Consider the following 70,605-nt stretch of genomic DNA (forward strand, 5'->3'; position numbering starts at 1 on the left):
GGCTTTTACACCTAAGGTGGAGGCAGGCTAGTTCATCACTCCCTCCTCGCCTTACCTGCCCCTGCCAAATTTTTGATTGGGTCTTAATGTCCTTTATCTAGGAGTTGGAGGGAGGGGACAAAGTTTGTAATGCATCAAAAGATGCACGGCCTGCTTCTGAATTATACCTATTCGGTGAGCATAGAACAGATGTCTTAAGGTTCTATGGTCCACCACTAGGCCACCATTTTGTCCCCTTCACCACGGAGTTTCCTTTGGACCTAATATTCCAGCTCCTTGCTGAGGACAAGAGGTAACATAATCTCCTGTGTAACTACTTCCTGCTGAATTTAGGAAGCTGTTGTCAGGGCCCAGGAAGGCTGTAATATGAGCCAGTGGCCAGGAGGAGATTAGGGCGATGGGGTACTCATCAGAAACATCTTGTTTGCTGACCCAGCTGAAGATACAGGGAGCCATCCCATCAGCTGGACCGGTTTACATCAGCTTCCAGCAAGTCCGGGCCTTTCTGGTTTTGTAGGCCTACCTGGGGCTGGTGTGGTGCAGATCATCTTGGGGGCAGTTTGTAGTTGGTAGCTGATTTCTGGGTGATGTCTACCAGCCTGGTGGAACTCTGCCAAGGCAGATATAGAATAAGGAAGAAGCTAAGGTTCAAGAACTTAAAGGACATGCTTTTTGGAGCTTCCCCGTCAGGGATGGGAAATAGTCAGGGAAGCTTAGGCTGTTGATCGACAGATCTGGAGTCTGTTTGACCTCTGAGAGGTGGGTTCAAGTCTTACAGCGTTTTCAGTTTCTTGAAGCTTATATTGTAATCTGTGTTGAAATCCATGGCGAAGCCCATACTCTGTAAAACATCCTGAGTAGACCCATGCCTTTGGGTCATAACAAATAAAAGCCATGGCTTTTGGTTAACTGTCCAGAGGGCTGGATATAGATTGGAGAGAGAGATTTTTAGCGTAAGGAGAAGCATCTTTAAGTCTATGCATATACAACCAAAAGAAATGTAAAACCTTGTGAGTGAGAAAGTGGTCAGTCCTTTACCAGATTGGCAGAACGTCACTGATCAATAGTAAAACTCTGAGCCTCTGAAATCTTAGTATTTCAATAGCATAGAGTGAGTTGTATTGATATACCTTAAGTCATTTTTAGAGTTTCATCATTTATTTAGACTTTCATATCTTCAGACGTTTATAGCTTAAATTATGTTCAGACCTTTGTAATTTATATAAACCTTAAACTTTTTATCGAATTGTTTATATTTAGACATATCTAAGTGGCGAAGCAAGTTCCCTTAAACAGCAAAGATTTCGTCTAAAACTTGTTTATCCTTTAATACGAAGCTTGTTAGTCAGGCAAACCTGCCTGTGAGGTTGCCCTTTTCATCAGGCGATTTAAAATTAAGGCCCAGCCGGGCGTGGTGGCGCACGCCTTTAATCCCAGCACTAGGGAGGCAGAGGCAGGAGGATTTCTGAGTTCGAGGCCAGCCTGGTCTACAGAGTGAGTTCCAGGACAGCCAAGGCTACACAGAGAAACCCTGTCTCGAAAAAACCAAAAAAAAAAAAAAAAAAAAAAAAATTAAGGCCTGGTTTTTATATGTGAAATGCATTGACCAGGCAGCTGCTGCTAAATTGGCAAAGCTACAGCTACCCATCAACACCATCAGAGGTAAGAGAAAGATAAATTATAGAAGGAAGTACAGGGGCTGGAGAGACGGCTCAGTGGTTAAGAGCACTGGCTGCTCTTCCAGAGGTCCTGAGTTCAAGTCCCAGCAACCACATGGTGGCTCACAACCATCTGTAATGGGATCTGATGTCCTCTTCTGGTGTGACTGAAGACAGCCACAGTGTGGTCATAAAAAAAAAAAAATCTTAAAAAAAAAAAGAAGGAAGTAGAATCCAAATGGCCTCTGTGCCAATTAAAATGACAGAGACTCTGCCCCATAAGGTTTCCCTAGGTTCCCATGGTCTTGATGGCTTTGTTGGGGGCAGTGGACATATAACTGTCACATTGGGCAGTATTACATATTCAGTTGCTGCACAAGACAACATAGACCTTTGGCTGCCATACCTAGAAGGTCCAAGAGATATTCCTGTGGATGAGGAACTGAGAAAAACTGACCCACTGTGACTACGCAGAGCAGGGCAGTCAACCCAGCAGTGTCCACAGTGTGGGCAGGCCTTGGTGGCAGGGGGAAGCTTTGCCCGGTGGTTAGTGTCACCACAATCCAGGTCTGTCCCCATCTGTTTTCTTTGGAGACCTAAGGATTGCATCTCTGTCTTTCCTAGGAAGCTTTTTCATTAAACACTTTTTTTTTTTTTTTTTTTTTTTTTTTTTTTGGTTTCCGAGACAGGGTTTCTCTGTATAGCTCTAGCTGTCCTGGAACTCACTTTGTAGACCAGGCTGGCCTCAAACTCAGAAATTCACCTGCCTCTGCCTCCCGAGTGCTGGGATTATTCATTAAACACTTAAAATGTCATATTGAGCAAGTCTCTGGAAAGTTTTGAGAGACAACTATTAAATATATCTGATTTTTTTTTTTTTTTGGTTTTTCGAGACAGGGTTTCTCTGTATAGCCCTGGCTGTCCTGGAACTCACTTTGTAGACCAGGCTGGCCTCGAACTCAGAAATCCACCTGCCTCTGCCTCCCGAGTGCTGGGATTAAAGGCGTGCGCCACCACGCCCGGCTAATATATCTGATTTTAAATAAACTTGTTTTTAGTTACTTGTTTAGGTTTAACCTTGAAAATATAGACTCGCTTATAAGCATCACCTGTCAATAAAAAAGCTGATAGCCAATGAGCTGAGGCAGGAAGTAGGAGGTGGGACACTGGCAGGAAGAGAGAGGATTCTGGGAAATAGTGAGAGAATAAAAGGTGACTCAAAGAGAGAGAGAGAGAGAGACAGAGAGAGAGAGAGAGAGAGAGACAGAGACAGAGAGAGATGAACCACAGAGACAAATGTAAACCAACAGGTAGATGAACTCAGGGAGACGCTGAGGGAGATGAGAGGAATTGTGAAGGAAGAAGTGGGCCCGGGACTAACCAAATGGTAGACATAGAATAGTTTGAATGGGTTAAATAAGCTACGAGCTAGTCAGGGAGTGAGCCAAAGCTTGTGGCCAACACATCTAATAATAAATAATTAGTCTCAGAGTCGTCGTTCCATGAGCAGGTCTGGGAAGGAAAAGAAGAGGGTTTTTTTTTTTTTTAAAGATTTATTTATTTTATATATGTGAGTACATTGTTGCTGTCTTCAGACACACCAGAAGAGGGCGTCAGATCCCATTACAGATGGTTGTGAGCCACCATGTGGTTGCTGGGATTTGAACTCAGAACCTTTGAAAGAACAGTCAGTGCTCTTAACCACTGAGCCATCTCTCCAGCCTGAAGAACTTCTTTTATAATTTTTTTTAAACAGAAAACATATGCAGGGGGCTAAATCAAGCTTATTCTTGTAAATGAATGATATTTATAAAATAAATTGATCACTTATAAGGTGACTATTAATATGCATGTAAACCTTTAACAGTTTACAAAAAGTTAGTAGCTTTTATAAATTATAAAATTTACCTTTTTTTTTTTTTTTTTTTTTTCGTTTTTCGAGACAGGGTTTCTCTGTGTAGCCCTGGCTGTCCTGGCACTCACTTTGTAGACCAGGCTGGCCTCGAACTCAGAAATCCGCCTGCCTCTGCCTCCCGAGTGCTGGGATTATTCATTAAACACTTAAAATGTCATATTGAGCAAGTCTCTGGAAAGTTTTGAGAGACAACTATTAAATATATCTGATTTTTTTTTTTTTTTGGTTTTTCGAGACAGGGTTTCTCTGTATAGCCCTGGCTGTCCTGGAACTCACTTTGTAGACCAGGCTGGCCTCGAACTCAGAAATCCACCTGCCTCTGCCTCCCGAGTGCTGGGATTAAAGGCGTGCGCCACCACGCCCGGCTAATATATCTGATTTTAAATAAACTTGTTTTTAGTTACTTGTTTAGGTTTAACCTTGAAAATATAGACTCGCTTATAAGCATCACCTGTCAATAAAAAAGCTGATAGCCAATGAGCTGAGGCAGGAAGTAGGAGGTGGGACACTGGCAGGAAGAGAGAGGATTCTGGGAAATAGTGAGAGAATAAAAGGTGACTCAAAGAGAGAGAGAGAGAGAGACAGAGAGAGAGAGAGAGACAGAGACAGAGACAGAGAGAGATGAACCACAGAGACAAATGTAAACCAACAGGTAGATGAACTCAGGGAGACGCTGAGGGAGATGAGAGGAATTGTGAAGGAAGAAGTGGGCCCGGGACTAACCAAATGGTAGACATAGAATAGTTTGAATGGGTTAAATAAGCTACGAGCTAGTCAGGGAGTGAGCCAAAGCTTGTGGCCAACACATCTAATAATAAATAATTAGTCTCAGAGTCGTCGTTCCATGAGCAGGTCTGGGAAGGAAAAGAAGAGGGTTTTTTTTTTTTTTTAAAGATTTATTTATTTTATATATGTGAGTACATTGTTGCTGTCTTCAGACACACCAGAAGAGGGCGTCAGATCCCATTACAGATGGTTGTGAGCCACCATGTGGTTGCTGGGATTTGAACTCAGAACCTTTGAAAGAACAGTCAGTGCTCTTAACCACTGAGCCATCTCTCCAGCCTGAAGAACTTCTTTTATAATTTTTTTTAAACAGAAAACATATGCAGGGGGCTAAATCAAGCTTATTCTTGTAAATGAATGATATTTATAAAATAAATTGATCACTTATAAGGTGACTATTAATATGCATGTAAACCTTTAACAGTTTACAAAAAGTTAGTAGCTTTTATAAATTATAAAATTTACCTTTTTTTTTTTTTTTTTTTTTCGTTTTTCGAGACAGGGTTTCTCTGTGTAGCCCTGGCTGTCCTGGCACTCACTTTGTAGACCAGGCTGGCCTCGAACTCAGAAATCCGCCTGCCTCTGCCTCCCCAGTGCTGGGATTAAAGGCGTGCGCCACCATGCCCGGCCTTTTTTTTTTCTTTATCTTTTTCTTTTTTTTTTTTTTTTTCACTTTTTCTAGACAGGGTTCCTCTGTGTAGTCCTGACTGTACTGGCTCTGTAGATCAGGCTGACCATGAATTTATAGAGTTCTGCCTGCCTCTATCTCCTGAGTGCTGGGATCAAAGGTGTGCACCACCACCGCCACTTACTTGGCTCAGGGGTGTGTAGGGTTTTTTTTTTTTTTTTTTTTTTTTTTTCGAGACAGGGTTTCTCTGTGTGTCCCTGGCTGTTCTGGAACTCACTCTGTAGACCAGGCTGGCCTTGAACTCAGAAATGTGCCTGCCTCTGCCTCCCAAATGCTGGGACTTAAAGGCGTGCGCCACCACGCCCGGCTAGGGTTTATAGTTGTATCCTGTTAAAATTAGCCTTAAAAACCCCTACAGTTCTTGAATCGAATTCTTCTCCGTGAATGCCACCCATATGGAGATGGGCAACTTTATTTTCCTGGTTTTTTCCTAGTACACCACCACTGCAGAATATCACAGTTTCTTGCATGACTCGGTTTATCAAAATAGCTAAACAAAGTTAACAAAGACAAGATGTAAGTCAGCCTCTGTTAGCCTGCATAGGCTAGGAAAGGAGGGGCATTTTCCGGGCCTTGGGTCAGTGTCTTGTTGCATCATAAGAACATTCCAGTAGTTAGTCGTTGTGGTCCTAACTTTAGCTGACTGAGGACGACATTGGGTGTTTTTGATTCTGGTGCAGTCTTGAGCCTTCCTCAGAGTGAGCCCTCAAGCATTTAAACCATGTTAACAAGCGCCGTTAGCCGCAAGCAGAATAAGACTTGCCCAGGACTGTAGACATCAATGGATTTGGTCTTTGCTCTTCAAGACCTATGTAGCTTTCTAATTATTAATTCTGTGTTATACTTTTTAAATTAACCTTTGTTACAGATTCTACATATTTCTAACCATATCCAATAAACTCATAAATAAGCCCTGAGGTACAGTTTTAGACAGTTAAATGGGCCAATATTGTAATATTTTTAGCTGCTCTGCCTTGGATTTGTTTTGATTTTGTTTTGTTTGTTTGTTTTTGTTTTTTGGGTTGTTGGTTTTTTTTGGTTATTTTCTTATTTGTTTTTGATTTTGCTTTTGTTTGCCATTAAGTCAGGTGGTTTGCCTGACATAGGACAGAAACTTTTCAACTCAAGAGCCAGCATCCAAGGTTTGTGGACAACAGGCAAGCTGGGACATGCAAAGTTCACTAGTTTGACCGAAGTGGTTTCTGTTGTTGTTTTTGTTTTGTTTGTTTCATTTTGTTTTTTTTCCAAATAGGAGGCTTTTTCTCAGCCGGGCGTGGTGGTGCACGCCTTTAATGCCTCTTTGTACAACCCAGGTGCTGGGAACCTGCCAGAGACTTCCTAACTGTCAGTTTAGATAGTCGGGGCCTTTCTGATTTCTGTCTCAGCTCCTGGAAATGCCTGACACTTTATTCTGGGCCTATCCAATCTCTTGCACCTCCTCCCCCATCATGGAAAGTCCTCACGGTTCCTGAGTTCTGTTGTACAGCCTAGGTGTTAAAACCCTACCAACAGGCACTTGGGTGACAAGCTTTTCTTATTTCTCAGCCCTCAGTCTTGTCAAGGTGTCCCCAGAGTCCTAAGATGGGTCAAAAAACGAACTGGTGGCTCTGACTGAATTCCCAAATAACCAGAAATAACCAGATGGGATACACAACTTCTTGATTTTTGTCCAGGACAAGCAAAATGTTAGATCTTATCAGACACCCCTCTCCATGGGCCCAGAATGGGATCCACAGAACCAAAACAGAAGCATAAATACAAACAGATGTTACAGAAAGAGTTAAAAAAGTTTCTGTCTGTGACTTACCAGAGGAGGTCAAAAGAAAGGAAGGAAGAAAGGAAGGGAGGGAGGGAGGGAGGGAGGGAGGGAGGGAGGGAGGAAGGAAGGAAGGAAGGAAGGAAGGAAGGAAGGAAGGAAGGAAGGAAGGAAGGAGGGAAAAAATCTGCTTGCTGTTTTCTTTTTGTCAATTCTCTCAGGCAGTCTGCCAAACCAAAGTGTGCCTCGGAAAGTTGAAATGTCTCCAAGGTGTGTACCCTCTAGAGCAGCTCCTCAGTCCCAAAGGGCCAGGGGAAGATCTGGCTTTTGAATCTCTAAATTTGAGTTATGGTCTTGATCTCGCTGGGGCCTCCAAATGTTAGTCTCAGAGATGGGAGGAGAAATACCACTAGCCCAAACCATCATGGCAAATTAATTGAAGCAAACAAGTAATTAAAACTTAACTTTTGCCAGGCATGGTGGCCCATGCCTTTAATCCCAGCACTCAGGAGGCAGAGGCAGGTGGATTTCTGAGTTCTAGGCCAGCCTGGTCTACTGAGTGAGTTCCATGCCAGCCTGGGCGACACAGAGAAACCCTGTCTCGAAAAAACAAAAACAAAAACAATCTTATTTTTTTTTTCCAAGACAAGGTTTCTCTGTGTAGCCCTGGCTGTCCTGGAACTCACTCTCCAAGTACTGAGATTAAAGGCATGAGCCACCACTGCCCTGCTAAAGCTACCTTTTTATTCATATATACAAGCTGTCTTCCCCTCAGGTGGGCTTCAAGAGGTCAACCTTGGATGCAAGAAATACAAGGTTTTTATAGCTCAGGAATAGGGGGTTTCCAAATAGGAGATTTGTTGGGCAAAATAAGCAGGGTTATAGGAGCAGAACATAAACATAAGGAGCTGTCATAACAACCTCTGAAACAAAGATACAATGGCAAGGGGGTTGTAACATGGAAGTCATAACAGGTGATAATAGCAAGCTTCTGAAAGGAAGGTAGGGTGGCAGGATGATTATAAACAACTTTTTGAAACAAAGACGTGGTTGCCATTTCCTGGAACAAGCAATACAGAGCCACTTGTAGAGGGACGGGTTTATTTTGTCTTTACTATAGGATGTCTTTTAAGCCTAAGATGGAGGCAGGCTTGTTCATTAAGTGGAAGAGGTGAGAAGGGCTAGGTTGTCAGCATGGACTTTGAAATGTGTTAACAGGTACTTGGGATACCGGTGCTGAGGGCGCCTAGAGGCCAGCATAAGCTTTGATAGGCTATAGGAACCACAGGTAGCCATACGTTCTGCCATATATAAGTAAATGACTCATTTTGGTAGATGAGGACCAGTTTCACAAGTTCCTGAGGGAATTTTGGCTTTTACCTAACCACCAGAAATCCTCCTGTAGTCCAGGTTGATTTCACTGGCCTGCCTTTTAAAGTTTAGGGAACTAGAGTTTCCTTTGAACCTAAGGAACGGCTCTTCACCTATAACATGCACAGTCTCAGTCAGTCATGAATCTAGAGATCCAGGATGTGCTGGAGGAGATGCAGACAAGCTAAGGTTGCTTCCCACAAAACTTAGGCCTTTGGGGGAAGTAAGAGCAGTCAGGAAATAGACAAGAGTTGTGGGAGGCATTCCTGGCCTGAAAAGGGAACTTGCCAGGAGCCTTCCCATGTGTGTGGGCCTCTCACAGGCTGTGGAACTCTGCAGTGAGCTGATCCTGGCCAGGCAGGCTTTCTAAACATTGCTGGGAGCAAAATGAGCCACCAAGGGAAGATCCAAACGTGTGCGATATTCAGACAGAACCCGATTGGGACAGACCCAGCAGCCGGGAACAGAGGGTGTCTGAGCAGATGTGCTGCCTGTGGGACGGGCCCTGGTGCTGGGTGTTAATTCTAAAGAGCCCTCCCCAAACCATCAAAAATGGCTTTGGCATCGACAGTGTCCTACATGACAGCCTGGCTGAGCTCACGATAGACTCTGGCAGGGTAAACAGATGGACTGCTGGTGGATACACAATCCTCACACTCAGCCATCCTTAGAAATCTATCAGAGGGCTGGTGAGATGGCTCAGCAGGTAAGAGCACCCGACTGCTCTTCCAAAGGTCCTTAGTTCAAATCCCAGCAACCACATGGTGGCTCACAACCATCCGTAACAAGATCTGACTCCCTCTTCTGGGGTGTCTGAAGACAGCTACAGTGTACTTACATGTAATAAATAAATAAATCTTTAAAAAAAAAAAAAGAAATCTATCAGAAAGAACTGCAACTTCTCCTGTGTTCCTTCACCTCAGGCAAGTGAGGAACATACCTATTAGCACATACCTATAATGCATTAAAGCTCTCACACGACCGACCCTCTGGATCCTCTGTGTCGGTCACAATGCAAACATCCCCATTGCCACTCTAACTTCCTTTTTTTTTTTTTTTTTTTTTTGAGACAGGGTTTCTCTGTTTAGCCCAGGCTGGCCTCGAAGTCAGAAATCCACCTGCCTCTGCCTCCCAAGTGCTGGGATTAAAGATGTGCGCTACCATTGCCCAGCTTCTACGCTGACTTCTAACCTCCAGGCTGTTCCAATTCACAGGCTCTGTCTCTGCCTGTTTCCTCTCTAACTGGCAAGGCTTTCCTCATCTTTTTTGTTATTCTCTCTGCCCCTCACAGGTGGCCATGGAAGCCTTGAACTTCCCCCCAAATAAACCTTCTTTTCTCCTATGGTGTGACCTGGTTTGATGGTTTTGCTGTGCCTTGGCTTACTCTGGGAAATCCTAAAGGACAGAGGGAAAGGGACCTTTGATTTTCAGCACCAGTCCCTTTTGTCTGCTGCTGGGGAAACTGAGTCTGAGAGGCTACAGTAGCTGTTACTGACCCTAAGGAGCCTGGTCCCTGGGAAAGGAGTGGGAGACAGGACAGGTACCCAGGCTCGAGATGCCGCGCAAGTCCCATCACTCTGCCCTCAGGGGAGTCACACTAAGGTATGTGGAGTGGAGGAGTGAGGGAGACCTCACATCCCAGAATCTTCCCATCCATTAGTCAGGAAAGACCAGGCTCTGTGTGTCTAAGAATAAAAGAAAAAGTCCAGGCCTCAGGAGCTGTCAGCGGAGTGAGAAGAGAAACCACAGATGTACATGCTGGCTGAGGAGAATGTGGGAGAGAGGTCATCCTGCCACACTGGGCTGAAAAAGAGGGTGTGCTCTGGGTGGAGGCTCAGAGGTCGATGCTTAAGTTGAAACTGTAAGCACAACAAGGTGACCAGCTAGGGCTGGCGTGGACTCCAGCTGAGATGATGCATAAGTGGATGTCCTGTGGTGAGGAAACAGGACTCCCGGACCTCAAGTTTGCCTCTTCAAGAAGGAGCTGGGAGGGCACTGCCTTTTGCTTTCTCTCTCCACAATCACCCCTGCGTCCCTCCCCCACACCCCCAAGTGAGAACAAGAAAGGGGAACTTCACCTTCTCTCTAGGGAGATTTGCTGTCTTGTTTGTGGGTTTGGCTGGTTGATTTTTTTTTTTGTTTTTCAGACATGGTCTCATTGCATTGTTCAAGCTGGCTTCAAACTTCTGGACTTGAGGCTGGAGGTGTGATGTGCTGTTAAGATCCTGTAATGTTCTTGCAGGGGACCCAAGCTTGGTTTGCAGCAACTGAGTCAAACAGCCTGTAGTTACAGAAGAGGAGAAGCCTTTTGGCTTCTGTGGATACCTGCACTTAACACACATGTTCAAATATAGACACACGCACACGCACACACACACAGACACACAGTGACACAGGGTCTCTCTACATAGCCCAGGCTGTCCTGGAACTTGCTATGTAGACAAGTCCATTCTCACAGTGGTGAGAAGATCCACATGACTCGGCCTCCAGAGGTGTGCCCCAATGCCAGGCTGATTTTTTTTTTAAATGGGGGGTCCTCAAGCAAGCTTTGCAAGCAAGCACTTACTTTCTTTCCTTCTTCCTTTCTTCCTTCCTTTCTCTCTTTCTTTCTCTCTCTCTCTCTCTCTCTTTCTCCCCCCGCCCCCGCCAATTTTTTTTTTTTGGAGACATGGTTTCTCTGTGTAGCCCTGGCTGTCCTAGAACTTGTAATGTAAAACAGGCTGGCCTCGAATTCAGAGATCTGCCTGCCTCTGCCTCCTAAGTGCTAGGAGGAAGGTATTTCTTTAAAAAAAAAAAAAATTTAAGGGACTGGAGAGACAGCTCAGTGGTTAAGTGGCTACTCTTCCAGAAGACCTGGGTTTGAGTCACAATATCTACACGGTGACTTATGACCATCTGTAACTCCAGTCCCAGGATCTTCTGGATTCCTTGGGTACGAGGCATGTATGTGGTGTACAAAGTTACATGTAGGGAAAACATGTAACACACAAACAATTTTGACATTTCCTTATTGTGTGTGTATGTGCGCACAGGTGTCACAGGATGCTCGTGGAGGTCAGAAGACACCTTGCTGGAGTCAGTTTTCTCCTACCACACAGGAGCCAGGGATCAAACTCACGGTGTCAGGCTTTACTCACTAAGTCATCTTGCTAGGAAAGGAAGCTATTTCTTTATGCATTTTATTTATTTATTTATTTATTTATTTATTTATTTATTTACTGGGGGTAGGATTGTGGCAAGTTGTCAGATGACAACTTGCAAGAGTCAGTTCTGTCTTTTTATTATGTGGTTTCCAAGAATTTGACTCAGGCTGTTTTGTTTTTAAAAATACTGAGTTCATTTTTTTTTTTTTTTTTTTAGCGGTCATTTACTATTGGCCAGGGAGACCGAGTTTGAGAAACTAAATTTTCCTTTGCAAGCAGATGTCAATTGGAGATAGCTCTTTGGTTAGGGATGAGACCCCCTTCTGTCTTAAACCTGCAAGGCTGGGGTTGGAGAGATGGCTCAGCAGTTAAGTGCACCGACTGCTCCTCCAAAGGTCTTGAGTTCAGATCCCAGCAACCACATGGTGGCTCACAACCATCCGTAATGAGATCTGATGCCCTATTTTGGTGTGTCTGAAGACAGCTATAGTGTATTTACATACAATAATAAATAAATCTTTAAAAAAAAAAAACCTGCAAGGCTCTTGTTAATCACACAGATTTGAAGAGAAAGACAATCGACCCAAAGTACACAGCCAAATTTATCCAAGTAAGCTTTTTTTTTTTTTTTTTTGGTTTTTCAAGACAGGGTTTCTCTGTATAGCCCTGGCTGTCCTGGAACTCACTTTGTAGACCAGGCTGGCCTCGAACTCAGAAATCCGCCTGCCTCTGCCTCCCGAGTGCTGGGATTAAAGGCGTGCGCCACCACGCCCGGCTCAGCTTTTTTTTTTTTTAAATTCATGTACACGGGGTTGTCTCTTCCTAAGGTGGGGTTCAAGAGATCAGCCTTGGGCATAGAGGAAATAAGGACTTTTGTATAATTCAGAAGTAGGAGGTTTCCAAATGGGGGATTTGGCAGGCAAATAGATAGGGGTTCAGACGCAGAATATAAACATAAGGAGGTGGTCATGACAACCTCTTGAAACAAAGACATGGTTGCAAAATGGTCATAACAAGGTAGCAACATGATGATCATAGCAACTTTGTCCCACTGTGAGAAACTTTGTCCCACTGTGAGAGCTTTGGGACACTTTGTTTGGGTATAGGACAAATGTCAGTAAGTAAAACATTTAGAAAATTAAGTTTGAGGGTCTGGGTAAGAAAGAGTGATGGGGGAGGCCAGAGGAGAGGGGTCAGGACGCCTATACACTGAAGGACGGTTGAGCTTGAAGTTCTTCAGGTCCCTGTCTCTAGGCTCCATCTCAAACCAGCCAGAGTCTGTGGGTGTGGAAACAGTGTCGTTTGTGGAGGAGGTCACCAATGCCTTTCTGTAGCAGCCAAGGAGCTGAAGCTGATGGCGGGTCTGCTACAGTCTGCTGGAGAGCTGTTGGGAGCTTCATTCATATCCGAAGGCTTCAGCCCAGCTGTTTCACTTCTAGTCCCCAAAACAATGTCCAGAGCGGCAAGAAGAGGGATGAGTGGGTGGCCCAATGGCCCATTAGTCCCCTTTTAGAAGTCACCCAAATTTCTTTTAGCGGCTTAGGGGTGTTGATTACTCAGTAACTGCTTCAAAGTTAACAGAAAGGCAAAGAAGGCAGCAGCACTTAGCTCAGAAGAGAGTTCTCCAAGGAACTCGGGAAAACTCCGTAACAGTTGGCAAAGATCCAGAACATAAGTCAGGAGGGAATACCTGTATAACCTTGTGGGGAAAAACTAAGAAACAAAGTTACAAGAAGAAATCTTTACACTAAAATTAGCTGTAGTCAGCCGGGCTTGGTGGCGCATGCCTTAATCCCAACCCTTGGGAGACAGAGGCAGGCGATTTCTGAGTTCGAGGCCAGCCTGGTCTACAAAGTGAGTTCCAGGACAGCCAGGAATATACAGAGAAACCCTGTCTCGAAAACAAAACAAAACAAAACTTAAATAGAAAGTTAACACAAGGTTAAAAGTAACCGAGACTGGCCTTGTGTCAGGAACCAGACCTAGGACCTCTGAAAAAAAAGCCAAACAAACCGAAAGTGCTCTAAGTTGAAGGGTCATCTCTCCAGCACGCCCCGCCCGCACCACCCATTTGGTGCAGCCTTTAATCCCTGGGAGGCAAAGGCAGGTGGATCTCTGAGTTCAAGGACAGCCTGGTCTACAGAGCAAGTTCCAGGACAGCCACAACAAACAAGCAAAACAGACATACACTTAAAATAAAAATAAAGGCGGCCGGGCGTGGTGGCGCACGCCTTTAATCCCAGCACTCGGGAGGCAGAGGCAGGCGGATTTCTGAGTTCGAGGCCAGCCTGGTCTACAAAGTGAGTTCCAGGACAGCCAGGGCTACACAGAGAAACCCTGTCTCGAAAAACCAAAAAAAAAATAAATAAATAAATAAATAAAGGCGAAAAAGTGAAAAAAGACAGAGGGGGTGGGGTGGGGTGGGGTGCCTATACACACGTTAGGTGTCTACAGAGGCTAGACAAAGGGAGTCAGATCCTCTGAAACTGGAGTTCTGGACAGTTGTGAACAATCTGTTGTAAGTGCCAGGAACCCTGGAACTAGAGTCCTCTCCTCCCCTCCCCTCTCTCCTTTTTGAGACTGTGTTTTACTCTGGAGGCATACCTGGTTGACATGGAACTCCCACTGTATAAACAAGGCTCCCCCCAGTGCTGGGATTTAAAGGCATCATTGTTACACCAGGATCGCACCAGACTTCTGTTTTTGTTTTTCAAGACAGGGTTTCTCTGTGTAGCCCTGGCTGTCCTGGCACTCACTTTGTAGACCAGGCTGGCCTTGAACTCAGAAATCCGCCTGCCTCTGCCTCCCAAGTGCTGGGACTAAAGGCGTGCGCCACCACGCCCGGCTTCTCACCAGACTTCTATAAAGTTTTATTAAATACTTCTAGGTTGTTGGGGGGAAAAATTGGACATAAAATTTACAATTTTCTTTTTCAAGATGAAACCAGGGCATCAGCACATTCCAGCTAAGTGATTCCCTGCAATATGGTAAGCACAGAAAGTATTTATAGTGTTCTGTGACACTCTTTCAGTTGGCCTTGCACAACTGAAATTCCCCCCACTGAGCAGCTCCGCTCTGCTCCAGCTCAGCTGCTGTGTGTCCCCTGCTTACCTTTATTCCGCTTTCTGTTTCTGTGGCTTTGACCGCTATAGCTTCTGCATGTGAGAGGAACCCATGCTCGTTATCTGTGAACCCTAAGATGTTCCCATGCTACAGCATGTACCTCCATCTCAACGGATTTTTTTTTCCTCACTATAGATAAAGTCTACATTTTGTTATCAGCTCATCCATCACATGACTGACTGCCTCTCCCGTATGCCACTATGAACATGATGTGCAAATGTCTCTTTCGAATCTCTCTTTTTTTTTTTTTTTTTTGGTTTTTTGAGACAGGGTTTCTCTGTATAGCATGGCTGTCCTGGAACTCACTCTGTAGACCAGACTGGCCTCAAACTCAGAAATCTGCCTGCCTCTGCCTCCCAAGTGCTGGGATTAAAGGTGTGCGCCACCACTGCCCGGCTCCAGTGCATTCTTCTAGTGTGTGGCTGAAGACAGCTGCAGTGTACTCATATAAATTAAAACAAACAAACAATTACGGTGGCATGTATGTAGGCTGTGGGAAAAGAAGGCGCTAGTCCTGTGGTGGCCTGTGGAAATCAGAGGACAACTCCGTAGAGTTGATTCTTGCCTTCTACCGGGATCAAACTCAGGCTGACAGGCTTGCTGGACAAGCGCGCTACCCACTGAACCATCTCTTCAGCCACTAGAAGTTTACATACATAATGTAATATATGTAATACACACACACACACACACACACACACACACACACACACACACACACACATATGTTAAGGGAACAGGAATCACAGCTGCCTCCCTGAATCTCAGAAATGACAGAAACATCTGTGGTGGCAGTGAAAATGAAGTTCCCGGAATGAGGCCCACTGTTTGGTACTAGCAGCCTAAGGGCTGCGGCCCCTTCCTGAGAGACACATCTGGCATCGTGAGCAAGGGCTGTGGCTTCTTCCTGTTCCAGTTCGGGAGTGACAGATGCAAGGCCGCCTCTGAACGGGGTGAGGGTGCAGCGCCCTGGATTTGATCTGGGAATCACCAAAAGAGGGAAGGAAAAAAAGAATTAAAAATCCTCTGCATTCTAACCCACTTCCCCAGACCCAGAACCAGTTTCACTTTGGGTTCCGGCTCTGGTCTGAACGCTTCCCCAAGGCCGCTGGCTGCGGGGCTTCCCAAGAGATACCTGCCTGGGCCTCTCAATTTAAATACCCAACTCGTGGAGCAGCGCCAAAGACAATGGCTGGCTGGGCGTTGGTGGTTCGGGCTCGGCTCGGTGTGGGGGGTATGAGGGTCCTGCGAACCCGAGGTTTCATCTCTGACTCGTTGGACTCTCCGTCGGATAGCATGGATACGGGCGCTGGCTCCATCCGAGAAGCTGGTGGAGCCTTCGGGAAAACGAAAAAAGGCTGAAGAGGATCGGTACTTCCGAGAGAAGACTAGAGAACAGCTTGCTGCCCTGAAAAAACACCATGAAGATGAGATTGACCACCATTCGAAGGAGATAGAGCGTCTGCAGAAGCCGATTGATTGAACGCCTTAAGAAGATTCAAAACCGCCGGACGTGGTGGCGCACGCCTTTAATCCCAGCACTCGGGAGGCAGAGGCAGGCGGATTTCTGAGTTCGAGGCCAGCCTGGTCTACAAAGTGAGTTCCAGGACAGCCAGGGCTACCCAGAGAAACCCTGTCTCGAAAAACCAAAAAAAAAAAAAAAAAAAGAAGATTCAAAACCTAAAGAGTGGTCATTAAGTGCACGCAGTCAGTCCTTCATTGAGTGCCCCCCCACCCCCGTATCACTCGCCACTTCTGTAGACACATGGTTTTGAATGATTAATATTTGGTCTGTATGCTCCTAACAGATAATAAACTATCACCAGGAAACTTGAAAATAAATAAATACCCAACTCATATTTTACCACAATTACAGTATCCCGATTAACAAAGGGATATTTTACAAAAGAGCATATAGCAGGTGGCAGCTAAGAGGAGAGTCTGGGGTGCTTAAGGGGCACAGGAGGGGAAGATGGCTGTTGACTAGGAAGTGCTCTGTTAGTGTGAGCATAAAGGTCACACTTCAGTATCTGTTCTCAATGTGGCTGCTGTGGGAAGTGTTCTCTATACCTCCAAATTTGGTGGTTTCAAACAAATTTTATTTTTAAATTATGGCGCTGTGTGTGTGTGTGTGTGTGTGTGTGTGTGTTTGCATTTGCAGGCATGCTTGGGAAGCAGAGGCAGGTGGATCTCTGAGTTCAAGGCCACCCTGGTCTACAGCATGAGTTCCAGGACAGCTGGGGCTACACAGTGAAACCTTGTTTCAAAAAACAAAAGAAGCTGGGCATGGCACAAGCCTTAATCCCAGCACTTTGGAGACAGAGGCAGGTGGATTTCTGAGTTTGAGGCCAGCCTGGTCTACAGAGTGAGTTCCAGGACAGCCAGGGCTACACAGAGAAACCCTGTCTCGGAAAAAAGAAAAAGAAAAAAAAAAGAAAAGAAAAGAAGAAAAAAGAAAAAAAGAAAAAGAAAAGAATATGAAGAGATGGAGGAGGAGAGAAGGGGGAAGAGAAGGCAGAGGAAAAGGAGGAAGGAGGAGAAGGAAGGAGGAGGAGATGGAGGAGGGGAGAAAGAAAAGAAAAATGAGACACAGTGTCTCACTGTCCAGCTCTGGCCAGCCTTGAACTTGCTATATAGACCAAGTTGACCTTGAACTCACAGAGATCCACCTGCCTCTGCCTGCTGAGTGCAGCATGGACCACCAGCCTTGTCAAAAATAAGTAATATATACAATCTGTATTTTCAGGCAGGATCTTATGTATCTCAGGCTGATCTTGAACTCACTGTGACCTGATGACAGTGAACTTCTGATCCTCCTTCCTCTACCTCCAGACACCATGCCCTGCTGGGGATTGAACCCAAGACTTCCTGCATGCCGTGGCGGGAAGACTTCTACAAGCTGAGCTACAGCCCCAGCCACAAGAAGTATTTTAAAAAAAATGTTGTTTTTGAGACAGAGTCTAACTATGTAACTCTGACTGACTGGTCTGGAACTCTAGGTAGACCAGGGTGAACTTGAACTCACAGAGATTTGTATACCTCTGCCCATAAGGGATGGGCTTAAAGATTGTGGTGGTGCACCCCTTTAATCCCAGCACTTGGGAGGCAGAGGCAGGCAGATATCTGAGTTTGAGGCCAGCCTGGTCTACAAAGTGAGTTCCAGGATAGCCAAGGCTATACAGAGAAACCCTGTCTCAAAAAAAAAAAAAAAAAAAAAAAAAAAAAGCCGGGCGTGGTGGCACACGCCTTTAATCCCAGCACTCGGGAGGCAGAGGCAGGCGGATTTCTGAGTTTGAGGCCAGCCTGGTCTACAAAGTGAGTTCCAGGACAGGCCAGGGCTGTACAGAGAAACCCTGTCTCAAAAAAAACAAAAAACAAAAAAAAAAGTGTATGTCACCATGTCTGGCTTTTTAAAGATTTAAGACTTAAGATGTGTGTGTGTGTGTATACACGCGTGTGCACATATGTGTCTACAGAGTGGCCAGAAGAGTGTGATTTCTGGAGCTGGCCTTACAGGTAGTCAGGAGCTAACTGACTTGGGTTCTCTGTGGAGCAGCCGCTGTTCTTACCCACAGGGTCATCTCTCTCTCTCGCCCTAAGAAGAACATTTTAAACTTGGAAACTTCCTAGCACTTAGGCGTTTCTCTCATTTCTATCTTTTCTGTGGTGATTGCTAACAAAGCCTGCTTCTGCTTTGAGTAAAGTGGGAGGAAAGGATGGAGAGATGACTCATAGGTTAAGAGAACTTGCGGCTTTTGCAGAGGACCCAGGTTGGATTCCTAGCATCTACATTTGACATGTGCCATCACTGCCCAGCCAAATTTTTTTAAAAGATTTACTTATTTTTATTTATATGAGCACACTGCAGCTGTTTCCAGACACACCAGAAGAGTGTATCATTATAGATGGTTGTGAGCCACCATGTGCTTGCTGGGAATTGAACTCAGGACCTATGGAAGAGCACTCAGTGCTCTTAACCACTGAGCCATCTCTCTAGCCCCTTCTTCAACTTTTTTTTTTAAAGTAAAGCTGGAAGCTGAATATGGTGGCACATGCCTGTAATCTCAGTACTTGGAAGACTGAGGCTTCTGACCAGCCTGAGCAACAAAGCTCATCTCAAAAATTATAAAATAAAATACAAAATGATTAAAAAAATAATTAAAAGGCTGGGCAGTAGTGGCGCACGCCTTTAATCCCAGCACTCGGGAGGCAGAGGCAGGCAGATTTCTGAATTTGAGGTGAGCCTGGTCTACAGAGTGAGTTCTAGGACAGCCAGGGCTATACAGAGAAACCCTGTCTCAAAGAAAACAAAATAAACAAATTAATAAATTAATAATAATAAGAAGAAGAATCTAAAGACAACAGGAGGGGGCTGGTGAGATGACTCAGCAGGTAAGAGCACACTGACTGCCCCTCGAAGGTCCTGAATTCAAATCCCAGCAACACATGGTGGCTCACAACCACCTGTAATGAGATCTGATGCCCTCTTCTGGTGTGTCTGGAGACGGCAACAGTGTAATGATATATTATATTATCTGTAATAATAAATAAATCTTTTTTTTTTTTTTTGGTTTTTCGAGACAGGGTTTCTCTGTATAGCTCTGGCTGTCCTGGAACTCACGCTGTAGACCAGGCTGGCCTCGAATACAGAAACCCTCCTGCCTCTGCCTCCCGAGTGCTGAGATTAAAGGCATGAGCCACCACGCCTGGCTATAATAAATAAATCTTTTAAAAAAAGGGGGGGGGCTAGTGAGATGGCTTAGTGGGTAAGAGCACCCGACTGCTCTTCCGAAGGTCTGGAGTTCAAATCCCAGCAACCACATGGTGGCTCACAACCACCTATAATGAGATCTGACTCCCTCTTCTGGAGTGTCTAAAGACAGCCACAGTGTACTTACATATAATAAATAAATAAATCTTAAAAAAAAAATACAACAGGATAACCCCCAGAAATCCTGTGTTCTCAGCTTCACAGTTCCCTAAGCATCCCTGAGTGCAGGAGCCTCCTCCCTTCCTCCGCCTTCTTTGTTTTCCCTTCCTCCCATTCTTCCTTCCTCCCCTCCTCTCTTGTGCTCCCTCATCTTTTCATCCCAGTTCCTGCCTCTCTTCTTCCACCCCTGCACTAGTGCTGTGAAGATGGAGGTATTCCTAGTGGTCTCCTCCATGTCCCGTGACCCTTGGTGAGTTGTTCACAGTACCTGTTAATATGAAAAATACTCAATCCATTATGGAAAGGTCTAGAAAACAGTTGAGAGACAGTAGACAGCCCTTCACCACCAGGGTTCCCTGGAGCCATGAGAACTTCTGTTTTTCTACTTACACATTTTTTTTTTCAGCCACAAGGAAGTCAGTTTCCATTTCATCTTATTTCTGAAAACAAGACAGGGCATTAGGAGAAACTGCATTGTGTTTTTAAGATGGGCTCTCATGCCGACCATGTTCTTTGTAACCCAGGGATGACTTGAATCCTGAGCCTCTCAAGTGCTGGGATCACAGCCTGTGCCACGGCACCATTTTTACTTACCTATTTCAGAGGACTTGAGTGTCCTAGAGAGATCGGTAGCTATCTCTGCATCACTAGAGGTGTCCAGACAGAGGGCCATGGTGTATCTAGGGATAGACAAGGCATGTCTTCTTCCTCAGACCCAAAGGGTAAGGGTGTGTATGTCCTAAGAGACCCCAACTACACTAGGGAGCTGTGTACCCTGTTTAAACTTGGAGTACTGTGGCAGAGGCATCTGGGCACATCTCAGCTGGGGAAGTGGGATCGTTTTTATCCGTTCAACATCTTCATGGTCTGAGGTAGTTAAATGGTACATGCCTGTTATTCCAGAACCTGGCAGGAGGAGGAATCAAGAACATCAGGAGTCTAAGGAAGCCATTCTCAGCTACACAGTGGATTATGTGAAATCCTGCCTCAAAAACCCAAAACAAGGCAGAGGATGCAGCTCACTTAGTAGAGTGTTTGCTTTGAATGCATGATGCCCTAGATTCAGTTCTCAGCATCTAATAAAATGTGTGTGACCACACTCATTTTAGATGGTGGAAGAAGGAAGATCAGAAGTTCAAGGTCATCTTCAGCTACACAGTAATTTTGAGTACAATTTGTGCTAAGGGATACTCTCTCTGTCTGTCTCTGTCTCTATGTCTCTGTGTCTCTGTCTCTCTCTGTGTCTCTGTCTCTATCTCTGTCTCTATCTCTGTCTCTCTGTCTCTCTGTCTCTCTGTCTCTCTGTCTCTGTCTCTGTCTCTCTCTCTCTCTCTCTCTCTCTCTCTCTCTCTCTCTCTCTCTCTCACACACACACACACACACACACACCAGACCTCTGGGTATCAAATTATCAAGTCTTGCCGGGCGTGATGGCGCACGCCTTCGATCCCAACACTTGGGAGGCAGAGGCAGGCAGATTTCTGAGTTGGAGGCCAGCCTGGTCTACAAAGTGAGTTCCAGGACAGCCAGGGTTATACAGAGAAACCCTGTCTCAAAAACCAAACAAACAAACAAAAAATCAAGTCTTGATGTTAGATCTGTTCGATGGAGCCAAGTAAAGAAAGGTGTGGGAATTGTCCTGGTTGTTCTTTGGTCAATTTGACCCAAGTTAGAATTATCTGGGAACCTCTGTTGAGAAAATGCCTCCATCAGACTGCCTGTAGGCAAGCCTTGGTGCATTTTCTTCACTTATGATTGGTGGTGTGGGTGGGCCCAGCCCATAGGGTGTGGGTAGTGCCAACCCTGGGCAGGAGGTCCTGAGTTGTGTAAGAAAGCAAGCTGAGCAAACCAGTAAGCTGTGTTTCTTTGTGGCTTGTACCAGTCCCAGTCCCTTTATCTCGATCTGTCCGGAGTTTCTGCTCTGACTACCCTCTGTGATCCCAAAGTTGTAAGATAATAAACCCTTCCCTCCCCAAGTTGCTTTTGGTCATGGTGTTTTATCACATTAGAAACCTTAAGAAAAGATTCAATTTTAGAGATGAAGAGACAGGTCAGGGGGAATAAAGTCCCCATTCAAGAGTTCAGGGCTCTTCGGAGAACCCAGTGGGGCTCCGGAGCTGAGGGGCGTGGCCTCAGTGGGCGTGGCTTCCGGACTGTCCTCTGCAAGCTGGGGATCAGCCTAAGCAAATCTAGTCGGAACGCGACCATGGAGCCGGTGCCACTGCAGGACTTTGTGAGCGGCCTGGACCCCGCCTCCCTTCCGCGCGTGCTGCGGGTCTGCTCCGGAGTCTACTTTGAGGGTGAGCGGGCTCTGGGTGGAAGGTGCCAGGCATGATGGGTCATGCCTGTAATGCCAACACTGGGGAGCTGAGGCAGGAGGATTGGCACGAGTTCGAAGCTAGCCTGCTCTATAAAGTGATTGCAGGTCAGTTTGGGCTACAGAGTTAGACCCTGAGGGATCTGGGGTTGAGTTCAGACGCTGCTGCCCGAAATTTTATGAATCCGCACCAAAAGGCGCCACCTCCCTGCTCTTCAACTTTTGTCCTGTGGGTGATGAGAAGTCCTGAGTTTAACTCAGGCTTTTTCTCAACTGAGGCTCGTCTGTAATGCTATCAGAAATTGTGTGGCAGCTAGGCAGGGGCGACCTGAACAGCCTAGGAAGTCCTGTCTCAAGCAACAAGAACAATTATAACAATAAATGGACAAATAAGTAGGGATAACTCGTCCATTGTGTCAGACAGGCACTAGGGTGCTCACTGTCGTTATTGGGGTTGTTCTGAGAGGACCTTGTTTTGTAGCCCAGGCTGGCCTCAAATTTGCAGCGATCAGTCTGCCTCTGCCTGAATTTGCCATGCCTGGTTCACTGTTCATTTTTCTCTCTCCCTCCCTCCATTCTCTTTTATTATCTTCTCTCCTTTTCTGCAAGGATCCAACCCAGGACCCTGAGCTCTCACCGATAAGATATATTACAGTTCGTTATTTTAGCACCAGATCAGCCCTCCTGCTGAACTCTCTGCTCCTTGCCTCTGAGTCTCCCTGTTCCTCTGCTGGATTCTCAGATGGAGTGGTCCTCCTACCACAGGGATCCTTCCCTGCTTTTTGCCTGTACATTTGCTCCTTGCCCATGGCTTTCCGCAACCCATAGCAGAGAAGAGATGGCCATATCAGGACACAGCCACCAGTTACTGGCCAAATAGCAAATGACCAGGGACTGACCACTTGGGTAAGGGAGGGAGGAAAAGGGACCCACCGGGCTGCTCTGTGGAGGGCAGAGGAGAGAGTGGAGGGAGATGTTGAGATTCAGGGCTCCTCCCTCAGACAGTGAGCTTCTCATGGATGCCTGCTTCATTCCACTCCCTGGAGTGAGGGAGCCAGGCTCTGCCACAGCAGCTGCCAGCAAAGTGTTCTGATGGCCAAGTGGGTTGTAGACTGACCTAGGAGGATCACACAAGGGCCACCACAGTGAGTCTCTCTGGTCCATCGGAATCTGATGGGTCCCTGAAGTGAGGCTCTGGGAGCCTGGTCATTCTTTTCTCCAGCTCAGAACATCCTCCCACCGTCTCTTGCTTACCTGTGTCACAATACCCGAGTTTCCTCATCTGCTCTGACCTGGGGTGATGGGAAGTGGAAGGACTTGGGGTGACGTGAGGACAGATGGATGTCACAGAGTGTCGGTATGCAAATGAGGTGAACGGGAAGGTAGATGACCCTACGGGGCAAGGTGTGGTGGAATTCATGACCACATGGGATTCCAGTTTTGGAGGTTGATACCCCATGTTCTGCCTCCAGCCACCCTCACCTCCCCCTCCTCCCACCCCCACATTACCTGCCCTGCTGCAGATGAGACCTGGGCCATTTTACATCCTAGACTACTAACACTCTAGCTAGTTCTTAGCTAAGATCCTTAGCATCTTTCTTTCTTTCCGTTTAAGACAAATTCTTCTTGTATAGCTCAGACTTCTCCAGACTAAGAGTTCTGTGGTTACAGATGTGTACCACCACAGCTGGTCTTCTGAGCCTTTGTTTACATTGATTGATTGATTGTTGGGGGGGGGGGGCACGCATGTGTCACAGTATGAATATGAAGGTCACAGGACTTTTGTTTTCTTTTTCCTCCACCATGTGGGACTTAGGAAGGAAAGAGTCTTTACGATATCTTGCTGGCTCTTTTCTGTTAATTTTGAGGCTGACCTGGCACTCCCTGTTCAGCCAAGGGTGAGTCTGAGCTCCTACCCTTCCTCTTTACCAATCATTGGAGGAGCTGACACCACCTCTCTGAGCTATCACTTTTAGGAAGGAGAAACTGCTGTTGCTATTTATTTAGAAAAGGGAAACTGCTGGCCCGTTCCGGAAGGGCAGTCACGCGTCCTCAGGGCAGTGAAGCGCCAGTAACACTCAGCACAGGGCCAGGTATATATAACTCCATGGCTAACAAACTCCTCTTCTTCGAGGTCCACCTCCGAGCAACTGTGTGCACTTTCCTGAGGGGTTAGGGTGAGGTTGACACCAGTTTCTCTTGACCCTGTGAGCAGCTCTCCAAAGGCTCTCCCTGGGAGAGGGGCTCCAGGTGGCCAAAAGGTCCTGCCACCTGGGGTTTCCCATCCTCTGCTGCTGGACACAGACCCTGGGCACACAGCACTGTGAGATCTCTATTGTTTAGCTTCTAGTGTTCTTTATGGCTTTAGCACTTTGCATTAAGCAAGTGGCTGCTGAACTTGGAGGTGGTGCTCGGAGCCTCAGTCTCCTCTACATCCTCTTAAGAACAGCTCACCAGACGGGCGGGTGGAGTGAGCTAGCTGGTAGGCTAGCTGGTAAATCATTGCTGCCAGTCCGGACAACCTGAGACCAATCCCTGGATCCCACAGGGTGGAAGGAAAGAACTGCCTTCCAAGAGTTGTCCTGACTTTCACACCCATGCTGTGGAATGCATTCAAGATAAACATTTTAAAAACAGAAGCTAAAAGTGACTCTTCAGGACAGGGGGGTTGTAGCTCAATTGGTCCAGTGCTCATCTTGCATGCATGAAACCCTGGAGTTGAATCCAGGTACCACAAAGAATTCGGCATGGTGGCGTACACCTGCCTTCCGAGCGCTCTGGAGGTAGAGGCAGGAGGATCAGCAGTTCAACGTCAGCCTTAGTAGAAAGAGATCTGGGACAAGCTGAACTACAGGAGAGTCAGCTGAGAGAGAGAGAGAGAGAGAGAGAGAGAGAGAGAGCGCAGCTCACTCATCTGAAGCAGAAAGCAGGCAGTGAGAAGAGCTATATCTATGTGAAGCCCCCCTACCCTGAGCCTGATTTTGTAACTTTAATATGGGAGTTGGGAGTCACTGGCTAGTTACTTCATCATGGGTGGAATCTACCCCCAGAGACGGCAAGGATGTTAAAAGGGACCTGCCCTGACCATGCACACACTCTAGGAGAGCAGGGAGAAAGTGCACCATCAGGCCTGCGGTGGTCAGTGAAGACAAGGTAAGCTGTCTGAGGATGGCCGGCTGAGCCAGCTGCCCTTAAGCAGGGAGAAGGAAGGAAGAAGCCTGAGGACTACACTAGGGGGAATATGTATGTTTGGAACCCAGTCCAGACCCCAGTACTTCGAAGCAGAAAGATATGGCAGCAGGAAGAGCTGAGTAGAGTTTATACGGAACAGGGTACATACAGGCCGCCCAGGCCTTTGCCCAAAAGGAGAAACTGAGTCCGTGTCTCCACAGGTTCCGTCTACGAGCTCTTTGGGAATGAGTGCTGCCTCTCCACGGGGGACCTAATCAAGGTCACTCATGTCCAGCTCCAGAAGGTTGTGTGCGAGTATCCAGAGACGGGTCAGACGTTGGAGCTCAACCCCAATTTCACAGGTAAGGCGCGCACTCCGCCTCCCCTGGTGCTGTAGCCTCCTGTAGGTGTGTCTTGAGCCACTCGTGGGTGGGCTTGTCACTCTCAGCAGCATGCCCGCCCCTCTGGCTTTGCATATGAGGATGCCATATCTACTGTTAGGTAGCCACAAGGCCAAGGGCATATTCAGATGGCAATCTTGAGGATGTCCTGAGTCTGGCTTGTCCCACCCTCTTCTGATCACATCTGCCTCTAGGTCTTCAGGTTTGGATCTTTGGATTTGCTCATTCACTCATCAAACATCTGCTGACACCCTCGTGTCCTGTGGGGAGCTGAGTATGTGGACTCAGGATGAGCTAGGCCCTTCTGGACTGACAGTACACAATGTCCCGGGGTCCTATCCCCAGCACTGCATAACCCAGATGTGTGTGCAGCACCTGGCTGAATCCTATAAGGGAGGCAGAGGCAGGAGGAGCAGGAGGAGGTCTCAAGGGTGGGAGATATCAGTGGTAGATGCTGCTGCCAAGCCTGATGATGATCTGAGTTCAATTCCTGGCACCTCCATGCTGGAAGGAGAGAGGGACTCCTACAAATAGTCCTCTGGGTTCCACACATGGGCTGTAGCATACACACACTAAATAAATGCGAATTGTTTTATTTTATTGGTACAAGGTATCGATCGCTGTCTAACTTTGATCACCATGTAGATCAGGCTGGCTTCAGACTCATAATGATGTGCCTCCTGAGTTCTGGGACTTAAAGACGTGCACTGACATGCCTGGCTTAAATGTGGTTTTGTTTTTTTTTTTTTTTTTAATTTTATAACGTAAGAAAAATGAAAGAGCCGGGTGTGGTGGCACCTGCCTTTAATCCCAGCACTTGGGAGGCAGAGGCAGGTGGATTTCTGAGTTCGAGGCCAGCCTGGTCTACAGAGTGAGTTCCAAGACAGCCAGGGCTACACAGAGAAACCCTGTTTCGAAAAAACAAACAAAAAGAAAAAAGAAAAATGAAAGATCTTTTTCGAGGGCTGGAAAGATGGCTCAGTGGTTAAGAACACTGACTGTTCTTCCAGAGGGCCCGAGTCTCTGTTTCCTTGGGATGCTTTGACTGTAGCCTGCTGGTGTGGACCTCTTTCCAGATCCCATTTCTCCTAGAGAACATTTGCTCGCAGAACCACTGAGAGGGTAGTGATCAAAGCCAGGGGGCTTAACTTCAATACCATGCTATCGTCTAACTCACAGTTTAAATCCAAAATCCACCAATTATCCTGAGATGCCGGCAGCACTCCCTCCGCCTGAGAGCAAACTCAGATAACAGATATTTTCTTTTTTTTTTCTTTTCTTTTTTTTTTTTTTTAAGATTTATTTATTTATTTATTATATGTAAGTACACTGTAGCTGTCTTCAGACACACCAGAAGAGGGCATCAGATCTCATTACGGGTGGTTGTGAGCCACCATGTGGTTGCTGGGATTTGAACTTCGGACCTTTGGAAGAGCAGTCGGGTGCTCTTACCCACTGAGCCATCTCACCAGCCCCAACAGATATTTTCTGCTTTCTGTCCCTTAGTCTGTTTCAGCTTGGCATGCGTCCTTACACTTTCTTTGTCCTCATTTGGACTTTTTTTTTTTTTAATCCAGATCAACACTTTTTTTTCTTTTTTAATTAATTATTTATTATATGTAAGTACACTGTAGCTGTCTTCAGACGCACCATAAGAGGGCATCAGATTTCATTAAAGATGGTTGTGAGTTGCTGGAATTTGAATTCAGGACCTTTGGAAGAACAGTCGGTGCTCTTAACCGCTGAGCCATCTCTCCAGTCCCAGATCAACACTCCCCACCCCCTGACCCCGGCACTGAGGTCTGATTGGTTCTGGGCCTCTCACACACTAACCGAACAGTCTATCACTGAACTGTATCCTGAGGTCACAGACCAGTACTTCAGGAGAATGTCCTTCAGCCCAGGCTCTGTGATATTTCCTTAATTAGATTTGGCTCGTGACTTTGGGGACAGGAAATCACTGTTTCCAGAAGTTGGGCAACTGGGCAGCCTGGTGGCAGGACTTCTGGGAGTGGCAGGAACCGCAGGCAAGCCGTTGGTTGGTCCTGGCAGAGTGACTGAGGGGTGGGGTGTCAGAGGGTCCCTGGGCTAGTAGATTCTGGGGCTCTAATTTGGGAGAAAGAGACAATGGTGCTACCCCAAGATGGAGAGACAGACTGGGTGTATGGGCTTGGAGCTATGGGGGAGGTGGCTAAGGAAAAAAATTATGGGGTAGCTAAGTTAAAGACAGAAGTCAGAAAGTGGGAATGCTCAGGAGGTGTGTGTGTGTGTGTAAGAATGTGCCCCGATTCTGTTCCCTGTGTCCCTTGTGTCACCATTTCTGCCCTCACTATTCACATACTGTCATCAGCCTCCATTCTTAGACCTTTTAGTCTCAATGTCCAGACGTCAGCCCATCCCTGCCGTCTGTCCTGGGAGGGATTCTGGCTGGGTTATCTCCAGAGCCTGTCCCCAGCACCCTCCCTCCACATTCTTCCTCCTCCTGCTGCATCCCACAGGCCTCTTCAGCCCACTCACCAGCCTGCGAAGCTACAGAACCCTGGAGGACCTTGTCTCTGCCATGCCCCAGAACTCCACCCGGTGGCCCGTTTACTTCAAGTCAACTCAGAGAATTGTCACCGAGGCTGGTGTGGTGCCTGAGGATCAGCCCCTCAGACTTGAGGCTGTGGAAATACACCATGGGATCCGCTATGCGCGCTGCGTCCAAGTCTCAAAGACCAAAGAGCACCTTCATCTGCCCCTTTCCCAGAAGGGACCCTTCTGGAGATGCAAGCCCAGTGCTCCACAAACCCTGCACCAAATCCTGCAGGACCCAGCTCTGAAGGACCTCACGCTCAGCTGCCCCAGCCTACCCTGGGACTCCGTGATCCTAAAACCCCAGTATATGCTCCAAGCCATCATGCACAGTAAGTTACCTGAGGAGATGGGAGTGGGAGTAGCTGGGAGCTGTACCATCGAAGATACCCCCAACTCTGGGGCTCCAGACTGCTTACTCAATGTCTGCAATGTAACGGAATATGAATGAAACCAGAAACGTGGCGTAAAAAGAGACAGGAAAAGGGATAAACACATAAAAGAGGTTTTATCAAGGTTAGGTTCCATGACGGCTGCATAGATGCTGTCTCAAAACTGAAAGGCAAAACAATTAATTAATTATTGGGGGTGGGTGGGCAGCTCAGTGCATAAAAGCACTTGCTGTGAAAATTGTCCTCTGACCTCCATGTTCCCTTTGGCATGTGCATACACACACATGCCAATAATAAATTAATTTTTTAAAAAAGCTTTATCCGGGCGTGGTGGCACACGCCTTTAATCCCAGCACTCGGGAGGCAGAGGCAGGAGGATTTCTGAGTTCGAGGCCAGCCTGGTCTACAAAGTGAGTTCCAGGACAGCCAGGGCTATATAGAGAAACCCTGTCTTGAAAAACCAAAAAAAAAAAAAAAAAAAAAAAAAAAGATATATTTATTTATTTATTTATTTATTTATTACATGTAAGTACACAGTAGCTGCCTTCAGACACTTCAGAAGAGGGCCTCAGATCTCGTTAGGATGGTTGTGAGCCACCATGTGCTTGCTGGGCATTGAACTCAGGACCTTCGGAAGTGCTCTTAACCGCTGAGCCATCTCTCCAGCCCCAGATTCATTTTTTTTAAAAGCAGGGTTGGGACAGTGGCTCAGCAGATAAAGGTACTGCCACTGCCATGCACAAGTTTCATCCCTGGGACCTAAATGGAGCAAGAGAGAACTGGCTACTGCAAGTTGTCCTTTGACCTTCACTCTCACACCATGGCAAGAACACATACCTATCCTATCCATATATATAGGTGGGCCGACAAAAAGAGACACAACCATACAAATAAAATAAATGAACAAATGTGAAAGCAAAGTTTTTATTTATTTATTTATTTATTTATTTATTTATTTATTTATTTATTATATGTAAGTACACTGTAGCTGTCTTCAGACACTCCAGAAGAGGGGGCCAGATCTTGTTACGGATGGTTGTGAGCCACCATGTGGTTGCTGGGATTTGAACTCTGGACCTTCGGAAGAGCAGTCGGGTGCTCTTACCCACTGAGCCATCTCACCAGCCCCCGCAAAGTTTTTAAAAAGAGTAAAATCAGTAAAGGCGGGTGGGGTCAGGCAGTGGTGGCACACACCTTTAACCCCAGCACTCGGGAGGCAGAGGCAGGCGGATTTCTGAGTTCGAGGCCAGCCTAGTCTACAGAATGAGTTCCAGGACGGCTAGGGCTACATAGAGAAACCCTGTCTTGAAAAACAACAACAACAAAAAAAAAGAGGTTGGGGTCTGGTTCAATGGTAGTGTGTTTGCTAGCCCTTGATCTCCTCTATTCCCAAAAATAAATAAAATAGCCCGGCGTGGTGGCTCACGCCTTTAATCCCAGCACTTGGGAGGCAGAGGCAGGCGGATTTCTGAGTTCGAGGCCAGCCTGGTCTACAGAGTGAGTTCCAGGACAGCCAGGGCTACACAGAGAAACCCTGTCTCGAAAAATAAATAAATAAATAAATAAATAAATAAATAAATAAATAAAATAAAACAAAAAGAAATGTTTTTAAGTGCAATTTTTTTTTTTTTTTTTTTTTTTTGGAGACAGGGTCTCATGTAGCCCAGGCTAGTCTCCAACTCCTGATCTTCCGGCCTCTGCCTCCCAAGTCAAGTAAGTGCTGGAGTATCTAAATGTGGCACCATACCTGGTTAAAAAACAAACCCAAAAGCTTTTAAACGTAGTTATTCCCTGTTTAAAGACGCATGCCTACGGCATGATAAAGTAGATTTAATTTTGTTTATGGAGAAGAAAAGGAAGAGCAAGTGTTCTTCCAGGTCACTCTTGAAGAGGCGCACGAGAGCAGCTCCAGGTATCTCTTTTCCTACCACAGTCATTTTACTTTCTCTGTCCGAGTTCACACCACCCCTAACTTGGTCACCGTTTTCATCCTCAAAGTTTCAATATAAGTGTTTCACTTTGCCTTCCCTGGCTCCCTCAAACATAGTGCCACCCCTTAAATTACCCTTCAGTGATATTTTGACCCTCCCCACGGCCTCCTTAGCGTGTTTTTTTTTTTTTTTTTTTAATTTCTGAGACATCTCATGCAGCCTGCTGTCTTAGTCAGGTTTCTATTCCTGCACAAACGTCATGACCAAGAAGCAATTTTGGGAAGAAAGGGTTTATTCAGCTTACACTTCCATGTTGCTGTTCATCACCAAGGAAGTCAGGACTGGAACTCAAGCAGGTCAGGAAGCAGGAGCTGATGCAGAGGCCATGGAGGGATGTTCCTTACTGGCTTGCTTCCCCTGGCTTGCTCAGCCTGCTCTCTTATAGAACCCAAGACTACCAGCCCAGAGATGGTCCCACCCACATTGGGGCCTTTCCCCCTTGATCACTAATTGAGAAAATGCCTTACAGTTGGATCTCATGGAGGCATTTCCTCAACTGAAGCTCCTGTCTCTGTGATAACTCCAGCTGTGTCAAGTTGACACAAACCCAGCCAGGACACCTGCCTAGCCTTGAACTCCTTCCTGACCATCCTGCCTCCATCTCCCAAGCTCTGAGACAGCAATGATGCACCATCACACCAGGTTCATGTGTTTTTAATTTTTTTTTTAAGATTTATTTATTTATTATATGTAAGTACACTGTAGCTGTCTTCAGACACTCCAGAAGAGGGAGTCAGATCTCCTTATGGATAGTTGTGAGCCACCATGTGGTTGCTGGGACTTGAACTCAGGACCTTCAGAAGAGCAGTCAGATGCTCTTACCCGCTGAGCCATCTCACCAGCCCACAAATTTAAATTCTTTTTTCTTTTTTTTTTTTTTTAAAGATTAATTTATTTATTATATGTAAGTACACTGTAGCTGTCTTCAGACACTCCAGAAGAGGGCGCCAGATCTCATCACAGATGGTTGTGAGCCACCATGTGGTTGCCGGGAATTGAACGCAGGACCTTCAGAAGAGCAGTCAGTGCTCTTAACCGCTGAGCCATCTCTCCAGCCCCAAATTTAAATTCTTAAATAAAAAAATAAAAATAGAAGACTGAGCTAAAAATCTATAGAGTAGGAAAAGGATGGCAGAAAAGAAGGAGTCAGAGCTGAGGTTGGGGCTGTGACTGGGTGGCGTGTGTTGGGTCCCTGAACTGCTTTCTCCCCATAGTGCGCAGCAGCATCGTCAAGATCCCGTCTACGCTGGAGGTGGAGGTAGAAGACGTCACTGCTTCCTCCCAACACATCCACTTCTTCAAACCGTTGCGGCTGAGCGAGGTGTTGGCCGGGGGAGGCCCCTTCCCTCTGACCATGGAGATCCTGGAGGTTCCTGAGGGTCCGCCCGTCTTCCTCAGCCCGTGGATGAGCTTCCTACGCAAAGGCCAGAGGCTCTGCATCTATGGTCCAGCTTCACCACCCTGGCGGGTTGTGGCCTCAAGCAAGAGCCGAAAAGTGCCCAGATACTTCATGCTCTCTGGGGCCTACCAGGGCAAGCTCAAGCGGAGGCCCAGGGAGTTCTCCACGGCCTATGACCTTTTGGGGGCTCTCCAGCCAGGCCAGCCCCTCCGGGTGGTAGCCACAAAAGACTGTGATGGGAACGAGGAAGAGAATCCTGACTTTTCTTTCTTGACTGTGGGTGATCGACTGGAAGTGCTGAGGTCAGGCCAGGTCTGTGGGACCAAAGGCCAGGACATAGATGTCCTGGTATGTCAGCGGCTGAGTGAGCAGTCTGGGGAGGAAGAGGAGGATTCGGAGGAGATCGAGGACGAGGCAGAGGACAAAGAGCAGATTCTGCTACCCCTCTACCTCTCTGGGAGCTTTGTGGAGGAGGTGAATGACAGCCGACGCTATAGCCTAGTGGATCTCACGGCCCAGTACTCCCTGCCCTGTGACGTCAAGGTGGTGACCAAGGATACCCGTCACCCCACTGACCCCCTGGCTTCCTTCCCTGGCCTGCGGCTGGAGGAGAAGCTCACAGAACCCTTTTTGGTGGTAAGCCTGGACTCCCAGCCAGAAATGTGCTTTGAGATCCCTCCCCGGTGGCTGGACCTGACTGTGGTGGAGGCTGAGGGACAGCCAGCCCAGGTGGCTCGGCCGCTGTCCGTCGCTCCGGTGGAGGAACTGTCAGAAGCTTTCTACTACAGCCTCCGGAAGCTGCCAGCCTCTGAGAGCCAAGCCCCCCCGCCCAGGCCCCCGAAGAGCCAGGGTATCAATAAGAAACAGCAGAACATACAGAGCTATAAGGAGAGCAGTGTAAAGGTATGGACAGAACCTCACGGGCGGGGAGGGGTCACCTGTTAGGCTCACCCCGGGTCCTTCCCTTGCTTTTCGCCTGGCATGATTCTCGGTTGTATTGAACTTGCAGCTCACTAAGTTCTACTCTTTGTACCAGTTATTCCCACTTGGGCCTCATGATCTTAAAGCTGGTATAGTTAGTTATTAGTATTTTATGATTGGGAAAATGAAGACCGAGACTCTTGACGGGTATCCGAAGTCAGGGTTACTAAATGGAAGGCCTGACTTTGAGTGTGGACATTCTGACTCCAAGTTCCTGATGCTTTTCCTTTCTGTCTGTCACCTTCTGGCCACTTCCCAGTGGAACATCGTCTGTTCTTCCCTAGACCTTTGCAGTCCTCCCCCATAGCTCTTAGGATGGCCTCCTGACCTATTTTGACTTATGTTGCTATGATAAAATGCACCAACCAAAAGCAACTTAGAGGAAGAAGGATTTTGGTTCACAATTCCAGGTTATAGCCGTTCACTGTAGGGAAGGCACAGAGGCAGGGACTCCAGACAGCTGGCCATGACACGTTGGAGCAGAAAGATCGGGTGCATTGGTCTGCTAGCTTTCTTGCTGACTTTCTTACTTTCACAGAATTCAGTCCAGTGTAGGAAATGGTGTCACCCACAGTGGGCTCAGTTGCCCTACGCTGATTGGCAGTCAGGAAAATCCCCCATAGATAAAGCCACAGACCTAAGTAATTCCTCATTGAGACTCTGTCCAGGAGTGATAAGTGAACAGTTAACACTAACCTCCAGAGCTCCTAAATCTGCTGGTCACCTGCTGGGCACTGGGTTCAAAGCTTCAATGGCTCCACATGGCATCAGGGTCGCTCATGAGTTGACTGCAGCCTGGCATTCCTGGGCCACCTCCCACCACTACTTCCTGCTTCCCACTCCTGCCCCTACAAGGCTCTGGTTTGGCCTGTTGCAACCCATTAGACCCACAGTTAGGACCTTTACTCCTTCTTCAGGCTCCAGAAGAGATGAGGCCCTGACTCCTGGGCCGAGTTGGCCCTGCTCTCTCTGTCACCTCCCTGCTGTGTCCACTGCCATTTTCCACTATCTCTCTCCCTTCTTAAAAAGAGAGCAGAAATTCCACCTCTCCAAGGCTGGTGGGAGCTGCTGAATGAGTCAAGGAGAATCAAAGGTAGGAGAGTGGGGATCCTGGCCTAGGTATCTTTAGGCATCCATCTGTCTTAGTGATTGACATGCTAGGACCTCTCCCACAAGCCCTTTAGTTACTTCCTGTTTGTCTATAGCTTGCCAACTTGGTGGCTGACCCCACCTACCCTCACAGGTCGCACTCCTACACACACACACACACACACACACACACACACACACAAGCATGCACACAGACACATGCACCAGCATTCTCTTTACAATTGAGATAAGAGAGTCCCAAATCATCTGATCTCACATAGCTAGGAGGATGGTGCGGCTGGGTTTGAACTCAGCCTTGACTCCACAGCCAGTGTGTCTGAGTGAGCTCTCCAAAGTATGAGTGGTGAACTCAACAGAACAGGTATACAGTTTCGGGACCTCAGGAGGCCTGAATTTATTATCATATAGTCACGTGGCAGTGGATAAAACGACCAGTCCTTGAGGAGTCGTTTCAGTCTCACAAGGAACTTCTGTCCACGAGAAGCCTGACCCAGAAAAGCATACAGCAAGTTGTCACTGTGGGGTGACTCTGTCTAGTAGCCTCAGCAGCTGACTCTTGAACCTCTACTGCTTTCTAGTTTGTTTGTTTTTTAATCTTGCTCAGCCTCAAGTTGTAGAACCGCAGAAATCCTGTCCGCAGCCTCAACCCAAGGCGAAGACCTTGGCAGCCCTTCCCAAGAACAAATCAAATGTGTACAGCAAGATTTCTGTCCACAAGAAAGACCGCAAATCCAACCCCCAAACACAGAATTCAGGTGAGTTTGGCCCATCAAACCCATCTCTGATAGCTCTGCTCAGGGGACCCTATCGTGGTCCTACTTTGAGAGCCAAGCTAATATGGAATGGTAGGAAGGTCTCTCTAGTCTTTGTAGATTCCAGACCCTAGCAATGATGCAGTCCAGTCCTAGACATGATGCCCTCTGTGACAAACAGGACAGTAAAATGGCTGCAGAGTTCAAGGAAAGTGAATTGTGGTTTCTGAGCTACAGTCAGGCCCATCCTTCCCCTGTTTAGGAGATGACACTGAAGGGGGGCGCGGGGGGGAGGAACTTGCCTAAAGATAAAGACTTGGAACGACCTGACTGTCTTTTCTTCTTCAGTGCTGAGTATGAAGCCCAAAACCTCAAGCTCCCTCGGCAAGCATTCTACCATGGAGTCATATCTCCTGCCTGACCTGGATATGGATGACCATGACTATGAAGAAGTTTGAACACATTCAGAAAAAGTCATCTAAAGTGTGGGGAAGCCACACTTCCAGTTGCCACCACACAGGACTCGGATACTAGCTAACTCTTGGAGGACCTAGGGCAAAGTCTCAGGGGACTAAGACTATCCCAATGGGCATGGGACCGATACTATCCCTGCCTCTTTGGGTTCCAGGTTGGCTTGGTCCTTGAAAGTTGCATGTGACACCCTCAGCCTTAGAGCGTTGGTGTCCAGAGAAGCCATTCAGGTTCTGGGCCCTCCTATGCCCATCAGTTGTCCCACTACTAGGCACAGAGAAGGATCAAAGGCCACCATCTTCAGCATTGCCCTGCCTCTCAGTAAAGAGAACTCAGTTCTGATTGAACCACCCAATGTAGGCCACCTCCTTTGTTTGCTCTGCACTTGTGCAGTGCAGGCTCTGTGCCTAGGGGCAGACAGTATTCTCTTGTTGGTAGAGCCCAGCTCATGATCAATAATAAATGTAATAATAGTAGTAAATGGGCTTGTGTGACTGAATGGAGGAATCTGCCTTCAAGAATAAAATCCTAGGTAGGACACTAGTTCTCCAAATCTGTTAGTGGAACTAAGAGAGCTAATTTACAAAGGTGGAGGGACTGGAGTGATGGCTCAGTGGTTAAAAACACTTTGCTGCTCTTACAGAGGATCTAAGTTCAGTTCCCAGCACCTACATCAGGTGGTTCATGACTGCCTATAACTCCAGCTGCAGGGGATCCAATGCCTGCTTCTGGATTCATGAGCACTCCATTCATGTGTACACCTAGCCCCTGCAACCCCTCACAATTAGACACAATTTAAACATTTAAAGCTGGGTCTGGTGGTGTACACCTTTAATCTCTGGAGGCAGAAGCAGGTAGATATCTGTGAATTCCAGGTCAGCCTGATGTACATATTTATTTATTAAACAAAATCAAGAGACTCTGGAGACCCAAAGTTGTGGAAATCTGGCAGGCCTTGGGTGGTTCTCTGACACTGTTAAAGCAAGCTGTTAGATGACTGACTACCCAAGATCATCTTATGCTAAAGCCTCAGAATAAAAATGACACACACTTCTGTATGAGTGAAATGTCTTGTCTTGTCTGTGTACCAGACTCTTTAGAAACCACATCCAAGGACTGGTGAGATGGCTCAGTGGGTAAGAGCACCCGACTGCTCTTCCGAAGGTCCAGAGTTCAAATCCCAGCAACCACATGGTGGCTCACAACCATCTGTAATGAGATCTGATGCCCTCTTCTGGTGTGTCTGAAGACAGCTACAGTGTACTTACATATAGTAAATAAATAAATCTAAAAAAAAAAAAAAAAAGAAGAAACCACATCTAAACCTTTAACTATTTTTTTGTTTGTTTGTTTTGGTTTTTTTTTCATTTTGCGAGATAGGGTTTCTCTGTGTAGCCCTGGCTGTCCTGGAACTCTGTAGACCAGGCTGGCCTCGAACTCAGAAATCCACCTACCTCTGCCTCCTGAGTGCTGGGATTAAAGGCATGCGCCACCACTGCCCCGCCAAACCTTGAATTCTTACAGAGAAATAGTTGCCTGATTTTTAGATTGGGCAACAGGCTTAGTTAGTGACCGATGGTCCAGGAGGTAGACTAGACCAGTGGTTAAAGGAGAGGGCTCCAAAGGCAACGGTCTGGACTTGGGTTCCCAGCTCTCCATGGACCAGCTGCCGATGTCAGCAGGTTATTTCACTTTAGGCTTTAGTTTCATGACTTGTAAACATGGATTTGAGGATTCAAGGATCAACTGAGGTATTTACAAGGCATTTAGTACCTGTACCTGGTACTCACTCAGTTATTACTGTAAACCAAGGTCACACAGCTGTGTCTCCCTCCAGTCTCTGGTTTCCAAGCCTGTCATCTCCTCATGGAAGTCACTGTGTTAAAAAACAAACCTGGCCGGGCGGTGGTGGCGCACGCCTTTAATCCCAGCACTTGGGAGGCAGAGGCAGGCGGATTTCTGAGTTCGAGGCCAGCCTGGTCTACAAAGTGAGTTCCAGGACAGCCAGGGCTATACAGAGAAACCCTGTCTCGAAAAACCAAAAAAAAAAAAAAAAAAAAAAAAAAAAAAAAAAAAAAACCCTGTCCTGGTTCCCTGGAATTTTTTTTTTTTTTTTTTTGGCTTTTTGAGAAAGGGTTTCTCTGTGTAGCCCTAGCTGTCCTGGAACTCACTTTGTAGACCAGGCTGGCCTCGAACTCAGAAATGCGCCTGCCTCTGCCTCCCAAGTGCTGAGATTAAAGGCATGCACCACCACCACTCCTGGCTGGACTCTTAACGGGGAGTCTTAAACCATGCTCAGAGCTGGAGACAAGAGGACAAATACAAACTTTGTCCATGCAACTTCCAAGGTTGGTCTAGGTGTGTTGTGTGAAACTATCCATCACATCCTGGGAAATGAGAGAACTGCAAGCTAGGGAAGCCACAGAATTTAGCTGTAGGTCACCAGATTACAGCTGTTTTGAGACTGGGTCCAATTTGAGTCAGATTCTAGACACTATACCTGTGTGTGCTCCTGTGTCTGCTCCTCTCTGGGCTGCCTGGACCTGTCCTTGCAGGCCCCTGTCCTTGCAGGTCCCCTGTCCTTGCAGGTCCCCTGTCCTTTCTACCTTGGAATGGAGTTCTTCAGGTGATTCCCACAAGCTGTTGGCCAGTCCCAACTATGGGGCCCTCATTCACCAGCTTCTACTCGCCTCTCCCCAGAAGCCAGTGTTCACTGCCCTGGAAGATGCAGGGACAGGCCCTAAAGAGAAGCAATATGCAAGATCATGAGGAAGTTCCGTCCTGGCTCAGAACTACCAGTGGGTGGACCAACAGTCAAGGTGCCTCTGGCTTTCACTTCCGCATGTGTTCAATCTTGGCACACAGTTGAATACGCCTCAAACGGAGGGCAGAAAAGAGGGATACCAGTTCCTCTAAAATAGGATTTCTGGGTCTGGAGAGATGGCTTTCTTATAGAGGGCCCTTGTTGGGTTCCTCACATCCACCCAGCCACTCACAGTTGCCGTCAGTTCTTGGGACTCTCGCTCTTCTGGCTCTGCACATACATGCACATACACATTAGGTAAAATGCTCATACACATAAAAATAAAGGATTTTTGAGTAGTCAAGTTGCCTCTGTGTAGAGAAAGGAAGCGATTTTTTTGGGGGGAGGGGGGTTTCGAGACAGGGTTCCAGGTTGGCCTGGAACTCAAGAAATCCACCTGCCTCTGCCTGCCAAGTTCTGGGATTAAAGGGGTGCGTCACCACTGCCCAGCGTAAGCGATTTTTAGCTTGGAAGCTGTGCTTAAAGCAGAGACCGGGGAGGTATCCACTGGGCAGAGTGCTTGCTGTATAAGGATGATGACCTGAGTGGGGACCAAGCACCTTTAATAGCCAGGCCTTGTGATATACACCTGTAACCTTAACCCTGGGAGCTGGGGGCCTGAAACAGGCACATCTCGGGGTCACTGGGCAGCTGGTCTAACTGAAGCAGCAAGTTCTGAGTTCAGGGGGTGGCCTTATACGTTTGAGGGAGATACCTGTGTCAGCCTTCCTGAATGGTTCGGTTTGGTATCCAATAAAGGCATTTAACAACGTGTGTGTTCAAGCAAGTGCCAGAGTCATTGGAACCTCTAGAACTGGAGTTACAGCAGGCACTCTTAACCCGAGTCATCTCTTTACGTCTCCCTGCCCCTCACCCCCCCTCCCTCGGAGACAAGGTCTCCCTATGTAATCCTGCTTGCCTAGAATCCGGTATATAGACCACACTGGCCTCAGAGCCGAGATCTACCTGCCTCTTCCTAAATCGTGATTTGAATTATGGAATGCCGCACAAAACCACAACTTTGCTTACCTGGTAACTAGAGGAATCCAGGAACCTGTGAAAGTGCCCTGTCATACGACCCATACTGGAACAGGTTTTGTTTTTTCTCAGTCACTTCCGTTATCTAAGAATAGATCCATAACTAATAACAGAACTGGTTAGCTGAGCCTTACCTAGAGGTGTGGCTGCTCAGAAGGAACTAGTCTGTCTAGTAAACAGCCAGGTGCTTACCATTATCATTCAGGGTGGGAGCTCAATTAGAAGCAGGCAGTTCTTATTTGCATGTTCCACATCAGGAACTCCACTCCCAAATTAGTTTCCATTCAAGACCTTTGACATCTGTGAGCATTTTTCCTCTCCTTCAAGGACAGCTGTTGTGAAGCCTCAGCCAACTCAGCTCAGGATCACAGTCAGTGCCAACATTAAAGGCCCACATCAGCACGGCTAGGGGCTGACCGCCTTGTGGATGGCAGGCAAGTGCTTTACTACTGGGAGCTGTAGCCCCAGCTCAAGGTCTAGTCACAATCTGTGGTGGCCATGGCACATGCTATGCACAGCCACAACCCCCCATAAGCCTGGTGACCAGAGTTGAACCCCTGGAATACACGGTAGAAGGTGACTCTGTACACTGTACAAAGAGAAAGCAGACTCCACCAAGCTGTCCTCTGACTTCCACACACACACAGTAAGTAAGCGCTAAAAATAAAACCAACATTCCAGAAGCTATTACAATCGAACTGTTTTATCAAACATATGAACATTTATATTACAAACCACGCAATAACATTTCTTTCTCTCAGCCGCACGAGGCCTCCAGGTCAGAACCCCAGGCTCACTTAAACCTCCTTCCCACGGCGGGCAAGACAAGGGAAGGAAAGTGCAATTCCGAAAGTAACCCCGCAGACCCAGAGGGTGGCACAAACTGGCAGAGGGTGGCAGGTTCTTCTTTGGCCCTTGGCCCTAGCAGTGCTCGTCCTCAACAGGAAGCCTTTGAGAACAGAAGCTCCCAAGCAAGTTGGAGCTCTGCCGACATCTTGGCAGTGTTCCTCTTTCAATTCCAACCGCCCATCCTGGAGTCCTGACTAGCTTATCGGCATTTCTTGCACGAAATCCAGTCCTGGCTTACTTCCTTCTCAACTGTCTTTCTCCCTCTGAACGAACCTCTAAACAACAAGCAACAAAACAGAGAGCGCTAAGTTCCAAAAGGACTTCAGCGGAGTGAGACCTTCTACAGCAAAGTTCTGTCCTAGAAGCCTCTGGCCAAAGCCCGCAGAGCTGGGGCCGACAGATGAACACAGGCCCAGCTGGACAGAGTCCAGGTACCCAGGAGACACCAATCACTCTGCATCTGTAGACTTAAAGTGATCGTCGTCCACAGTAGAGTAAATGTGGCCCTCGTTGCACAGAAAATCCACTGCTTGCCTGAAAGGAAAAAAGAGGGAGGGGGAATCCCCACATTAAAACCAGCGCCTATTGAACATAGCTAAGTAAGCAAACATCACTTGTTTGTGTACTTCTCTTAGCTGTGAATTCCTCAGTCACTTTGTTCATGGAAGTCTCTTGCAGAGAAATGTCGATACAACCCAAGGGTTGAGTTATCCATGCAGACCAGAGCTACCAGGGCTGCCTTGGATCCCGGACTCAAATTCCAAAATAAAACAGGGCTTCACTTAGAATGCCAATCTAAGTTGACGTAAGATCCTGAAGCTACAGTCAGTTTGCACCTGAGATGTGCACAGGGGTCTTACAGCTCCCTTCCCTGGATTCAGGCCCCAGAATCACACACTGAGATGCCTTTTGCTTTGCCCATGGGCAGTAGAGTGGCAGGAAGGGAAAGGTAAGCCAGAAAGTGACTCCTCCAAATCCTTAGGTCCTCAGAGATAGGAAGACGTCTAGTAAGAGCCAGAATTTACAGTGTAGCTACCTCACCACAATGACTTTGAGATGGGCATTATCTACCACATTTCACAGCATAGAATGGGGAACTGGCCTGGGCATTTATTCTATCTTGGCCTACAGTTACTAAATGGGTTTGCCTGTTTTGAGACAGGGTCTTGGTCTCTATGTAGTCAGAGCTGTCCTGGAACTCGCTATGTAAACTTGGCTGGCCTTGAACACCCCCCCACACACACACACACCCCCCCCCATCTCAGTTCACTGCAATGGAATCAGGAGTCTGGAGTAAGAAGGGCTGCCTGATGCCTTCAGGTCCCAACAAATGAGCAAGTGGTGCAACAGCGCCACCTGAGTGCTTTTCTATTTTCTTCCCAGCAGCTGACTTTCCTGTGTGAGTCTTAGGCAGCCCAGGTTGGCTCTGAACTCCCAATCCTCCTGCTTCTATCTTTCAAGTGCTGAGATGACAGATGAGAACCAGCAAGCCCAGATCCGGCCGGCTTCACCTTTCCCACTCCCCACCAGCAGAAGGTTGTGGACAGATCCAAGGCCACTCACTTGATTGAGGGCACAGGCATATGCTGGAGCTGGCTCCTGAGGTCCTGGAAGTTCAGTCCTTCAGGTCTTGGGCAAGCCTTGATCAAATTCAGCACCTGACAGTTCAAAGTAAAAAGACTTTAGCAACTAGCTACTGTGCATCAGCTTATTACGTAAACCCGTCACTTCATAAACAACGAGGAGCTGGAAAGATGGCTCAGGAGACCCTGGGCTTCCACCCTCTCTATCCTCTACTGGTATCGGGCATTGTGGACACACACATATCCATCTGTACAAGCAGGCAAGCACACACAAGTTAAAAAGGAGGGGGTGTTGGTGTGAAGCAGGCTGCAAGATAACCTTCCATCACTTGGGAAGAAACAAACTATCAGACTGCCTGTGCTCTGCAGGGGTAAGTAGGCAGCTTACCTGGTTTTGGACCACAGTGAGGCCATTTGCTGGCATGAAGTTATTCCCACTGAAGTTTCCGGGCTCACTCATTCCTGGGTTGCTGATAGATGGTCTCCCTGCAGAGGCCTGAATTAAGAACAAGATCAGAACATTAGAAAAGCCACCACATCAACCCTACTTCACCTAACTTACTAATAGACAGTAGCAAACAATTTAATCTGTTTCCCTAGTAATGCTTTATATAGGAACGCGCTAACACTGAAACCTCCTAAGGAACGTTAAATAACCCCAAGGCAGGCATTCCCTGTCCCGGAAAGGAGGCTCTGGCACTACGACTTCACATGCCAGCTACAGTGGTTTCCCTGGGGCTCCCTCAAGTGAGCATTTATTATCGTGAAACCCCGTTGGGAGAGAAAAGGGCCCAGGTTTGCCTGTGGGTACAGATCCCTGGCAGAAGGCTTGCCCACTATGGATAAGACCGAGAGAGGCACAGATGCTTCACCCTTTTAGGTCACTCCTTCTCTGCCTACCACTAGCTGGATTATCTCAAATCCTCCTCTGAATTGAGTTCTACCAACGTCTCAAGTCCCTGGCTGCTCCAGCGTTTTGGTCGCCACAACATCTGACCTCTTAGCAGCAGACAATGCTGCCCACTGCTCCCCAGTGGGCCCTCCAGGCTTCTCTGGCTCCCACTCACTCCCACTGCACCTTCTCAGAAGCCCTACTCTCTGCAGTGCTGATGAACAGGACACCCTCTAAGTCTTGTACCCACTGTACTGAATGACAAGGTCACACGGCCTGTGAGGTTTAACACAGTGTGACCACACTGAGGAGAAACTCTATCCTATTAGACCGTCCAGTCAAACACCCATTAGATGTCTGTTGTTGAGATGTTTTTATGGCGTACAGGTTGGACGCAAAATGCTGTTTGGCTTTGAAACTTTTGGTCAGCTATCTTGGTACTGGGTGAGAGACAACTGGAAACTCTGAGAACATGAGTGTTTCACTTAGACTAAAGGACGGTGGCGAAGCTCAGGGAGAAAATGTGCTGAGGACCACGTGATGGCTGAAGATGGCTCGGCAGTGGGAGCTTTTTGAGCTCTTCCTGAGTTTGGCTGCAGGTGGCACACAGCTTGTAGCCCTACCTGCAGGGGATCCCTCGCACACCACACACAGACACGGAACTATAAATGTTAAGTTTGGTTTCCCAGAAAGGGAGGAGCTGGTTGCAGCTGCTCACCTGGCTGTTGGACTTGCTGAGCATCATGTGTGAATTGACCACTTCCAGGATGTGTGCGGTGAACTCATTCATGTCTTCCAGAGGAATGATCTTAAAGGCCACCAAGCTCTTTTTGTTCTATTATAAGTAAGAGGAAAATATAAGTAAAAGACAAACATATTCAAGTGACTTTTGGGGCCAAACGCCTGTTAGACTTAAAAATGTGAATGTGGGCACATGTACCACTGTATACAAGGGACGTCAAGAGGGTAGACTTGGTGTGTTGGCTCTCACTTCCCACCTCAAACAGGTTGTCTTTCTAGTATATACACCCAACCAACTAGGTAGCCCCAAAGCTCTAGAGATTCTCCTGACTGCCTCCCAAGTCCTCAGGATGCATTACAGAGGCTCTGGAGAGTCACCTGGCTTTTACACAGCTCCTGAGGATTAGAACTCAATAACTCAGGTCCCTGATATTTGCATGGCACGTGTTAGCTACCCAGTGGGCAATCTCTTAGCTCTACTAAGTTTTGTTTTGTGAGGCAAGGTTTCACTGTCCTTAGCTATCCTGTAGCATACCTTGTACACAGGCTGACCCAGAACTGATCAGCCTTTCTGAGACAGGGTCTCACTATGTAGCCCTGGTTGTTTGGAACTCACTATGTGGACTAGAGTGTGCTCAAACTCAGATATTTATCTGCCTCTGTGTCCTGGGGATAAAGGAAAACACCTATGTGCATCACACATGGCTTTAATGTCTATTTTAAGATAGAACCTAGATACTTCCTCTCAATGAAGAGAACAAAATATCTTCTCATTTAATATGCAGACTTGATTATTAAGGATAATTACCCATTCTTCTTATGAAGACATAAATTCAGAAATTTTTTTTATTATATTTTGTTTTTCCAGAGAGAACTTGTTTAAATTGCACGACCAGCAGTCGTGCAATTTGCTCTATCTTACAATTCACTCTATAGACTAGGCTGGCTTTGAACTCACAGATTATCTGCCTACCCCTGCCTCCCTCGTGCTGTGGTTAAGGGGGCACACCACCACCACCACACGTCACGAGACAGGTTCTCTTCTTGTTCACCAATGTGTGTGTGTCAAGGCAGTGTGCCTGTGAGCTTCAGGGGCGGCTCCACCTCTCTCTGCATCGGCATGCCGAGGTTACAAGTCTGTGCTAACAAGTCTGGTGAACCTCACTCTTCATCTCCACCGTCTCCCCAGCTCTGAAGCTACCATTTTCTTTGACTTTACCTGGAAAGACCTGAGGTGACCAGCGACTTTCACGTATGTTTCAGGAGGAACCACAGCATTCTCACCACTGGCATCCTGACAGATAAAATAGAAACACATCACTGGTTTTTTTTCTTTACTTTTAATTTTTTGATAGGGTCTCATATAACGCAGGCTTATCTTCAAACTTAATATACAGCCAAGGATGACTTTGGACTTCTTCCTGTTTCTATCTACCAAGTACTGGATTACAACCCTGTAAGGGTCACATGCAACTTATTTGGTGCCAGAGATAGAACTGCCTGTAATTTTGTTACTGGTTTTTTTTTTTTTTTTTTTGGTCTTCCCTTAAGGTGTGAGAGAGACAAACAAGAGAGAGACAGATAGAGGGTCTTCTAAATGCAATCTACGTGTCTTGGAACTATGTAACTCAGAATGGTCTAGAACTTACGGCAAAATCCTTCTGAATTAGCTTCCCGATTGCCAGTATACCACACATGATCCAAGCACACCAGGCTGGTCAACAGTATTTAGTCATTCCCCCTGCATTTTGTGCCTGTGCCCCTCGGTGAGTGAGTGGAGGTCAGAAGACATGTGGGGAGTTGGTTTCCTCCTATCACATAGACGATCATTAAGTTTACCAGCTGAGGGCTGGAGAGATGGCTCAGCGGGTAAGAACATTGACTGCTCTTCCGAAGGTCCTGAGTTCAAATCCCAGCAACCACGTGGTGGCTCACAACTATTTGTAATGAGATCTGATGCCCTCTTCTGGTGTGTCTGAAGACAGCTAAAGTGTACTTACATACATATATATATATATATATATATATATATATATATATAAATAAATCTTTGGGTCAGAGCAAGCAGGGCTGGAGCAGGGCCGGAGCAAGCAGAGGTCCTGAGTTCAATTCTCAGCAACCACATAATGACTCACAACCATCTGTACAGCTACAGAGTTCTCATATATATAAGTAAATAAATCTTTAAAAAGAAAAAAAAGTTCACCAGCTGAGCCATCTTATTAGTCCCTGGTCAATACTTCTTTGCACATTAATTTAATGTGTTAAAGGTATAGGAGTGTGCTAGGTGTGTTCTTGGTGCCAATGGAGGCCAGAAGAGGATGTCGAATCCACTAAAACTGGAGTTACATACAGATAGCTGTGAGCTGCCGTGTGGATACTGGGAATTCTCTGGAAGAGCAACCAATGTTCTTTTTTTTTTTGGTTTTTTCGAGACAGGGTTTCTCTGTATAGCCCTGGCTGTCCTGGAACTCACTTTGTAGACCAGGCTGGCCTCGAACTCAGAAATCCGCCTGCCTCTGCCTCCAGAGTGCTAGGATGAAAGGCGTGCGCCACCACGACCTGCTTGCAACCAATGTTCTTAACTGCTGAGTTATTCCTCCAGCATACCTTGTCAAAACCCTTAAACTAAATCTTGGTACACATCCTTGGTTCCTGGCTGTCCTGGAACTCACTCTGTAGACCAGGCTGGCCTCGAACTCAGAAACCCGCCTGCCTCTGCCTCCCAAATGCTGGGATCACAGGAGTGCGCCACCACTGCCCGGGCCTTGTCCATTTCTCTAAGGTGAAGCCTCTTGTTTTTCACTTTGCAGAGCTTCTTATTAAAGTGACTGAATTTGTCCCAGTAAGCTTCCCGTCCATTTAAACAGTATCTATCCAAGGCCCACTGTGGGATGGGCACCATTCTAGGTACCGGGGATAGCAGTGACCAAGAGAAAAACTGTTTTTTTTTTTTTTGGTTTTTCGAGACAGGGTTTCTCTGTGTAGCCCTGGCTGTCCTGGCACTCACTTTGTAGACCAGGCTGGCCTCGAACTCAGAAATCCACCTGCCTCTGCCTCCCGAGTGCTGGGATTAAAGGCATGCACCACCACGCCCGGCCCAGAGAGAATTTACTTTCTACTCTCCTACACAGTATTTTAGGCGGTTTTACATTTTTTTGTGGTCAAATCAGTTAAGCTCTCGCTTTATGGGTTTTACCCTCGGTATCTTGCTTATGAATGTTTATACAGAGAAACCTGTAACAGGCTAAAACTGAAAGAGCTCAACATCCAAAGCCCCAAAGTCACCCCACCTCGACCCAAGAGAAGACACTCACATCCGTGTCAACCCACTGACGAACATCCATGGGCGCAGCCGTCATATCGTCTATCTTGTAAACAATGTTGGTTGGAGCCTTCTCCGCATGTCTGATTATCCCCACAATAGTGACCTAGGATAGAGAAAGAAACAAACACAGTCTGACTTCCCTGGCAATCAAAGCAAGATGCACATATACACACAAATAATTTATAAACTTTTTTTGTTTCATGGGCCGGACTGGCCTCATACTTGTGGTAATTAATTCTCCTGCCTGCCTCCTGAGTGCCAAGATTATAGGTGTGAGCTGCCATGTTCAGTCTAAAACTTACCTACTTTTATTTATCTGAACAGAACATATTCATTAAGGAAAACTGAGACACAACTCCTGCAAGTAACAGAGGCTTCTGTTAAGGGAAGAATACCTTCATACTCTTTTTTAAAAATACTTTTTGTTTGTTGGTTTATTTAGAGATACGGTTTCACTGAGCAGGCCGGGCTGTCCTGGAACTATGTAGCTCAGGCTGGCCTTGAACTCAGAGGTCCACTTGCCTCTGCCTCGCATTGGTGGGGTTAAAGGTGTCAGCCACCACTGCCCAGCTTTAAAAAGTACTTTCCGCCGGGCGGTGGTGGCGCACGCCTTTGATCCCAGCACTTGGGAGGCAGAGGCAGGCGGATTTCTGAGTTCGAGGTCAGCCTGGTCTACAAAGTGAGTTCCAGGACAGCTAGGGCTATACAGAGAAATCCTGTCTCGAAAAACAAACAAACAAACAAAAAAAACCAAAATAAATAAATAAAAACAAACAAACAAAAAATACTTTCCACAAAAATATTGTTATTTTACCATTGTGTGTATGTGTGCCATGGTCCAGGGGTCAGAGGATATTTTTAGGGAACTAGTTCTTTTTCTAATGTAGAATGTGGAGACTGAACTCAGGTCATCAGGCTGTGCAAAAGGCCCAAGCACTTTCACCCACAGAGCACGTCACTAGCTACATACTTTTCGATTAAGCAAGTCTTACTCCTTTTTCTTTGCATATGAGTGAAGGATATGCACAAATGAGCAGACAGATGAGCACATTGGAGGACATTGGCTGTCCAGGTCTAGCACTATTGCTTTTATTCCCTTGAGACAGAGTCTCACTGAACCTGGAGCCAGCAAGGCCCTAGGACCCTCCCATCTCTGAGCTTTGTGGTTACAGGACCCAGGGGAAGCGAGCCTGGCCTTGCACATGCATACGGATCTGATACTGGGCCTCAGGCTTGCACAGACATCTTCCCACCCCTCATTTCCTATCTCTAAACGGTTCTTCCGCAAAATCTTACAGACCTGTGAAATCTCAACATCTCCAATTCTGAACACTTCATCAGTCAGAGTAGCAGAAAGCAGCTGGGATATGGTACAGGGCACAATATGCTGGGCTCGGACTCTCTGAAAAGAAAAAGTACACACAGTCAACCCAAGAGAGTAACAATCACTCATTTAATGTTTCCATGCGCCAAGCACTTTGAATATACCACACTCCTGGGATTTCAAAACCAAGTTCTCCTTACTTTAAAAAGAGACTGAAAACAAGGCCAGAAGTTAACATTTGATTCATCTTCCTCCCCCTCCTACGTGCTAGGATTCAGAGTGTGCGACTATACACGGCGAATGCCACACTTTTGAATTCAAGCCCACAGGGATCTGATGCTAGACCTCCAGGTGAATATATGTTTATTGTGGGTTCACAAAGAAAAGGTCAGACTAGAGTCAGGACAACATAGGATAGCCTGACATCCCAGGGCTAGGCAGTGGTGGCAAATGGTTTTAATCTCAGCACCCAGGAGGCAGAGGAAGGTGGACTTCTGAGTTCAAGGCCAGCCTGGTCTACAGAGTGAGTTCCAGGACAGCCAAGGATACACACACAGAGACACACAAAACAAAACAACAACAAGAAAACAACTATCTCAGAGAGGTAGGGGTAGAAAGAGCACATCCCAGACAATAGCAAGAGCAGTGTTCAGGACACCATGGAGACAACAGAGTGTTGTGAAAAGGCTGGGGGCTGGAGAGATGGCTCAGTGGTTAAGAGCACTGACTGGTCTTCCAAAGGTCCCGAGTTCAAGTCCCAGCAACCACATGGTGGCTCACAACCATCTGTAATGAGAGCTGATGCCCTCGTCCGAGGTGTCTGAAGATAGCTACAGTGTACTTACATATAATAAAAAGAAAAGGCTTGAGGAATGACAAGCAGAAAAAGGACTAAGAAGATGCTCCAGGTTTCTTGATAAAATGGAAGAAGTTAGACGTATAGCTTCTTTTAGGAGATATTCTGGCAACCAGATGGCAGTCTCTGCAGAAAACCTGGCGAGAGTTTCGCCAAGCTGCTCATCTTTGGGCATCTTAACGGGAGAGTCAGATGGAGTGGGCAGAGGAGCATCTAGTGAAGACACTCGCCTCTCAGGCCACCTACGAGCAATGTAGTTTGCTTTTTAAGGAAGGATCTTTTGGGGCTGGAGAGATGGCTCAGCGGTTAAGAGCACTGACTGCTCTTCCAAGAGGTCCTGAGTTCAATTCCCAGCAACCATACGGTGGCTCACAACGATCTGTAATGGGACCTGATGTCCTCTTCTGGTGTGTCTGAGGACAGCTACAGTGTACAGGCAGGTGGATCTCTGAGTTCCAGGCCAGCCAGAGCTACAAACACCTCCAAAACACTTGGTCATACAATGAATATGTACGAGGCAGAAAAAGCCCAGCAGATTAAGGCTTAGAGGGTCCTTCCTATCAGTTACCAACAGGAAATAACCCCAAACCTGTTCTGAACGCAGCGGACTCTTGTTCTTCAGGGATTTTAGTAGTCCCAGCTGTGCCCTGGGGACAGCGACATTAAACTCTACTAAAGCATACTTTCGAGTGGTAGGGCCAGGAAAATGGAGGCCGAGCCAACCACTGCACGCTTGCCAAACAATAAAATAATGATAATAATAATGATAAAATAACCCTGTCCCCACTTGACCATACAAAAGACAAGGTAGGTAACGGACAGCTTCTGACACCTTGGGGTGTGTCACCCTCCCGCACGAAAACACATTCCCTCCCGGCCAGGACACAAATGAGAACGGAGCCGTCAGTCTACGTACTGATTTCTTCTCCGCCTGCGACGGTGTGGGCGACCCGAAGCCACCGGGAGACTGCGTGTAGCCGCCTGCTCCGCCATAGGTGGAGCTGCTGAAGCTTTCGAATCCGCCTGCGGGGAACGACAGTCGTCAGAGTCTGCGCTGCGCTCCCCATCTCTATACCTGGCGACCGCTGTCCCCACCGCCCCAGCCGCGACAATCCCCCTGCCACCCCGCGAACGCCGCCGAGCCCGCCTCGGGCCTCTCGCTCCCTCCCGGCCTTCCTGCGCCAGACTCGCCCACTCCCGACACCCTCGCGTGACTCTCCCCACGCCCGCCATTACTATTCCACATCCTGGTCGCAGTTCTCCTGAGAGAGCGGCCCAAGAAGCTCGGACACGAAAACCAAGAACACTTGGGAACTCTGTGCGGCTCCGGCGTGGCAGCGTTCTGCCTACTTTGCACTGGCGCCACAAACTCCTTCCCGCGAAGGGACAGCCAATCAGCGCTCAGGACACATCTACCTTCAGCCAATCAGAACTCACGAGTCCCCTCTTTTTTATTTTTTTTTTCCGGTATCAAGGCCAAGCTTAAGAAAAACACACGGCCCAAAGAAGGAATGGAAGCCTGCGCGGCCATCTTTACTGAGGGCAAATTTCTGCTCCCACAGTACTCAAGAAAACAACCAATCAAAACTATACTTCCGGGGCTATCCTCAAGCATTCTTCACACACACCCCATCTCCGTCGCATGCGACCCTACATCACTTCCGCCGCTCGCTAGCCCCCTTTTCCCGCCAAACTGCTAGTTTTCTGCACTTCCAGAGGTCCTGAGTTCAGTTCCCAGCAACCACATGGTGGCTCACAACCATCTGTAATGGGATCTGATGCCCTCTTCTGGTGTGTCTGAAGACAGCTACAGTGTACTCATATACTTGAAATAAATAATATAAGTCTTTCTTTTAAAAAAGAAAATAGCCAAGTATAGCAATTTAATTTCAGCACTCAGAAGCAGGAGGATCTCTGTGAGTTCGAGTCCAGCCTGGTCTGCATTGCAAATTCCAGGCTAGCCAAGGCTACATGATGAAACCCTGCTTCATAAAAATGAAATAAAAGAAATGAAAATTTTCCTGTAGGATCACAGATTGTCTCCATGATCATTGTGCCTTTTAAGAAACCTCATGGAAGGGGACTGGAGAGCTGGCTCAGCGGTTAAGAGCACCGACTGCTCTTCCAGAGGTCCTGAGTTCAATTCCCAGCAACCACATGGTGGCTCACAACCATCTATAATAGGATCTGATGTCCTTTTCTGGTGTGTCTGAAGATAGTGGTATTGTATTCATAAATAAATACCTGCGTGATGGTGGAATGAGAGGCTCAACTGTTAATCCCACTGTAGAAGAGTAGAAATGATTAAACAATTTTTGGTCAAATTAAGCAAGCTTAATTTTGTCAGAGATGGCTATCTCCCTAAACTGGGGTTTGAGAAAACAGCATCACTGGGCAGTGGTGGTGCAAACCTTTAATCCCAGCACTTAGGAGGTGAAAGACCCACAACGTGAGGACTCCCTCACGTTCTGACTCAGGAGAGGCGACACCCCAAAATCACCCACAAGAAACGATCTTGCTGCAACTGCAAGAGGATTTTTATTCGAGAGCGTTCTCGGGCCCATGGTCATACACCACGCAGGGGTAGAGGACCATGGCGCCCTGAGTAGCTGAGTAAGGGGGTATTTAAAGGAAGAAACCACAATTCATGGAGGTGGGGAGGGCATTGTTGGAAAATACCAAAAATACCAGTTAAGAGTCACAAGGAAGTATAAAGTCACAAGTGTCAGGTTATCTCTCAAGACAGTTTCTAAGAGCCCCTAACAATCTAAGAGCCCCTAAAGATAGCACATTTGCATTGCAGGTTCCAGTAATGGTCAGGGTGCCATTCTTTGAATTGAACCCAGGAAGCGGGTAGGTGGAGGAATGTCGCTATCTGTTTTATGACCAGTACCTGGAGCACTAAGCCACAAAGGCTACACTCCCAAGCCTGGGCCCAAAAGCCTCGAATTTTGTTTTTACTTTGCTATACTTTTTAAATACTTCTTCATTCCCCACTTCTTCTAGTTAATAGTTCTAATCTTAGAACTAGACACTATCTTCTCCCTGACATAGTTGATCCTTTAGGGCATGGTACTGTTATCTCAAAACTAAAAGCCACACTGCATTAATTCTTGTTTTAATAAAGGTGACTTGCCTATTTAACACACATGGACCTATAATTAAAAGCAGAAGCAAAATCAAAAGGGGTCTCATAAAGGTAGATAGTAGGGTGGTCAAGAGTACAAGATAAGGGCCTTTCCACCCGAGTCTCAAGGTTTTCTGCGTGGAGACGTCTAGCAGGTCTTCTGGAGCAGGCCTTCTGGAGCTGCTTTTTCACTCGCTGTCTCACTCACTGGAGCACCTTGAGCCTAGAGAACAAAGGCTGGGAAAGCAGCATGTCAGCACTATGTACAGAGGCTATTTTTACCAGTGGAGGGGGCCCCCTGTAGAATAATTTATAAGGGGGTCAGTCTAAACTGTCCAGGGGTGTTTCTAACTCTGAAGAGCAAAGGGTAGGAGAGCTATCCAATCATTAGCGCCAGTCTCCGCTGTCAATTTGGTAAGGGTCTCTTAATGGTTCTATTTATTCTCTCTATCTGTCCTGAGCTTTGGGGCCTGCATGTACAATGTAACTTTTAACTAATCTCTAATATCTTGGCCAGTCCCTGATTTACCTGGGCAACAAAGGCAGGTCCATTACCTTGGGAAGATTTCTTTTAGGATCTTTAGTCCTGGTAGGAAAAGCTTCTATCTATCTTGAAACGGTGTCTATAAACACTAACAAGTACTTGTTGCAATATCTAGCTGGCTTAATTTCTGTAAATTCTACCTCATCATAGCACAGGCCTTGCAGCTTTTGGCTATTTCTTCTGTCAAGTCAGAGAGTCCTATAACATAGCAGTCAAAGGACCTAACCACACCTTTTAATTTCTTGGCCCCCAGGCGAGTCAAATACTGTCCATAACTTGATAGTGCTCAGGGGTGTATCTAAAGCTGGTCTCTCTGATGTCATAATAATCTTTAGGCTCCTTGACTGCCAGGATCATTGCTCCTTGAGTCACCTGTTTGGCAGTTAGATCTGCTATCTGATTTTCTTTAGCCACAGCATCTTAGGTCTTTCTCTGCAGATGTCAACAGCCCTCTTTGTCTGTATATTGCTCCGTACAGTGGCAAAAGCATACCTGCTGTCAGTGTAGACTTTTCTTTTGCCATTTATGGACCTTGTCTCAAAGTCACAAGTTCAGCTTTCTGGGCCGACGTCCCTTCAGGGAGGCTGCTGGCCTAGATCACTTGCTTTCTGTCCACCACCATACTGCTGTCCCCGCCTTCTGCTTACCTTTAACCTCGAGGCTACTGTCATCAGTGTACCAGCTCGAACCCTCAGGCCAAGGCTGATCTGATCATTCAGATCATTTCAAGTACCAGTTTCTCAGCACAGTGATGAGTAGGTGCAGTCTCATGCAGTGGGACAGCAGGTGGAACAAAGCGAAGGTCACTCGTTCAGTCAACAAAAAGTTCTGATGTGTCACAGGAGCGTTGGTAGTCATCCATCAGTCAGGGGGCTTTTGGATAATGCTTTCAAGAGCGTGGGATGCCATTACAGCTAGTTACTGTCCCAGAGTGAGCTTATCAGCATCCTTGACAAGCAGATTATGGCAGCAATAGCTTTCAGGCAAGAAAATCACCCGCTGGCAACAGCGTGTAACTTCTTGGATAGGTAAGCCACTGGCCTTTTTCAAAGTCCCAAAGTCTGAGAAAGGACTCCTCTGGTGACCCCTGATCTCTCTTCCACATAAAGAGTGAAAGGCTTGGTTAGGTCAGACAAAGGCTGGCCATCAGTAGGGCCTGTTTTATTTCTCTAAAGGCTTTCAGGTGATCTGGGATCCACACAAACACTTCCCCTTCCTTGGTTAGGAGGTACAATGGGAAGCTAAGGTCGCCAACCCAGGTGTCTAGAGTCTGTAGAAGCCAGCAAGTACCCAAGAATTTTCTTACTTGCCTTGGCGTAGTTAGCCACTACTTCCCGTCTCGAAGGGTGTATCTCAAGTAAGTAACTTCAGTCTGACACAGCTGAGTCTTTTTAGCTGAGGCTCGGTCTTCAGTTGCCCAGGTTTCCTGTCTAGATCCTGTCTTTTTCTTTCTCTCCTATCAAATTTCTCTCTTGTCTAAGATCCCTCCTGTTTTCTCTTTCTTCTGCCTCCCGCCTCTCTCTCTCTCACACACACTTTCTCTGCCTCTTTCACTAATCACATAACTGTCTCCCTCTCATAATACACCTTCTAATCTCTGAAGTTTCTTTCTGATATCGGGAGCCAACTGCCTTATGAAGGCCGGCCAGGCCACTGAGGCCTTCTGGGCTTCCTAGGTAAGATCAAAGGGAGTGAACTGCCTGAAGGCTTCCATAAGCCTTTCAAGGAACATTGAGGGAGGTTCGATCGGCCCCTGCATTACCTCTTACCTTAGCCAAATTAGTGGGCCTGTCTCGAGGCACCTTGGAGACCAGAGCCTGGCGTTAGATTTTCAAGCTCTCCTTACCTTCAGCCATGTCGCAGTCGCAACTGGGGCGAGTCAAAAGGAATCCCATGTAGATCTCATTTTGTAGCTGTGTAGACCGCCGTTGGCTTCCGGGCCATTTTTCTAGCCTCTAACAGAATTCTCTCTTGCTCTTCGGTTGTTAAGAGCATCTGCAACAGCTGTTGACAATCATCTCAAGTAGGCTGATGAGAAAACATAAGGAACTCTACCAACCCTGTGAGGCATTGGGGATCCTGAGAAAGGGGGTGGTTAGTTTTTCAGTTATAAATACCAACAGAGGAAAATGACCAGTACTGAAGGGTTAAAGTTTGGGCGGGTCCACCAGAGTCCGCCTGGACTCTGTGCTCTGCAGTTCCATGTACCCGCAGCGGTCAGCCTCTTGACACCCCTAGGGGTTTAGGGTTCCCTCAGCAGCTAGGGTTGAGGCTGTGGATAAGGGGAAGGTTGTGGACTAGGCCAGTCAGGAGGCTTCATACAACCACAATTTTGAGAAGCAAAACCAAATTTTAAACAATCTATTTTTTTTTTAAATGAACTCTAAAAACATTACTTGCTACAAAGTTTGGCTGTCCGTTCCTGCACACAAACACAAGAAGGTGTAGCCGCCAATATATCTATTACAAATCAGGTTTCTAGGATAAGAATTACATAGAATATTACTCAATTTAGGCGTATCTTTAGAGACCTGTTCCCATGGATTGTCTTATGCTGCATGTTGTAGTTCTAAATTACTCTAACCCAGAGTTACCAGTTTTAAGTCAACTTTTTGTTACCAATGTTACAAATTTTTAATCATAACTAATAACTTATGAGCCACTAATCTATAACCAAGACATATAAAACATATTTATACTTTTGAAACTATTTAGAAACAAAAATGAAATGGCCGCATACATTTGCTCATTTAAACCAAACAAAATTCTTAATTTTTCTAGCTGTAATTTCAAGAGAGGAGCACCTTGTCACCTGATGAATCTAATTATCACAAGCACAGAGATTTTTGTAGAACTTGAGAAGCTGCTGGTCCCTATAAGAGCAGCATTTATAATCAGCTCCTAGCAGGACTTCTCTAGCCACACTAGATTCCTAACTACAGGTGCAGGGCTCCAAAGACCAATTAATACTGTTTATTTTATTTTATTTTTTACCAAATTATCCCCAGATAGTCGGAGAGTACTGCTTTTCTCAAAACCCATTCTCTCACATCTCAGGTGTAAACTATCTCTAGTCAGGGTATAAAGCACCTATGAGAATTACCTTTGCTTTTCTAGATTTTCACATAGCTCTAAACACATACACAAAAACACATAAAACAGAAACCAACAGATCCAGACACATTTGACCCTTTCTTGTCCTCTACAAGCAGGCAAAGAATTAGACGATTTTGGAGGGGGAAGCTTCCGCTTCAACAGAACTCGGTCCCTCTGACCGATCCGGAGACGGCCAGGCGTCCCTGGCTCTCCTTACCTCCCAGGGCGTCCCCCCGGGGCCACAGCCTGTGGTCCTCCTAGCACGTCTGCCGACCACAGTCCTCCGGTCCTTACGGCCCAAAAGGACAGCTGCAAATACCGACCGCGCGCGCATTTCAGACCCCATCACCCCATCGTCTACAAACACCAGCATCCATTTCTACCTAGACGACCAAAACCAGAGAAGCACACTTGTTCCTCACTCTGCCAGGTGTAAAACCAAGGCACAAGGTGGGACTCGAACCCACGATCTCGCAACCCGAAAACCAAGACACAAATTCAATAAACTCAGATGGATCCGAACTCAGACTTCGCCATGCTTCAGAAACATAGGACAAGACACAAACAACCCAACACAACAAGCACATGTTCCAATGTTCGTTTCAGAAAACAGACACTCAAAACAGAGACACCGGCCGGCACACACACAAAAGGGGATTCCCATACCTCCAAGTCGGTTCTCCGGTGTGAGGGGTGGTCGCGTTTCCCGGCCAATGCACCAAATGAAAGACCCACAACGTGAGGACTCCCTCACGTTCTGACTCAAGAGAGGCGACACCCCAAAATCACCCACAAGAAACGATCTTGCTGCAACTGCAAGAGGATTTTTATTCGAGAGCGTTCTTGGGCCCATGGTCATACACCACGCAGGGGTAGAGGACCATGGCGCCCTGAGTAGCTGAGTAAGGGGGTATTTAAAGGAAGAAACCACAATTCATGGAGGTGGGGAGGGCATTGTTGGAAAATACCAAAAATACCAGTTAAGAGTCACAAGGAAGTATAAAGTCACAAGTGTCAGGTTATCTCTCAAGACAGTTTCTAAGAGCCCCTAACAATCTAAGAGCCCCTAAAGATAGCACATTTGCATTGCAGGTTCCAGTAATGGTCAGGGTGCCATTCTTTGAATTGAACCCAGGAAGCGGGTAGGTGGAGGAATGTCGCTATCTGTTTTATGACCAGTACCTGGAGCACTAAGCCACAAAGGCTACACTCCCAAGCCTGGGCCCAAAAGCCTCGAATTTTGTTTTTACTTTGCTATACTTTTTAAATACTTCTTCAGAGGTAGAGGCAGGCCGATTTTTGAGTTTGAGGCCAGCCTGGTCTACAGAGTGAGTTCCAGGACAGCCAGGGCTACATAGAGCCAGGGTCCCCTAGATGTGTTATAGGCAGTTGTCCCCTGGCCATGCCTGTATCCATTCTGTAATGCTAACTCAGGTGATCAGCAAGAGCAACATGCCTTCTTAACCCTGAGCCATCCCTCCAGTCCTATGTGCTCAGTTGTTTAATGGTCATTGGGTAGAGCACATGAGGGGCAAGCCTGCCGACCTGAGCTCTAAACCCTGAACACACAAAAGGCCAAACACAATGGCACATCTGCAATCCCAGCATTCCTTGTGCCAAGGAGGACGCTCCCGTGCTGACTAGAGTGTAACTGCAGAAACAGAAGAGGCCTCAAGCACCAGCTCCTGAGAGTTGTGCCTTGTCTTCCACGTGTGCGCCATGTCTCACACATTTGACAAAGGTCATTTCAAACCATTAAATGTGTGTAGGTGGGTATAGGTGTGTGTGTGTGCATGTGTGTATAGGTGTAAGTGTGTAGGGGTGTGTATATATGTGTGTATGCATGTATGTGTGTATATGTGTTTATTTGTGTGCGCTTATAGCGGCATCTGTATGTGTATATGTGTGTGTAGGTATAGTGTATGTATATGTCTATATGCATGTGGTATATATGTGTGTACGCATATGAATGTGTGTATATATGTATTTTGTATATGCGTGTACATGTGTGTATATGTAGGTGTATTGGTGTGAGTTTGTATATATATGTATGTATATGTGTGCATGTGTGTGTGTGTGTATGTGTACATGTATGTATGTGGTGTGTATGTATGTACCTATATGTGTATATGTATTATGGCTGTAGTTTAGTGGAAGATCACTTGTCTAGGATGGGCTTGGGCCAAGCTCAGAATTTCTGAGGTTCCTTTTCCTTTTTCCTTCTTTTGTTACAGGCTCCCTGTACTGCCCAGGCTGGCTTTTAACTTTCTTTTATTTAGCTTCTGTATTTGTGTGAGGGCATGCCATGTACGTGTGGATGCCTAAGCTTTCCAGAAGAGGGCGTCAGGTCCCCTGCACCTGGAACCACCTGACATGGTGGGTGATGGAAACTGAACTTGGGGTTCTGGGGGACTATCCAGTGGTTTTTGTTTTGTTTTATTTTGTTTTGTTTGTTTTTGGTTTTTCAAGACAGGGTTTCTCTGTGTAGTCCTGGCTGTCCTGGAACTCACTCTGTAGACCAGGCTGGCCTCGAACTCAGAGATCTGCCTGCCTCTGCCTCCCGAGTGCTGGGATTAAAGGCGTGCACCACCATGCCCGGCTTCCAGTGTTCTTTTTAAAAAATTTATTTATTTCTATATATGAGTGCTTTATTTGCACATATGCCTTCATGACAGAAGAGGGCATCAGACACAATTATAGATGGTTGTGAGCCGCCATGTGGTGCTGAGAATTGAACTCAGGACCCCTGGAAGAGCAGACAGTGTTCTTAACTGCTGAGCTATCTCTCCAGCTCCACTAAGCATTCTTTGTTTTGTTTTGTTTGTTTGTTTGTTTTTGTTTTTTTCGAGACAGGGTTTCTCTGTATAACCCTGGCTCTCCTGGAACTCACTTTGTACACCAGGCTTGCCCCATTAGCATTCTTAACCACAGCCATTCTCCAGGCGCTGCTCTCATCTTCTTGGGTTGCTGGGATTACAAACCTGTACTGCTGCTGTTTGCCCTGTAACCTTTCACACTGTGGGCTCATTGAGGAGAAGCAGTCTTAGAAACCCCCGCTTAGAGAGGATATATACATATCTTGGTATAAGCTGGACCTCCTCAATTTAACCATTGCCTAGTTATTTTTAGTGAGGCATGTTGGTGCAGACCTATCCTGGCAACACTTCCTGAGGTTGGAGGCTCTTGAGTTTGAAGTCAGCTTTACAGAATTCCCCAATAAAAAGAGAGATTTGTTCTTTTGGATTTTTTTTCCTTTAAGGACCATTTTATTATAATTTGGGAGAAAATTTGGAAAAAGGCAAACAAGTTAAACATCTCAGCAGCTTTAGAGAGGAGGGAGATGCATAAGAGGAAGGGAGGCAGTCATGCCTTTTGAGTTAGGGTTTGTTTTTTTAAAAAGATTTATTTATTTTATGTATATGAATACACTGTAGCTGTTATCAGACATACCAGAAGAGGGCACCAGACCCCATTACAGATGGTTGTGAGCCACCATGTGGTTGCTGGGAATTGAACTCAGGACCTCTGGAAATGCAGTCGGTGCTCTTAACCACTGAGCCATCTTTCCAGCCCCTTGAGTTAGGCTTTAAGAAAGGTTCAGCAGTAAAGGTTGGTGAGTGGCTGGATGGGGACAAGGCCTTCAGAGAAAGAATGAGAATGTCCAGAGGATCAGAGCAGGTGGTCCCAGGGTTCTGGCCAGTAGCCAAAGAAGACAGAACCAGGTGGAGACGGTCTTCACTGTTGATAGAGCACGAGGAGGCAGGATTTTCTCAATTTTTGATTGAGCAAATATTTATGTGCCCCATATTGGGCCACCTGGGGATCCCAGGTGAGCCAAATCAATGTTCTACCCTTCAGGAGCTCAAAGATAGAGCGAAGGCCAGGCGATGGTGGCACACCCCTTTAATCCCAGCACCTGGGAGACAGAGGCAGTTGGTTCTCTTGAGTTCGAGGCCAGCCTGGTCTATATAGTGAGTTTCAGGACAAGCCAGAGCTATGATGAGAGACCCTTGTTTCAAACAAACAACCCCCAAATTTATTTATTTATATTTTTGTTTGTTTGTTTGTTTATTTTTGAGACAGGGTTTCTCTGTATAGCCCTGGCTGTCCTGGAACTCACTTTGTAGACCAGGCTGGCCTCAAACTCAGAAATCCGCCTGCCTCTGCCTCCCGAGTGCTGGGATTAAAGGCGTGCGCCACCACGCCCGGCTCCCAAATTTATTTTATGTGTAGAAGTGTTTTCCCTGCACGTGTGCCTGGTGCCTATGGAGGCCAGAAGAGGGCATCAGGTCCCCAGGGAGTGGGGTTACATATATATATGTGTGTGTGTGTGTGTGTGTGTGTGTGTATGATATGTATGATGGTATATATATATATATATCAGGTGGGTGCTAGAAATTGAACCCAGGTCCTCTGGAAGAGGAGCCAATGTTCTTAGCTGTGGGCCCATCTCTGTAGGCCTCCTAACAATTATTTTATGATCATTTCACTTCTCTGCTCTTTTAGTGTCTCCTTCCTATGAGTTCAAGATCTTTAGAGCAGCATCCCAACTAGGAACACGGCCGCTATCATTTTATACGTAGCTGTATGAATCAGTGCAAAGCCTACATCTCTCCCTAAACTGTCAGCTGTGTGTTATTGTTTCTCCCGCCCCAGCAGTGTCTGGCACGAAGAGGCTGCTTACTGAATACTTATCAAATGAGCCAAGGAACGAAGTGTTTCAAGGATGAGTGCAGAAGGGCAACTTGCCTGTGGTTTTCATCTTCCAGGTTAGATATCAGCTCTTGTAGATTCAACCCTGATGCCGTCATCATTCATCATCTCTTCCTGGATTAAGTTCTCTGTGGACTTGATCCCCAGATCGGAGGCCACATATGACCAAAGGTCACTTGCACCTGAGGGCTGCTTTCTCTCCACGTCCATGAGGATGTTGTCAGCAGGTGTTTGCTTTCTTTTTTTTTTTTTTTTTTTTTTTTGGTTTTTCGAGACAGGGTTTCTCTGTATAGTCCTGGCTGTCCTGGAACTCACTCTGTAGACCAGGCTGGCTTCGAACTCAGAAATCCACCTGCCTCTGCCTCCCGAGTGCTGGGATTAAAGGCGTGCGCCACCACGCCCGGCTAGGTGTTTGCTTTCTATACAGAGTTCAGGTTCTAGGCTGGGGGGTGGGGGGAAGGGATGGGAAATGTCCCTGGGGAGTACTCAGCTCCTAGCTGCCCAGGCTACCCCTGAATCCATGCCACAGACTCTCAGATGCTGGAATTATAGGCATGGGCCACCATATCTGACTCTTTTGTTAGCTTCACCCCAACAAGCTTTTGTGTTTTTCCCCATAGCATGATGGGGATTGCAGAAAATACAGTTGTTAGGAGTCACACACATACTGGGGAGTCCTTTTAAGAGCCAGTGTTAAAAAAACAAGTAAAAGCCAGACATGGTGGGGCATGGCTTTAATCCCAGCACTTGGGAGGCAGAGGCAGAGGCAGAGGCAGAGGCAGAGGCAGAGGCAGAGGCAGAGGCAGAGGCAGAGGCAGAGGCAGAGGCAGAGGCAGAGGCAGAGGCAGAGGCAGAGGCAGAGGCAGAGGCAGAGGCAGAGGCAGAGGCAGAGGCAGAGGCAGGCAGATTTCTGAGTTCGAGGCCAGCCTGGTCTACAAAGTGAGTTCCAGGACAGCTAAGGCTACACAGAGAAACCCTGTCTTGAAAACCACCCCCCCAAAACAAACAAACAAACAAACAAAAAAACAAAAACAAAAACCAAAAAAAAATCCCCAAAAAACAAGAACAACAAACCAACCAACCAACCAAGTAAAATAGCAGCAATAGCTTGGTCCTCAAAGGAAAGCCACTGCCACTGTGTAAGTCCCCTTCTGAATGAACTTTATCAATAAAATGGCTCATGGTCGTGATGCTATGAGGTGGGACAGAGAGTACTAGACAGAAACAATATAGTATGTGACAATCTAAGCAACTTAGCATGGAGAGGAGAGGAGAGGAAGAAAGGAGAGAGAGAGAGAGAGAGAGAGAGAGAATAGGCATCATGAGAGAGATGAGGGGGCAGCAGAGGTTGTTTAGAGAAAACACTCTTCAGACAGAATCCCCTAAGAAAGTCTCAGGTTAATCCCCAGAACGAAAGCAAGGTTGGTTTGTTTGTTTGCTTGTTTTATAACCTCTTAGGGGTGTTGGGATCTTTCATGTCACATCATGTAGTTCAGTATAGCTCATGTGACAGGGAACATGAAGAAGAGCTGTCCAGTCCCAGCACTGACTGCTTCCTAATTCTGTCTCAAAGAGAGCCGCATAGATTTGTGTCCTGATCCAGGCTATGGGATCAGGCCTAAAGGTATAGGCTGGTGTTCTAACAGAAGGCTATTTTGTTCTTAAGAAAGCAAAGGCCAAAGCACTTGGCTTTTTAAAAATCTACTTCCCTTTCCGGTCAGTCATAGATGGAGCCACCTGGTTCCAGCTCAAGAAACACCATAACTACTGAGGCAGCAGGTTCTGTCAAAGGACTGAGTCAGGGCAGCAACCCTACTCCCCTACCCCCTAGAGTCAGTCTGAGGCCACCTGTGTCTGCTTGGGATGAGAGCATCTTTTCTTTATTCATTTCAAAGCTTAGGGAAGGTGGGCTGGAGAGATGACTCAGTGGTTAACAGAATTGACAGCTTTTGCAGAGGACCTAAGTTTAGCGTCCAGGACCTGTGCTGGGCAGCTCATAACCTCTGTAACTGCAGCACCATCTGCCTTACACCTCTGGCCTTGGAGAACACTAAAAAACAAAAAATAAGGCCTATTCTATGTGCACATGATGTCTTATGAGTTAGTGCTGAGAGTGATGGGGCTTTGTGGGGGAACTAATAAAAAAAGACCTGAAGCCCCCTGCACCTGGCCAGAAGATGCGTGGGATCTCTAGCACCGCTCCCCACCCCCCAAGATGGGTTGAGGAGGAGCTGTCCCCATTCATTACAGTTCCAGCTCTAGTGGTTGCTAACTCCCCGTCAGCTCTGGTGCAAGCAGCCCTTGACTCCTTGGTCCCTAGTCCCATGTCCCAGCGTGCTTCAGTCCCTAGTCCCATGTCCCAGCGTGCTTCAGTCCCTAGTCCCATGTCCCAGCGTGCTTCAGTCCCTAGTCCCATGTCCCAGCATGCTTCAGTCCCTAGTCCCATGTCCCAGCATACTTCGGACACCTGCCAGCACTTTGACTCAAAGGAGAGCCACACTGCTTCACTGAGACTAAGTCAACAGCACTCACTCTCTGATTCCATTCTTTCTCTACCCTGGCAGAAAATTCAGATTTGGAAGTCATTTTGACACCCGCTTCCTCTGGGTGACTCAGAGCTCTGAACGGGGACAAAACTTAACCCTGTTGGTACTCTACTCACAGGACAGAGTCTGAACCATTCCAAGGGACAAAGGTTGTTTTGCCTCCTCCCTTCCCCTTCCCCCTTTCAGTTCCTCCTTTCCCCTTGCTTCCTCCCCTCACTTTATTTCCTTTCTTCCTTGCATGTGTAATGCTAAGGATGGTTGGTACCCAGGGCCTAGGCAAGCAATCAGAGCTACTTTCCTTGCTATCTACCTTGCTTTGTTTTGACAAGGTCTCCTGTAGCCCAGGCTGGCTTCAAACTCTCTATGAGACAAGCCTTTGAACTAGCCGGGGGGTGGTTGGTTCATCTAGGGAAGCCCATCTTCCTGCTGGAACCTCATTGCCATCATATATACATTTATTTGTTTGTTTATTATGTTTTTCGAGACAGGGTTTCTCTCTGTAGCCCTGGCTGTCCTGGAACTCACTCTGTAGACCAGGCTGGCCTCAAACTAAGAGATCCACCTGCTTCTGCTTCCTGAGTGCTGGGATTAAAGATGTGCACTACCACCACCCAGCAGGTAGAACTCATTCTTATGATAAAGGTCTCAGGTACTTTGCTCCAGTGTGGGTATTTTACAAAGGAGATTTGATGCAGCCACCCCGAAACTTTGTTGTGAGAACTGTCATGTGGAGAGGGTTTTTTTTTTCCTCCCAAAGTTTTATGATGTTTAAATGTGTAAGAAATCAAACCATAGGATCAGAATCTCTAGCAGTTCCGATGCAGTCTCATTGGCCAAATCTGACTGTACCGAAGTTTGGTACCTTTAAGGTTTGGTTCTGTGCCATAGTAATACCTGCAGACACCCCACAACACATGAGCACCCTGAACATAGACTTCCGAGATTCCAGGAATGGGAACCAATACATTTCTGCTCTTTACAACTATCCAGTCCCAGGTCTTCTGTTAAAGTAACAGAAAATGGGCCAAGACAACTCCTGTACCTCAGACACCGTGCCCTTTTCTTCCCGTGTTCATCCTTCAGAGATGCAAATTGGGCTGTCTGTTTTTTCTTTTCTTTTTTAAGATTTATTTAGGCTGGGCGTGATGGTGCACAGGAGGCAATGCACTGTGGCACTGTGTGTGTAGTGGCACTGAATGCCATGGAACAGGAGTTAAAGACCGCCTTTACCCTCTATGTAGTTGATGGAAACCAAACCTGAGTCCTCTGCAAGAGCAGCCAGTGTTCTTAACTGCTGAGCCATCTCTCCAGCCCCAATTTTGCCTCTGATCCTCTTCTTGGCTCCCCAAAGCTCCCAGCTCAAACATCTAAGCACAGCCTGGCTCCTGCCTGCTTCAGAGCCTCAGACACCCCCATCTCTCTTTGCAACACTCTTCCCCCTCCACTCTTCCTCCTGCCTCACTGACGCTCCTCTCCCACCCCCCACACAATCTGTTTTCTCCTGTGCTCATCAAGTTCAAGCTGGTTAGGTGTGGGAGTGTGGCGGTGAGCTAGACAGTTTGCCTTGCTTGAATGAAGATATGGGTTTCATCCCTGCACGGACAACAACAGGAGCAACAAAACAAAAAGAACAAACAAATAAATAAATAAATAAACCACAAAAAGACAAAGCCCAAACCATCCCTAACTGCAAGGGGAAAAAAAAAAATCAAAACAAAGGGAGTAAGTTTATGTCATCTCCTCCCAGAAACCTCTCATCGCCTTCCTCAGACTTGAGTCACAGCTCTTTCTGTCTTCTCAGGTTAGGTAACTTGCTAAGGAGTGATTCAGCCCTCAGGCTCTCAAGGCACGTTCAGGGGGACAACACCATCTTATCTCCCTTTTGCCCAGTTTCTAGTAGTCCTCATCTCCTGGCATGATCAGCGAAGAACTCTGTTTGTTGTTTGTAATATCGTTTCAGGTAGCCCAGACTGGCCCCAAAGTCATCAAAGTAGCCTAGGATGGCCTTGAACTCCTAATCCTCCTGCCTCCCCCTCAAGAGTGCTAGGGCTATCCTTGAGTGAGGGCTTGCACATCTGATTTTAAGGCTAGCTTTTAAGGCTCTTTGGTTGCCACAGGCAGCTAATTCATTCATCCATCCGTGTTGCAGTTCTGCAAGGAGACAATGAGTCGATGGTGCTTCGTGCATTTTCTGGAGGCTGACTGAACCAAAATGCCTTCAATTCGACTAGAAAACTTTAAAGCATACCTCGAAGATCCTACCATTTGGCTACTAAGTACTTCTGAATTTCTTTCGAAAAGTCGGGGCACTCCAACACAGCACCTTGCAACACAGATGCGGTTTCCACAGAGACCTACAAGCTATTCCAGCGCTCACTGGTGCGTCCCTCCTCCAATCAAGCGCACGCCCTGCTGGGCAAGGGAGGGAAAAGCAAGAGCAGCCATCCGCCAAGGATAACTTGGAACACTGGAAGCAGCCAAACGAGTTCTGCCCAGACACGTGGCTGGCCACAAGGTGGGAACCTGCGGCGCAGACGGACTTTGGAGGAGCTTCGGCCGCCCGCCGTGGGGGGATCCCGAGGATGACGCTGCTCGGGTGGCTGATATTCCTGGCCCCCTGGGGAGTCGCAGGGGCTCAACTAGGTAGGGCTGCGGGGAAACCTGCTTGATCTTTGTTTCGTACTAGGAACTGCGGCTGGGGTCTGTGCTGCCGGGAGACGTTCACAGATCGTGGCTTTAAAAGGAAAGTAGATTAGAGGTTGAGCGCAGAGACAGCCATCAAGGCTGTTTGTGTGGTGTAGCTCAGTTGGGAGACAGAGTTCAAGGGCAGCCTAGGATGCATGAAACATTGTTCCAAAAGCAAAACCAAACCAAAAAGGCTCCTTGTGCCCAGGGGATTTTAAGTGCCAGGGGCATGACACAGACTTTGCCAGGGGGACAGAGTTGGCTAAGGAGCTAGTACATGAAAGCTAGACACTGAGAGGAAGCCGGTGGTCGGGAAGATTCGCGAACTCAATCAGGACACTCTGATTGAAGGCTCTGAGGTACAGTGGATGTTCAAATCCATCTCTGGGACTCCAGAAAAGAAACACAAAACATTGCCAGCGAGACTGGCAAACGGAGGTCCAGTTCTCCAAACCCATATGGTGGAAGGAGTGAAAGGAGAAAATCTTATTTCTGCAAATTGTGTTCTGTGGTGTCTGTCCACCCAATAGATAAATGTAAAAGAAAACAACATCAAACCTCAAACAAACAAACAAACATAAAAACAAAAGCATTAGTTAAAAGCCCATCTCTGTACCCTGGGTGAGTGTAGGAACCAGGAAGACAAAAAGAAACCAGAAAAAAAAAAAAAAATCAGGACTTCAAGGAAGAAACATTTCCTCAGCTGGGATGACACAATAATCACAATAATCCAGGTGTTGCTTTTGATTTTTACAGGCATAGTATTCCAAGGTGACCTTGAAGGCTTTTTTTTTTTCCCCCCATGAGATAATGGTCTAACTGAGTAGCCCTGGCTAGCCTAGAACTTTCAATGTAGATCACTCTGGCTTTGTACTCAAAGATCCACCAGCTTCTGTCTCTCAAGTGTTGGGATTGAAGACGTGGGGTATCACACCAGTCAAAAGTTACACTTGCTTTTTGAATTACAACTCAGAAACAGGAGGTAGATGTAGTCCAGAAGATCTGTAAGCCACTGCCTAAGAAAGTTTATTGTTTTTACCTGTGTGAGTATTTTGCCTGCATGTATGCACATGTGTGCCTGCTGCCCCATGGAGGCCAGAAGAGGCCGTCAGATTCTGGGTCTGGAGTTAAAGACAGTTGTTGGTGCTGGGGAATTGAACTTGGGTCCTCTGTGAAAACAGCCAGTGCACTTAACCACTGAGCTCTCTCTCCAACCCCTGAACACATGATATTTTACATAATATCGTCACAACAGCTTAGCTTGTGAAGTATTTTTAATGTCCGTTTTACCCAGAAAAACTGACCTTGAGAGAGTAACTAGCCCAGGGTTTCACAGCTGCTGAGTCTGGCCTGAAGCAGGCTGTCCAGCTGTGCTCTGTGTATAATCTGGTACTTTGCAGGAGTAGCCCAATAAGGAAGGCTAGGGGCACTTAACAGTTGTTGAGCACTTTCAGTGACCCTAGACTTGGCATTAGGTTCTTGGAAAACTGTCTCTTTAAAACTTATTTGAGGGCTGGTGAGATGGCTCAGTGGGTAAGAGCACCCGACTGCTCTTCTGAAGGTCCAGAGTTCAAATCCCAGCAACCACATGGTGGCTCACAACCATCTGTAACGAGTTCTGGCGCCCTCTTCTGGAGTGTCTGAAGACAGCTACAGTGTCCTTACATATAATAAATAAAAAAAAATAAAAGTCTTGATCATATATATATATATATATATATATACAATATATATATATATACACTATTTATACATATACACACACACACACACATATATTTATATCATGCCTACACACACTCACACTGTGTGGAGATCAGAGGAGAACTTGCTTGGAGGAGATAGTTCTTCCACCTCGTGACTCATGGGTCCCAGGAATGAAACTCAGGTCACCAGGCTTGGTGGCAGTTCCTTCACTGCTGGGCCATCTGGCTGTACAGTTTATTGAAACTCAGGAAGCTCCCAGTGTTGCCCAGGTTTACCTTGAACCTCTGAGCTCAAGTGAGCCTCTGAGAACTTCCTTAGTAGCCAGCACCACTGGCACACACCACATCTGGATATTCCCAGGAAGCTGGGTGCTGTTACCACCATATTCATTTCACAGGAAGCTTGAGGGACACAACGCCTGTCTGCCACCCCACAGTCAGGGCGAACGTTGCTTATTTGCTGTAAGCCGAATGCCCTTCTGTGCTTTCCCTGGAACTGTGGACTGGATTTTTAAAAATTTTTTAAGACTATCTTTTCTATTTTCTTCACATTTGCTGGAATACACACATGTATAACTTTAAAACAGAAAGTAGATTTAAAAGAGAATTCCAGGGCCGGAGAGATGGCTCAGTAGTTAAGAGCACTGACTGCTCTTCTGAAGGTCCTGAGTTCAAATCCCAGCAACCACATGGTGCCTCACAACCATCTGTAATGGGATCTGATGCCCTCTTCTGGTGCATCTGAAGTCAGCTACAGTGTACTTAGATATAATAAATAAATCTTTAAAAAACAAAAAAGGAATTCCAGGGCTGGAGAGATGGCTTAGTGGTTAAGAGCACTGACTGCTCTTCCACAGGTCCTGAGTTCAATTCCCAGCAACCACATGGTGGCTCACAACCATCGGTAGTGGGGTCTGGTGCCCTCTTCTGGTGTGTCTGAAGACAGTTACAGTGTACTCACATATAATAAATAAATAAATCTCAAAAACAAACAAAAAAAAAAGAATTCCAGGAGGAGCTCAATGGCTCAGCGGTTAAGAGCATGTGTTTGCCCTTGCAGAGGACCACAGTCTATAGTTCCATTCCCAGCACCCATGTTGAGAGGCTCACAATTGCCTGTTAACTCCAGCCCCAGAGGATCCCACACCTCTGGCCCCCACAAGCATTTACACTCACAAGTGAACAAACACTCTCACATACACTTGATTAAAAATAACAAGAAAAGAAAAAACAAAAAACCAAGATCCCATAGTAGCACCTGCAATTATCTTCAGGGTCTTCCTGGTGCACAGGGGACAGCCGAGTTCCCGATCAGACAGCAGCCATCTCCACGTTGTGCGCAGCTGTGTGGCCTACCATCCTTACCCAAGAGTTGGGGTGCTGTCCCATCATGCAGCTCCTTGTCCCCCCATGCACCCCGTGTAACACATCACCTATTCCCCTGTATCATGTGACACAGAGAAGAACAAGTCCACCAGTGTGGGTCAGCAACATTGGGAATGTCCGGAAGGCTGCATCAGGGCTGAGGGAGAGGGATTGGTGGGGCATGGCAGCAGCTTCCTCACCTGGGTGACAGGATGGGTACACCTAACTGGGGAGCTGTTTTGGGGTGGTTATGTCGTTAGCATAGGAGCAGGAAATGTTAGTGTTAGCAGAGGAACCTCAACTATTTCATGTGTTTGGTTTGGTTTTTCGAGACAGGGTTTCTCTGTGTAGCCCTGGCTATCCTGGAACTCATTCTGTAGACCAGGTTGGCTCCAAATTCACAGAAATCCACTGACATCTCTCTCCTGAGTGCTGGGATTAAAAGCGTGCGCCAGCACTGCCCTGTTTACCTCAAGTCTTAGTTTATAGAGAAGGGATTACAACTGAGGTACTTAAAAATGTATTACATTTATTTATTTGGGGTGTGTGTGACACACTTGAGCTTGTGTCAGGGTGCAAAAGGCAACTTACAAAACTCAGTTCTCTCTGTCTACCATGTACAACCCTAGGATCGAATGCAGGTGTTCAGGGTTGGCAGTAGGTGTCTGTCTACGTGCTAGGCACCCATCATGTCCTTTAGATCATTGCTGAATGTCAACAGCAAAGGACTGAAGCCAGAGCGAGGGCACTTTGTGGTGTGGGTTACCATGGTGACGGACAGATCTTGGAGTCAGAGGACCTAGACTTGCAGAGGAACCTTGTGCAATGTTATCATTTACTCTGTGGGAAACAGTCCTAAGAGGGAAGAGAGTGGAGGGGAAGGGAGGGGAAGGCCCACTTTCAGAAACAGTGTGGGTCTGGAAATGGTCCTGAGGCTGATGTCTTAGCCTCCACTCCTACCAAGCAGAGGCAGGCGGATTTCTGAGTTCGAGGCCAGCCTGGTCTACAAAGTGAGTTCCAGGACAGCCAGAGCTACACAGAGAAACCCTGTCTTGAAAAACAAAACAAAACAAAAAACCAAACCAAACAAAACAAACAAAAAAAGATGGTGAGGATAGCTGAGTGTGGTGGCACAGTCTTTAGTCCCAGCACTCAGGAAGCAGAGGCAGGTGGATCTCTGAGTTTGAGGCCAGCTTGGTTTACAGAGTACCACTCTACTCCAGGCTTCTCAGCACTTTTTTTTTTAATTTTTAATATTTATTTATTACGTATTTTCCTCAATTACATTTCCAATGCTATCCCAAAAGTCCCCCATACCCCCCCCCACTTCCCTACCCACCCATTCCCATTCTTTTGGCCCTGGCATTCCCCTGTATTGGGGCATATAAAGTTTGCAAGTCCAATGGGCCTCTCTTTCCAGTGATGGCCGACTTTCTCAGCACTTTTATCTGTATCCTTTCCTCTAGGCTTCCTTATGCTTGCTTTCCCAGAGAGGAAACCAAGGCTCAGCTAGGAAGTTCCTAGTTCACATCACCACTGCCTGTGTGGATGAGCCTGGCTTCAGAAACAAAGGTGTGTGGTTTCCTGATTCCAAGCATCATTAATCTCCTTTCAAAAAACAACGCCCTGCCTCAGGAAAGCTGAGGCCGGAGTCACTAGTGTGACCGACCTTTTTCTTTGGAAACCTATGGGACCACGAGCCCCTCTCATGATCTAAAAGTGAGGTGAGAGTAGAGGGGGAGGTTAAATGTGATTGTTAAGGGGCTGGAGAGGTGGCCCAATGGTTAAGAGCACTTGTGGCTCGTGCAGAAGACCCAGGTCCTGTTCCCGGTACCCACGCTGCATCTCATAACCAGTGGTAATTCCAGTTCTAGGGGAGCCAACCCTGTCTTTTGGTCTTGACAGGTTCCTGCATGCATGTGGTACTGATGAAGTCATGCAAACACACACACACACACACACATACACAGGGCAGAATAAAGGCAACTAACATGTTAGAAATGTGTTAAGGGAGGCCGTGCTTGTGCACCGGGAAGTGCCAGAAAAGCTTAAGGAGAGCCAGCAAGATGGCTGAGGGTAAAGTCCCTTATTGTCAACCTGAACCGAGTCTGGGCCCCACACGGTGAAAGGGGATATCCACTATCAGAAAATTGTCCTGTGGCCTCTCCATGTAAATAAGGGGCAGATGAAATGACCCTGGGTAAAAAGGTCTTTGTCTCCGATCCTGAGGACCAGAGTTCAATCCTGGGATCCACCCACATGATGGAAGGAGATTCTTGAAAGTTGTTCTTTGACTGCCACCCATGCACTGTGGCAGGCACACACACACACACACACACACACACACACACACACACACACACAGACATACAAAATAAACAAGAATATAATTAAAATAATTTGATAAAGAATTAAGGGATTAGCCGGGCATGGTGGCGCACGCCTTTAATCCCAGCACTCGGGAGGCAGAGGCAGGCAGA

General features: G+C 46.9%; 3 protein-coding genes and 1 pseudogene across 3 annotated transcripts in view; 3 read left to right on the top strand and 1 right to left on the bottom strand.

Annotated features, from left to right (window-relative positions):
- The first annotated feature begins 15,628 nt into the window (after positions 1-15,628).
- On the top strand, positions 15,629-16,138 carry LOC110293423 (ATPase inhibitor, mitochondrial-like; annotated as a pseudogene).
- A 5,438-nt stretch (positions 16,139-21,576) lies between these two features.
- Positions 21,577-36,071, top strand: Themis2 (thymocyte selection associated family member 2). The gene is made up of 6 exons (XM_021160942.3): positions 21,577-21,670; positions 25,080-25,220; positions 27,758-28,165; positions 31,431-32,518; positions 34,311-34,461; positions 34,807-36,071. Exons 1-6 carry the CDS (start codon positions 21,577-21,579, stop codon positions 34,914-34,916), a joined length of 1,992 nt encoding a protein of 663 aa, XP_021016601.1. The 3' UTR covers positions 34,917-36,071.
- Positions 36,072-39,452: 3,381 nt separating this feature from the next.
- Positions 39,453-49,878, bottom strand: Rpa2 (replication protein A2). Its single transcript, XM_021160191.3, has 9 exons — positions 49,580-49,878; positions 49,260-49,366; positions 47,464-47,565; positions 46,153-46,266; positions 44,055-44,129; positions 42,813-42,929; positions 41,591-41,698; positions 41,183-41,277; positions 39,453-40,153 (listed from the first exon to the last, which is right to left on the bottom strand). The coding sequence occupies exons 1-9, from the start codon at positions 49,587-49,589 to the stop codon at positions 40,069-40,071; spliced, it is 813 nt and encodes a 270-aa protein (XP_021015850.1). The 5' UTR covers positions 49,590-49,878; the 3' UTR covers positions 39,453-40,068.
- A 14,944-nt stretch (positions 49,879-64,822) lies between these two features.
- Positions 64,823-70,605, top strand: part of Smpdl3b (sphingomyelin phosphodiesterase acid like 3B) — a 26,225-nt gene continuing 20,442 nt past the window's right edge. The window contains exon 1 of the mRNA XM_021160895.2: positions 64,823-65,012. Within this exon, the coding sequence (XP_021016554.1) occupies positions 64,952-65,012 (61 nt within the window). The 5' untranslated portion in view covers positions 64,823-64,951. The remainder of the gene's footprint in view (positions 65,013-70,605) is intronic.

The sequence above is a fragment of the Mus caroli genome, unplaced genomic scaffold (genome assembly GCF_978045245.1).
Source record: "Mus caroli unplaced genomic scaffold, Mus_caroli_1 scaffold_6, whole genome shotgun sequence".
Classification (NCBI taxonomy): domain Eukaryota; kingdom Metazoa; phylum Chordata; class Mammalia; order Rodentia; family Muridae; genus Mus; species Mus caroli.

Coding starts and splice junctions, on each gene's coding strand:
- Rpa2 (XM_021160191.3), bottom strand. Junction 46,267..47,463: donor GAGATGTTGAGATTTCACAG/GTCTGTAAGATT, acceptor TCTCTATCCTAG/GTCACTATTGTGGGGATAAT. Junction 44,130..46,152: donor GTCAGTGGGTTGACACGGAT/GTGAGTGTCTTC, acceptor TTTATCTGTCAG/GATGCCAGTGGTGAGAATGC.
- Themis2 (XM_021160942.3), top strand. CDS start 21,577: ATGGAGCCGGTGCCACTGCAGGACTTTGTGAGCGGCCTGGACCCCGCC. Junction 28,166..31,430: donor GCTCCAAGCCATCATGCACA/GTAAGTTACCTG, acceptor TTCTCCCCATAG/TGCGCAGCAGCATCGTCAAG. Junction 32,519..34,310: donor ATAAGGAGAGCAGTGTAAAG/GTATGGACAGAA, acceptor AATCTTGCTCAG/CCTCAAGTTGTAGAACCGCA.